This window comes from Cupressus sempervirens, chromosome 2 (genome assembly GCF_028749045.1).
Source record: "Cupressus sempervirens isolate cs-2001-9-10 chromosome 2, ASM2874904v1, whole genome shotgun sequence".
Classification (NCBI taxonomy): domain Eukaryota; kingdom Viridiplantae; phylum Streptophyta; class Pinopsida; order Cupressales; family Cupressaceae; genus Cupressus; species Cupressus sempervirens.
This window is the reverse complement of record NC_143119.1, coordinates 89,425,246-89,497,334: the sequence shown is the minus strand read 5'-3', so window position 1 is coordinate 89,497,334 and position 72,089 is coordinate 89,425,246. Positions and strand designations below refer to the sequence as shown.

The 72,089-nt window shown below is 36.2% G+C and overlaps 2 pseudogenes; both read right to left on the bottom strand.

Annotated features, from left to right (window-relative positions):
- Positions 1–5,819: 5,819 nt before the first annotated feature.
- Positions 5,820–6,842, bottom strand: LOC149571167 (amidophosphoribosyltransferase 1, chloroplastic pseudogene; annotated as a pseudogene).
- A 20,205-nt stretch (positions 6,843–27,047) lies between these two features.
- LOC149571166 (nicotinamidase 1 pseudogene) lies at positions 27,048–29,729 on the bottom strand (annotated as a pseudogene).
- Between the last annotated feature and the right edge of the window lie 42,360 nt (positions 29,730–72,089).

Below are 72,089 nucleotides of genomic sequence, written 5' to 3'. Positions count from 1 at the left end.
ATAGGAGGACCACAATAAGATAATCAATTAGTCTGCAACCATATAATACTATCAGTTCATAGTCTATACAACTTCTCACACATACAACTCAAGGACTTGTGCACTCATTGATGTCATCATCAAGTTGTCCTTTATCATAGTATATAACTATGCATCTCTAGATTATATCTCTATTAGAAGATATAATAGGATCATCATAAATTTCTTTCCACACACTCTGTCTCTGCACTACTCTCTGTAAAGAACATATAACTTTTGTATATCTTTGACTTAGATTATGTGCACTTGACCTTGCTCTCAAGACATAGTATGGAACATGTCCTTAATCTCACATCTCCAGATAATCAAAAAAATGTGTATATGACCATGATCTCTGTCTTCTACTCTGCCAATCTTCACAAAGTTTCTATTATGTTGACATCAATGACAAACACAATCATGAATGCAATATGTCAATCATACCAACAATCTCCCCAAGTGTTATAGTAATGCTTAAGATATTGTTAGTTTATGGTTATTAATTAGGGAAGTGTTGTACATACTTTATAATTCTTTGTCGTTAAATTTTTTTGGGTTGTGGCTAGCATATGGCCAACATGTTGTAACCCTAAAGTGGTATAAATACTTGTATAAAATGGATTAGGGTTAGGTATCTTTCATAGTGTGTGATGAAAAATTGCTTCTTACGGTGATATTGAGTTGTAGGGGATTAAAAATTGTAATCAAGTTGTAATCACTAGATCATAATAATATTGGACTTGTTGATTAGTGGATGTAGCTCAGGGTTTGGGTGAACCACATTAAATCTTGGTGTCTTGTGTTCGATTCTGTGTGATTTACTATTTTCTAATATTGTTTATATTTGGATGTAATTATTATTTTTGACTAAGGTTAATATTAATAAGTGGTATCAGAGTGAGGTTGTTTTTTTAGTTATCGTCCGCAGAAAAGTCTCACAGTTGAGTGGGAGTCTCATGGTTGAGTGGGAGTGATGGTAGATGAGGGTAAGCAGAAGGTGAATAAGTTAAATGGGCAAAAATTTTAGTTATGGAAGATGTAGATGGAAGACTATCTTTATCAGAAGGATTTATGAAAGCCATTGGAAGGAAAATCCAAGAAACATGGAACTATGATAGATGAGGACTGGGAGATTTTAGACAGAAAGGCACTCGGAAGAATTCGGGTATGCCTCACACCACTAGTACAAAAAAAACAATATATTACTAAATAAACTACTAAAAATTGTAGATATGTGACTAGTTTTGATCATGTGACCAATGGTAGTTTATTGCCAGACATTTATCTCCCAACCAAATTTATCAGTAAACTTTTTTAATCATTGATTAGGTCATTGATTTAGTCATTTATTGTTGTTACTTGGTAGTTTATATGGTAGTTTATATGGTAATTTTGGTAGTTTAATTGGTAGTATATTTGGTAGTTGATTTGGTAGTTGATTTGGTAGTATATTTTGTAGTTTTTTGGGTAGTATATATGGTAGTATGTTTGGTAATTTATTTGGTAGTTTATTTAATCTTTAATTTAGTCATATTAGGACATGATGGAATTGAACCACCATCCTCCTACTTATAAAGTAGGTGCTCTTCCATTGAGCTAGTACCCTTTAAAGAATAATGCAAAAATTTAACAAAGTTATCTTCCTAATATTAGATCTACCATGATCATGGTCACTATAACATGATATACTCTTCTCAATGAACACAAATTTTAGTTATTATGAAAAAAAAAATCTAAATCTTTATCAATAAAAATTCAACAATTTTAAATTCTTTTGTTCAAGCATTTTAAAATTATATTTCATTTCAATTACACTTCTCTAAATTATTGTAGTGACAAACTCTTATAAATTATAATTTGGAGCACTTTGGCCACACACAACTTTGGACATATGAAATGAATGTCTTAATAACTTTGTTTATACCCATAAAACTCTAGATGACCTAGATACGTAGATTTCCTTGCCATTTTGTTTAGATTCAAATAACACTCATTCTATGGTTTTCTCCCCTCACACTTCACCAAATGCTTCCTATACTTTGAACTACTAGAGAACCATCATCTCCTTTATTATCCCTACTCATAGTGGAAAGTAATTTTGTGCACATTCTCTAGTTTAGAAAATTTCTTCAATTTTTTCTCTAGCACTTACCATCATCATCTTTATTTTCATTAGTAACCAATCCAATAGTTCCATTCCTCATAGTCAAAGATGAACTTGAAGCACTTCCATTTTTTGAATCAGCATGCTCTAGTTTGACAAGAGTATTAGTAGCATGAGTAGAGTCTTCCTTATGTTTATATAGAATTGTACTTAATACTAAGCATACAATAGTATTTTGTATCACTATTTATTTTATGTTGGAATCATCTAGTCACCTATTGCCGCCAATACTCATTTGTATTTCTAGAACATAAACTCTTATGTTCAATTGCTGAAGCAATTTCTTTTATGGTTTAGATTGCTGCAATTTTACTTTTGTATCTCTCCATACCCTTTGAGATGTTTTTCTATGTTTAATACCACAAACTCTTTATAATTTTCTTGAAAATATATATTTTAGAGGTCCACATTTACATCTTATCTTTGATATCTTGTGAAGATGTGATAACCCTTTAATTATAGTCAATTTCTCTTTCAAAATCAACCATAATACTAATGTTGTTTCTAGGGTAGTTCTATATTATCAAAAATTCAATTGTTATCTTTATTTTCATTTCTCCTTATGGGATGTCATGGTCATAGAGATTGATCCAACCATTAGGGTCATATACAATGAAATGTAAAAGATCTAAAAAATCTTTCAACTATATACACATTTGGCAACCTGCATTATTGAAATGAAATATTAAATAAAGACATCCACCATAGCATGAAGTAGAAATGAATCAGATGTCTAGAAATCCAAATGTGATATATGAACTGCTGTATAGAATGCCCCCAAATTGTGTGGTCTCATGGAGATGTTATTTTAGGGTAGTTCGAATGCTGGTGAACTCAACATATAACAAAAGCAATGGGTTCATTTCACAAGGCATTCTCAAAATGAATGTCTACAAAGCTAGTGAATATAGTTTTTCATAATCATCATCAATGTCTCCATTTTCTATTCCATCTAAATCAGCATCTAATATATCAACATATACCCTAGAACACTTGAGAATGTTGCCCAAATTTAAAGTTCCATAAAGCTACATTCCATTATTTTGGATCTATTTGTGCCTGACCCCATCAAATAGTAGGCTTGTACAAAAGTAAAATAAGTTAATGAACATTTGTAAATGTATTCAAGAGGAATAGTTCATCGCTATTTCAAATTGATAATTAGACTTAAGAGTTTTTCTTAACCTTTTTAGTTATAGGACTATGACCCCAAGAGGACTAACAATTTGTTGACCAATAATAGTACCACGTACCCTCTGCAAAGCATCTTCATCATATGCCTTAGACAAAATTAAAAAGAATATTTCAAATGTGTAAGTAGTACATAACAGTCAGTAGATGTGCCATGATCAAACACTAGCCATACCTATTACCAAACTGCACAAATCCACATCCACACCAACTGGTATTTTGACATAGATAAGCCCACCAAACTATCCAAATATGTACTTTGAATCTTCTAAAATGTTTAGATCTAGTCCACCAACAAATGTCTACAACATATAGATAATAAGAGAATGCAAGAAAAACATCAAAAAACCTTTTCACATGCACTTGCATATAGTTACTTACAATTGTGTTATTCAAATCATCATATGTTTGGAAAACTAGTGGAGATGGCACATTGTAGGTTGGTATTTTATAAACTCTCCAAATTCTCAGCAAAGCTAAGTGACACCTATAGGCCTCCTATATGGTCAGCATTCTATGAGATGGTAGTTTAGACCTACTAGACAACATGAGGACCCAACTATAGCTCTAGTTTACTAATGTTAAGCAGAACAAACTGACAACTCTGGTTGCTGTTCAAAAATTGAGAAAACGGGGCAGAATTCATAGGGTTCTTAAAACAATTAGTTGTTTTCATCCACAAACTTATCCAGTGTACTATTTGGAACAGAAGCATCAATTTATACAAGCTCAAGAGGACTAGCATTAAATGAGGACCAAGAAAAAAAAATGTTAATTAAGATAATATTAAAAGGGAGGAGCATGGCCATTACCTTTCATCATTTAGAAGTTTGCAGGCTTTATTTCTTTCCTCCTACAAAATAGGACAAATATTGACAATTAGTAAAGTAGTCATTTAAACCAGAATAAATGGCACTAATTGTGATAAACAAGAGACCATAGATAAAATATAAATCAACTGGTTAAAAATTATTTTTTACTACAATACACAAGTACCATAAAGCTGTAATGCACAGGAATATAAAAATTTCAAGGTGGTTGTACAGATGTAAGGACAAGCCTAAGGGACTTGAAGCCTGTCTAATTTAACATTTACATGCATTAAAACATAGTATAGAAGTGCACATCTCAACTAATGTTGAAGACTGGATATGATTTTCAATACATATATCCTCAAGTCTAGCTGTGTGCAGAACAAACTGTCATGTTTCATGATTCAACATCAGAAAGGATATTAATCATCCAGATACTAATGTCATTTGCATACCAAAGGACATTTTATTGCAATGTCACCACACTTTCTCATACATGTCAAGAAATGGCAAATAATCAAATAAAACAACTTAAATTTGCATATGATCTCCCATTATACATGTGAGATCAAAAAATATGAAAAGATATGTTTCCTAGGTCTACCTTCTAAAAAAATTATTTGCTAGTTTCAAAATAAGAACACAATTTTCCTTATAAACTATGAATCTGTGATACTAAACTAATATTAGTAACCATGTTGTTGGCACTTCTTAATCACCAAATAAAAAATATGTAACATCAATGTTTAAAAAACAATTCAATAAGAGCAGTTATTTTGCAACTGCATTGTTTTAACAATATCATCATTTAAAATCATAGGCCCCAATAATACCCTAGAGCAAAGAACAGATAAATAATAAAATGAAAAATCCTCAAACATCCAAACATTGAAATATGCCTTGTTTTTAAGAAGTCTTGGCAAGGCCAAGTTGGCAAGCTCAAATATATTTTTCAAAATATCTATTGTGTGTATCTTATAGTTGCTGCAATCCATGATAGGAAACTTCTTTCAACCATTTTGTTAAATATTTCATATGCCTTTTATATGCTTCTAAATTTTTCATAAATGCCTACTAGAGCATTTAAAACTACAATGCATGACAAAAAACCTCCTTTCATTATGCTTTTATGGTTGTTCATAACCTGTTCCATAGCTTTGATATTGGCACAGATAGGAATGATGTTGAAGGTTTTAGAATTTGACTTTACAACTATCATTTGCATTTTCTTAAAAGTTTTGAAAGTATTTACAACAATTCTAGTTTGTACATACCCTGAAGTCATGACAATCGATGAAACCACCTTCCTTTTTTTCATTCTGTCAAAAATAATTCTCATTTTTTATGTCTACTTCCACACTTTACATACATGTCTACTAGGGCAATTTCAAGTATAATATCTTTTAAAAAACTTACTTCATTAATGTTATGATGGATGGCCATACCCTGTTTGACAACTTTTATTTTAACACAAGCTGGGAGGACTCAACCTTCTGATTTGGGAGGGTGGAGCAACCTTCCTATGTAACCAAGTGATTTCAAAACAAAACTCACTTCTTAAATCTCTCTAATATACATATTGCAAGATTGAGTACCCCTCTTCTCCAAACAAATAAATGTACAAGAGTAGAAGTCTAAATACAAACCCACCTAATGATGGCCTATTGGAAAGGCACATTGATCCATGATGAGTAGCCAAGTATAGCCATAATAGCTGAGTTTGGGACATCAATCACAACATCACAATCGATAGGAACCTCATATTTCCTACATCTATCCAAAAGGTGTATCTTGATTGATACACTAAATGTCCAAACACCAATAAGTTGGGCAGAAAAAAAAAATGTGCTGAAAAATAGAGGCCTTGCACTCCTGGTGTGGCAAAAAGTATGATAACTAATGTCCTCCCCATCAACAACCACTACCTTCCCTCGATTCACTTCTATCATATCCAATGCACATGTCTTAGAGGGAAATACCATAGCCCTGTTACTTCTCCTATTCATATCGAGGGCCTAAATTTGTGTGGATCCCGCATAACCACTAGCATATCCTCAATTAGGAACAGTAGCGAATTATATGCTCCCTTTAATTTCTCACACAGACATTCAAAATTATTAGCATGAAGCACTTTTCCTTAGATATGGAGATCAAGCAAAGTATCATCTTTGTATCAAAAGAAGTATTAAAAATATAACCTCTTTATTCAAGCCACTCCCTTAGGGTTTGGTAGTTTACTATTTTTGAAATGTGGACAATGCCCATAGCTCCAAACTAGTAGATGGTCACAAAGGGCTACACATTCTTAAGAATGGAGGAGATGGTGATCAAATGCCTAACATGATAGGTGAAAAAATTTTGGGGAGTTGGTTGAGTTCGTACTCATCAAATACACAGACCACAAGTCCCACACCTATTATCGATTGCAACCTTCCATCAGTTGTGGTTACGATTTCTCCCTCATCTTTCCCACAATATTGCAATGTGTACAGTACTAAGCAACACTCATGCCACTTTTGAATCACCATAGATTACCACTACTCTACATTCTTCTCCAATAACATCTTCATCCTCTTCATTTTCAAGAATCGCAAGATAGGGTTTTCGGGGTTTATGGCTTCCAAAGCTTCCAATCGCACATTTTCTGCAAAGGCCATGCTTTTGATTCTTTTTTTTTTCTCATTTACATTAGAAATTGGTTGAAATAATGTATGGCTAGGGTTTGTGTTTGAATTTTCTATGGATAGAATTCAACCCCAACGAAGTGTAATGGTTATATTGATGTTGGTAGAAAGATATATAACAATAGATATATTATAAATGGTAAATTATGTATATATAATGTTAGGATTTATTTTTCTTTAAAATGGATATACTAGTATTCAAAAAAGTGCTATAAAAACAATTTTCTATGATAATCATGAGAAGTTTTATAAAAGAAACTCTCTATGATAATTCTAAAATGATGATATGGAAGAGTAAAAAAATAAGCATACCACTTTCATTTTAAAGGTAATAATAAATTTGAAAAGAATGTTAGAAGGTACAAAATGATTCAATAATTTAAATTAGAAAGAAGAGATCTCAATGTCATTAATTAAATATGTCATTTAATTATTTTTTCTACCAAGATTGGTTTTATATTTGTTTTCTTTACTAAGGTAGGTTTTATATTATGTAGGGGTTAGTTTGGTAAATGAAAAATTCACGTCTAGGTAATGTTAAGAATAATGTGTGCATGTATACATGCACACACATTGTTCTGACCATTATTAGTTGGTGTCTTGTTGAGTTTATTATTGAGTGCAATAAGTACTTTTGTGCACCAAGCTACTGAGGTGGTTGAATGGCCTACTTAGGTAAGGTTTCCATGAGGGGGCCTAAGCTCTATGCATCATGATCAAATTCAAAAGAAAAAATAATGTATGAGTAATAATCATTTGTACTTGTAAATTACAAAAAATAAGTAGAATTCATTAGAATGTATTAATTTATGATAAAAATTCTATCAATCATTCATTTAGTCATTTATTTGTGTACCTAATTATTAGTGAGTAATTTTTTGGTCATTGATTTGATCACTATTTAGTCACTTATCTTTATATAACCTTGTGATTCTACCTTAGGACCAAATTAGTCATGTATTTAATCACTTATAAATTTCTAAACATTGCTATAATTTGATCACTTTTAGTCACACGACTAAAAACTTTAGTCTTGTGACTAAAATTTTTAGTCACGTAGTCATTTATTTGCCTAAATTCTACTAGTGCACCATCAATGACATTTAACATTACAAAAGAAAAGATGACAGAAGAGTTGATGGAAACCCTAGAAAAATTGTATAAAAAGCTCTCTTGATTTTGTGTTCCTTGTCTAAAAGCTAGAATTTCTTAGTAATGGTTGTGAGTAATTCTAATTCTGGAACTAAAACATTAAAATTTGATGATGTGATTGGTGTTATTTTGAGTGAGGAAACTTGTAGGAAAACCTCAAGGATCTACATCAAGAAGTGCTTTGAACACACAAAGTAGAGGCATAATGAATGAGAGAGGAAATAATTCTAGAAACCATGGAAAATCAAGAGGAAAGTCAAAGGGGAAGATGTCTCAATCTAAAGGACCAAGAGATTTCTAGTATAGTAGGGAACCAAGGCATAAGAAGAAAGATTGTTAGACTCAAGAGAACAATGAAGGAGATAAACTAGAAGGGAATAAGGAGGCATATGTGGTAAGTAAAAAATCTAAAGAGGATTCTTTTCTTTTGTATTTAGAAAGTGTTGATGATTCATGGGCTTTAGATTCTAGTGCTTCATTTCATGCTACACCTAATAGAGGTTATTTTATTGATTATATCCAAAGGGATTTTGGGCTTGTTTATTTATAACCCTATTAGATTGTTGGAAAGGGTAAAGTTAAGATTAAGTTGTAGAATGGGAATCATTGGCTACTACATGAGGTAAGACTTGTTCCAAGGCTGAGTAGGAATTTAATTTTAGTAGGGCAACTTGGTGATGAGGGTTCTGTACTTACTTTTAATGATAAAAGATGGAAGGTTTCAAAAGGTTTCCTTGTAGTAAAAAAAGGTGTGAAAGTAAGCACCTTATATCTTTGTATAGGTCACACTATTCCTTCTACTTTGATTGTTTCAAAGAAAAATGAATGTTTAGGAATAGATGTTGTAGTTGAGTAGGGAGAACAAATAGTTGTTTTAGATTTCAATTCAATTTTATGGAACCACAAACTTGGGTGGATGTGTAAAAAAGGTATGGAACTACTTTATTCAAATAAAGTTTTACCAGGTCTGAAATGTGTCAATATGGATTTCTGTGAAATTTTTGTTAATGGAAAAAAAGAGAGAGTGAGTTTTGCAAAGAGTGGGAAGGAAAAGAAAAGTGAAAGATTAGAGCTTGTGCATACAGATGTATGGAGACCAGCTCACGTATCTTACCTTGGTGGTTCTCATTATTATGCTACATTCATTGATGATGCAACTAGATAAGTATGTATTTATTTCCTTAGATAGAAATATAAAGTATTTCAAACTTTTAAGAAATTGAAATGCTTGGTTGAAAATGAGACTGGTAAGAAATTAAAATGTCTCAGATTGCATAATGGTGGTGAGTATTGTGTTGATCTCAGAATGATTTTGACTAATGAGTGTCCACACACTTAAGTTATTTACTTAGTTCATGCTGAATAAGTAGTACATGTTTAGCACAAGATGTATATAATAGAGCATGTTGAGTCCATAGTGAGTGTCAAGCCACTCATGTGTCGAGTCACTCAAGTGCTGAGAAGATAGTATATGTCAAGTAATTCAATAGCCGAGTAAGTAGTGCATGTTGAGTGATATAGATGTCGAGTCAGAGTATAGAGTCAAGTATATGTTGAGCATCAGAGGCTTTAGATATCAAGTAATATAAATTTGTTATAGTTGTTTTTAATGGTACAAACAACTATTAAACTATTTTTAAGTCGACTTAAAGATTGAATTATGAAATTTGGAGATAAGGATGAATCCTAATTTGGATTCCCAATGCATTACATATAGCCAATTAGAAAAAGGGAAGGATTAAGTGGCAAAATGAATGAATCACCACCCTTGATTACCTAACCCTAAGTCACCAAAGTCTTCTTAAGGAGGAAAAAACCTAAACTATCTATTTTGTGAAGAAGGAGTGAAGGGAGAAAAGAGACAAGTTTGCATGAGAAAAAAAAGCATTCATGGTGGCTAAGGAGTTATGAATTAAGATTACATTGCAGAATTAGTTAAAGGAGAATAGAGGAAAGAAATAGTATACAATAGTGAGACATCTAATCAAGAAATATTAAGAATACATCAATATAGAGGTGATTTGTCATCAAGTAATCAAGTGCTCACTGTAGGATCACTGTTGAGTCATTCTAGTGTTGGAAATATTCAAGATATGATATGTTACTGAGAGGGCAGGGGTGAATCAGTAACATCAAAACTTTAAACAATTCATCACTTTTAACCATATTTACTATTCACCATTTATTCTTCTAATCTATTGCATTTATGAGAAATCAAACATCCATGACACATGTACACAGTGATTTGGTAACCTAGAAACCTTCCAAATAGAAAGTAAAATTGGGGTGGGGATGATACCCACAAAACTTCGTTACTGCAGTATGAAGTTGGCCTGTTAAGGCTTACATTGACCACTTCTGGTGATCTACCCTGTTAGGAGCAAAAAGGACTGCTAGGTCCACCTTGTTAGAGGATTTACAAACATACGCTGAAGTATGCACTCTATTAGGAGATTTATACAAAGATTGTTAAGTCTACCCTGTTAAAAGATTTACAAAACTGATTCACCGATTAGGATGAAACAGTGGATCTACTTACAAACTTGATTTTTTGATTAGATCCTTGAAGTATAGATCACCTCTTATGACTGAAGAATCTTTACTACTCCTTGTAGACCTTGTTGAATACTCTGCTCTTCTACTGATTCACTTTCATTCTTCTCAAAACATTACATGTCTATCTTGATACATACATACATACATTGTAAATGATATAATACATTACATATATACCATTGCAATAATTACAATTGCAAGGTCAGCCAAAACATAAGTGAACAAAACATTACTGAGTTAGCCCAATAGTAAATAACTCAAGCTCACTGAACTGACTCGATGACCTTCTGATACTCGACATCCACTACATTACTCGGCATTGTCATGCACTTGGTAGAAGTGAAGGCTCAATCCATACTAATCACTCGATATAGTTCTAAACTCGATAACCATAGGTGACTCGGTAGATGTAGTGTCACTCAAAAAAAATTAGGTCCTTTGTTTACCTTGATTTCAATTGGTAAACACTACACTTCCATTACTTGATAAATGTTACACTTCCATCACTCGATAAATGTTACACTTCCATCACTCGGTAAATGTTACACTTCCATCACTTGGTAAATGTTACACTTCCATCACTTGGAAAACATTACACTTCCATCACTTAGTAAATGTTACACTTCCATCAATCGATAAACATTGTGAAGCTTGATGAACACTGGAATGCTTGGTGTGAACTATGAAGCTTGATTACTGTAAGAAATTGAGTGTTGAGCTCGGTAGCTATATTGATATAGATAAGTGTTGTCACTAATGGATATAATAACTTAATGCCAACAATATCCCCCTTTGTCATTAGTGAAAAAACACTTATAAGCCAAAACATATGTACATTACCTGACTCAATGAATTTTGGTTTCTCAAAATTGATCTTTGTAGAACTACTGCATATACATTTCTATATACCTTCTTGATGACTTATAATGTATATACAATGTTACTTATGTACACATGCTAATTATAATGAGTGCTAACTCCCCCTATCACTTACAGTGATAACTCTCCTGATTTATTATGCTGAAACTTTGAATCTCTAAATTTCTCCCCCTTTTTGACAATAATGCCAAAGGACTACATATATAAAATTTATATGGCTATGCCAAAGTGAGATAGAAATTCTTGATGTACCTTAAGGATGGTTGCAAAAGTACTATCCCAAGTCTTCTGCAAAATTTCATAGGTGGAGAGAGCAATTTGAACTTCTGTTGATAATTGAATCAAGTGATTAGCCACTGAGAAGTTTTGATCTTGGACCAATGTTTTGCAATGAACAAGATGTTTTTGCATTGTGTCCATGATAGGAAGGATCATGTTCTTGATGTCTATGAGTGTAGACTAGATCCTAGCTTCCTCTCTCAATAGTTCTACCTATACATCTGCCAAATATCTAATCTTGGTGTGATGGGAGGTTATGGAGGAGGAGTCCATGTTTATCTTGGATGCACTTGATTGCATATCAATGTCAATCTTATTTAACTTATCCTTTATTTATTTGGTAAAACTAGAAACATCACAAAGTTTAGCAAAAAGTGATGCTGCATTATTAAAAGAATTTTCAAAATTTCCCAAAAATGTTGGCAATTCAACTTTCTTTATTACTATCTTTTGAGAAATATGCTCTAGCACCTTATTATTAAATTCCTTTTCAGCTTTCTCAATAAGTTTCTCTTGATCAGAAGAATCCTCATTAAATTTTTGTACAGCCTCTTCTAACTAAATCAAAATGTGTTGAGTAGAATCTACTTCAACACCTATGGCATTTGCAATTATATTTTTAGAGTTTTCAATTATTCTATATTCCTTATCCCTTTTTGATCTTAACTGTTTTTGTGTAGCTTTCATCTCTATGAGTTGACTGGCTAACCTCATCTCTTTAATGGTAGCATTGTCATAGTCAATCTTAGGAATCACTATTTTTGTCTCTAAGTCAATGTCTTCTCCAATTTCCTTTCCAGTGATTAGAAGTTTCAATGGATGCTTTTGTTTGACTTCTGTGATGACTGGTTTGACCTTAGAAATAGACACAATAATGGAGATAGAAGGGATAGCAGTGAAAACTGGGATAGGACTTGAAGATTAAATGCTAATAGAAGTATTGACCAGATCAAAAACATTTCCCAAAAATGGTATCATACTTGGTAAAGTATCCATAGTAGTATCTGAACTAATTGGAATCGAGGTGGATACAAATGATGCTAATGGAAAAAAAATTGTAGAACTTGTTGGAATTGATGGAGACAAAATTATGGAACTTACTATTACACTTACTGATGATGAAGGAGTTGAGGAGGTTGACTTAGTGGCTAAAGAAGTGACAGACAGCTTGGTAGATGAAGTGCTTGGCACCTCTATTTTAGATACCTAGAGCTAGGAGGAGGTTGGTAAATATTGAGCAATTGATGTAACTATTGTGCTCAAAATTTCACTTGCAGAAGTTGCCTCCATAGTGGATGTAATAGTCTTTGGTGGAGAGTGAGGAAGGGATGCAATCACTTCTACTACAATTTTAACTGGATCCTCTTCATCTTTATCTTCCTGATGTGCTTCTTCCTCCTTATCTTCTTCCTCTTTTTCTTCCATTAGTGCATGCAGCTCTCCTAGAGTAACTATGATGGGTGGAGTGCTATCAAAATCATCATTATCACTGCTATCATCATCCTTGATTTCAACTAGATCTTCATTGGGCTTTTACAGATGATAGATGTTCTTCCACATGTTTTTTGAACCATTTACAACATGCTCAATGTCTTTAATTAAAATCAAACATGTGTGAAATCTAATCATTATTTTACCTTCATGGTTCTTCATAGCTGCCTTAATGTCTGGTCCAGTGAGACTCGGTAGAAGATTCCTCAAGGATTACTCATATATGTTTGGGTGGCTGACTCCCATATTAGTTGCAATCTCTCCAACAGTTCTTTGGAGATTTGAGATGTGAGCTGGTCTGGGGAGTATTTCCATTTACCCATCTTATTGAGTACCAGTTCCTCAATCTGCATTTTCTCAACATCATTTCTTGTTTCATATTTCAATGCCTTGAAATTTGTGATGCCAGTGCCCTCTTCCAATTTTTTAAGCCTTTCCTCAAATGTGAGTGGAGGTTTGACTAGTATAGGTTCTTGCTTTCCTTTTCTAGTTCTTCTAGAGAATACTGCAGTAGGCTTCTTCTTAGATTTGGTAATAATTGTCTTACCTTTCTTCTTTGGCGGTTCCTCTTCAAGTTCATGTTCTTCTTTTTCTTCACCTCCTTCTTCTTCATCATCTTCTTCATCCTCACCTTTTCCTTCTATTTGCATAAGTGTAATGAATACCCTCAAAATAGCTCTGATACCACTGTAATGGGCACCCTCGAAACAGCTCTGATACCACTGTAATGAACACCCTTGGATGTCCCAAAAAACTAAACCAAATTGCTGAAAGGAATTATGTCAAACAGTTTGCATTCAACTTCTTAAAACCCCTTATAACTCTGGAAATTAAATGTTTATTTGTTTTTTGTGTTTTGTGCATGGAATTGGTATCATACAACATAAACAAGAAAGAAACTACAATAATATGCAAAGTGGAAATGAACGGCTACTAATAAAATGTTATTTTCAGAATTCATGAAACCAAATACATGGCAGATTTATCAACTCACTAATTACTTCAGCAGTATTGACATAATACTCCAGCCCATGCTTCCAAACTTGTTGCTACAATACTTTTTCCTTCAATCAGTCCACTACCTTCATAATACCATTCCCTCAAAGCGGTATAAGCGTCGGACAAGTAGGGAAGAAGATATGAGCAAATATCAAATCTGCCTGTAGCTGGAAATGCAACTAAACTGCCTGATAATGAAGCCAATAAGAAAGAATTCCAAAGGCCAAACCCCAAGAGAATGACATCTAGAATGTTACAAGAGAGGATAGACGTCTTCAAATGCCAAAAAAAAAGCTACAACTCACACACCAATTTCTTCTCATATTCAACCTGTCTAATGAAGCCACAAATGCTTCCTTTTATTCTATTCCACGGGTCCGCTCAACTCATATGGGCAATGTGGTATAAAAGATGTGTTATATAAAACATATATTAAAATACCCCTTATGTCTCCCTTGGGTACACATCACCATAAAATAAATATTAAAGTAACACTTTAATATTTTACAATTAAATTAGACGTTACTTTAATAAAACTTCAGGCATTAAAATGTATTAGCAATCGGACTCTGAATAATGCGAGTGATAGCTCATCGGAAAGCTCTCACCGAGGAGTATTGAATCCAATCACCAAAATTGACCTGCACTAAGTCCTGCCGACTTACTAAAAATAGTAAGTATGCCTGAAACTGAGTAAATCAACTTCGTTTTGGCCCAAACTAGAAATTACTAGGCCAAAACACTCCAAGATCCCATTAAACCCTTCGTTAGCCCTCGGGACCATGTAGAACAAGGCTAACGTGCACACACTTGGTCAACTGCTAAAATGGGGACATTACAGTCTGCCCCCCTTGAAATTGCTTGTCCTCAAGCAATCTCAGTCCAGCCTACTGAATAACTTGCTCACTCTCCCATGTAGAATCTTCCTCTGGCAGGTCTTTCCATCTGACCAAATACTCCTTCACTATCTTGTTTCTAAGCTTCCTCTCTCTCGTATCCAAAATAGCCTTAGGTACTAACACAAGCTTCCCCTCCTCATCCAAAGGGGGTAAATCTGTAGAAGGCACTACACTCTGACCAATGGCTTTCTTAAGCCTAGACACATGAAACACATTGTGCACTCGATTGCCCTCTGGAAGCTCAAGCTCATAGGCGACTTTGCCCACTTCGCGAATCACCCTGTAGGGACCATAAAATCTAGGTTTCAAATTTTCAGCTCCGCTCTTCTTGAGCGATGACTATCTATATGGTTGTAGCCTCAAGTAAATCATATCCCCTACCTCGAAGCTGTGCTCTATTCGGTGCTGATCAGCATACAATTTCTATTGATTCTAAGCCTGTTGTATATTCTCTTTGAGCACTTTTAGGATGTCCTGACTATCCTGCAATAAGTTTTTGGCTTTGGGCACTTTACTGTCCCCCAAAACTAAATCCATGAAGCTAGGTGCTTCATAACCATAGAGTGCCATGAAAGGAGTCATCTTGATGGACATATGATAAGTGGTGTTATAACAATACTCTCCCATATGCAACCATCTGATCCAAGCCTTTTGTTCTGTAGTTACATAGTTCCTCAAATATCCTTCCGCCCATTTATTCACAATCTCTATTTTCCCATCTGTTTGCGGATGATAAGTAGTGCTAGGTGTAAGATCTGTACCACACAACCTAAACAACTCTTGCCAAAAAACACTCATAAACTTACTATCCCGGTTACTGACAATGAATCTGGGTAGCCCATGTAACCTGAATATCTCTTTAAAGAAAAGATCTGCCACCTGTGCTGCTGTGTAAGTGGACAGAATAGCAAAGAAGTGAGCAAACTTTTTCAAGCAGTCCACCACCACATAGATGCAATCCCTTCCCTGCACTCGTGGTAAACCAGTGATGAAGTCCATCAAAATACTTTCCCATTTCCTATCAGGAATGGGAAAGGGTTGTAATAAACTTGCAGGAAATGCGTGCTCTCCCTTATTCTATTGACAAACCACACACTCCCTGACATACCTCTGAACATCATCCTTGAGCGCTTTCCATGAAAATTGCTCTCGGATCTGCTTGTAGGTCTTGAAGACCCCCGGATGTCCAACTGTGGGTGCATCATGAAATGCCTTCAGTATCGCCTCTCTCAAATGTGATGACGGAATCAAATAAACCCTATCCTGAACTCTGATCAATCCATCTATCACCTCATAGCGATCATCCTGTATGGTACCTGAAATCAATCCAAAATCCCAAGCATCTCTGACATACTCTGCTATAATTCGATCTCTCCAATCTCTTGAAATCTCTACCAGAGCACATAAGTGAGGTCTCCGAGATAAGGCATCAGCCACCACATTTTTCTTACCTTTGACAAACTCTATGTCAAAGTCATACGCCTGCAATTTAGTCACCCATTTTTGTTGCCGATCATTAAGATCACGCTGGCTCATGAAGTATTTAATACTATTGTGATCAGTCTTGATCACAAAACATCCTCCTACCAAATATGATCGAAATTTGGCCAATGCATGCATTATGGCCAACATCTCCCGGTCATAGACAGAGTAAGTTTTCTCAACTCCTCAGAGCTTCCTACTCTCGAATGCAATGGGATGCTTCTCCTGCATCAATACTACTCCAATCCCATCACCTGATGCATCACAATGAAGCTCAAAAGGCTTCGTGAAATCTGGTAGAGCTAGAACTGGACATGAAGACATTACCTACTTAAAATGCTCAAAACACCTCTGTGCTGCCCCTGTCCACACGAAGGCTCCTTTCCTGGTAAGATCTGTCAAGGGTGTAGCAATCTGTGAGAATCCCTTAACAAACCTCTGATAAAAACCACATAAACCAAAGAATCCCTTAAGCTATGTAAGGTTTGTGGGAGTAGGCCACTCTACAATAGCTCTAATCTTTTCGGGATCAACTCGAACGCCATCTGCACTAATGATATGCCCCAGGTAAAGGAGCACAGTCATGCCAAACTCGCATTTAGATTCCTTGGCATACAATGACTCTCTCTCCAAAATAGATAACACCTCCTATAGATGATGTAAGTGCTCATCCCAGGTCTTACTAAAGACCAAGATGTCATCAAAGAAGATCAAGACAAATCTCCTCAGCTGCTTCCTGAATACCTGGTTCATACAACTTTGAAATGTAGCAGGTGCATTGGTTAGACCAAATGGCATAACCATGAACTCAAAGTGGCCATAGTGACATTGGAAGGCTATTTTCTCAATGTCCTTTGCTCTCATCCTGATTTGATGGTATCTAGATCGCAAATCAATTTTGGTGAAGAAGCATGCCCCATGCAACTCATCAATCAGCTCATCAATCCTAGGAATGGGATACCTGTTTTTAATTGTTTTCTTATTTAGTGCCCTGTAATCGATGCACATGCGCATCGTCCCATCCTTCTTCTTTACCAATACTACTGTTGAAGCAAAGGGGCTCTTACTAGGCCTGATATGCCCCATCTCCAACAAATCCTTAATCGCCTTCTCTATCTCATCCTTGTGTTTCTTAGGATGACGATAGGGAGTAATCATAACTGGTTTGGCTCCCTCCTCAAGCTCAATAACATGTTCCATCCCTCTGTCAGGAGGAACCCCATGAGGAATATCGCTAAATACTTTAGCGTGTCTATCAAGTATCTTCTGGACATCTAGTGGATGACTCTTTTCTTGTAGCTCTGGTGAAGTTGGCATAATGTGGCACTCTGTCGCCCACTCTATGTCATCATGATGAAATTTCTTTGCATTCTCCTCAAGGACACTAATCTGCAACCTCCATCTGAAAGCCCTCTAAGTACCAGAGTTCTACCCTCATGCTAGAATCTCATTTCCAATTTCACTAGATTGAGTGTGAACTCAACTAGTGAAGCCATCCATGTCATGCCGAGGATGACATCATAATCTCCCATGTCCACAACATAGAACTCATCCTCCAACTTGTAGCCATCTCCAAACCTGATGCGAAGATTAGATATCTTCTGAGTGCATAATAACTTATCACCGTTAGCCACCATGACTCTAAACCCATCATGCTCCTCTGTCTGTAACCCTCTCTTGGCTACCAACTGTGCATCTATGAAGTTATGTGTAGCCCCAGTGTCAATAAGAGATATCACTTTTTGCCCCTGGATAGTACCCCTGACCTTAAATGTGATTGCCTTTTGGGCCCCTGTAAAGCATGCCAACGATCTATCATCCTTAGGAATGTTTCTCTCCTCTATAGTGTTACCCTCATCTAAATCAGAGTGTTGATCCTCCCCTTCTGACTCTGACTCTTTTGCTGAAAAATACTCCATTTGATTTGCCTTAGCCTTGAGAGAACATTTATGAGATAAGTCCCAAGGCTCTCTACAATGGAAGCACAGCTTCTTCTTTCGAAGTTCATTCAAGGTTTCATTGTCTAGTCCTTTTGATCCTTCTTTAGGTTTGCTATACTCTTTCTAAAATGATTTTTTGTCTTTGTCCTTGCGATAGGAAGAATCTGTTGAATGGTTTTTTCCTTTGTATACCGAAGGGGCTAAATCTCGTGCCTTTTTAGTTGCTTTAGCTAACGTGAGTGGATCATGTCCCTTCACCCAACCTCGTAATGGATCAGCAAGACCATCACAAAATAACACCACCAATCTCCTAGGAGAGATATCAGTAACAAGTACAGACAAGCGCTGAGACTCGGCAATGTAAACATCCACAGAACCTGACTGTTTTAACTGTGCTAGCTCCTTGAAATGTAACTCAGGATCCTTAGTGTCAAAACTCCAAATCAATGTTTTGGTGAATTCCTCATAGGATGTAATCTGATTATGCCCCAAAGTCACCATGCCATGATGCCACCATTCATGTGCAATGCCATCCAAGTGCATAGCCGCATACTTGATAGCCTCCTCCTCAGGCATAGGATTTAGCTGCAAGTATGTATCTACCTTCTGCACCCAAGCTCGTGTAGTGATCTTCCCTGAAGCATCATAATAAGGTAAAGAAATTTTTCCAACTTTCTTCCTCAGCACAAAGTTTTGATTCCTCCCTCCTACTTTAGACATGTGTCTCATCCTTAAGTCCATATAATCTCTAAGAGAAATATCTGCCTGAAACTCTGGTCCACTAGCCTCCCAGTCCCTCCTAAACTGATCCTATAACTTGGTAATCTGCGGTTTGTTTACTGGTTGAACCGGATCTCTGGGTGGGAAAGTGGGTAGAAGAGGTCTCGAGCTCGCAGTCCATGTTGGGCGTGCAATGTGTCTAAAGTTATCAGCCTCATTCTCATTGTTGCCGTGTCCATTATTACCATTAATGTTATTCTCAGGACCATTGTTGTTGCCTTGGCCTTCATGGTTATTGTTTCCCCCGTTGTTATTGTTTCCCTCATTGTTATTGTTTCTATTGTTGGCATCACCTGGATTAATATTGACACCCATCTGTCTAGCCATGAGTTGCAACATCATGTCCATTCACCTATTCTGCTCCTACTACATACACTGCCCCTGCTCTAATGTATCCAGTAACTGTCGAAACAGTACCTCCCCTTGATCTGGACCAGCATTTTTGCCTTTGCCTAATCCTGTATTCTTGTCATCTCGATCACCCATATTATTGTCCTGATCACAGAATATCTCCTCTGTGTCTGTATGGTTGGATTCAATGTCCCCCTGCACGGATGTACTAGACTATTTTCTTTGCAAGTCTGAAATCCTATTTTGTCTTGCTCTGGTATCGCGGAAATTATAAGACCCCTGTCGCATGCTCAAACATAAATGCTTAGCCTATTTTTTTTACTTACTTTTTCCCTCTATCCGGCTGTTCCAAATTCCCTATAAGACCTCCACAGGATGGCGGGACTTATAGCTCTGATACCACGCAATGAATACCCTTGAAACAGCTCTGATACCACTGTAATGGGTACCCTCGAAATAGCTCTGATACCACTGTAATGAACACCCTTGGATGTCCCAAAAAACTAAACCAAATTGCTGAAAGGAATTATGTCAAACAGTTTGCATTCAACTTCTTAAAACCCCTTATAACTTCGGAAATTAAACGTTTATTTGTTTGTTGTGTTTCGTGCATGGAATTGGTATCATACAACATAAACAAGAGAGAAACTACAATAATATGCAAAGTGGAAATGAACGGCTGCTAATAAAATGTTATTTTTAGAATTCATGAAACCAAATACATGGCAGATTTTTCAACTCACTAATTACTTCAGCAGTATTGACATAATACTCCTGCCCATGCTTCCAAAATTTCTGCTACAATACTTTGTCCTTCAATCAGTCCACTACCTTCATAATACCATTCCCTCAAAGTGGCATAAGTGTCGGACAAGTAGGGAAGAAGATATGAGCAAATATCAAATCTGCCTGTAGCTGGAAATGCAACTAAACTGCCTGATAATGAAGCCAATAAGAAAGAATTCCAAAGGCCAAACCCCAAGGGAATGACGTCTAGAATGTTACAAGAGAGGATAGACGTCCTCAAATGCCAAGAACAAAGCTGCAACTCACACACCAATTTCTTCTCATATTCAACCTGTCTAATGAAGCCACAAATGCTTCCTTTTATTCTATTCCCACGGGTCCGCTCAACTCATATGGGCAATGTGGGATAAAAGATGTGTTATATAAAACATATATTAAAATACCCCTTATGTCTCCCTTGGGTACACATCACCATAAAATAAATACTAAAGTAACACTTTAATATTTTACAATTAAATTAGACGTTACTTTAATAAAACTTCAGGCATTAAAATGTATTAGCAATCGAACTCCAAATAATGCGAGTGATAGCTCATCGAAAAGCTCTCACTGAGGAGTATTGAATCCAATCACCAAAATTGACCTGCACTGTGTCCTGCCGACTTTCTAAAAATAGTAAGTATGCCTGAAACTGAGTAAATCAACTTCGTTTTGGCCCAAATTGGAAATGACTAGGCCAAAACACTCCAAGATCCCATTAAACCCTTTGTTAGCCCTCGAGACCATGTAGAACAAGGCTAACACACACACACTTGGTCAACTGCTAAAATGGGGACATTACAATGAGAGGGCCGGTAACATTTTTTAACTTAGCTATCTTCCTCTTGCCTTTGCTTATAGCTTGGGGTGGCTTGATTTCAAGCTCAATTCTAGCCTTTGTCTCATCATATGTTCCAAAAATTGGTTGCTTTGGGTTTGCTGGCTCATTCACCAGTGCTTCAATAATGTCCTTGGCCTCATCAATATTAACCTCATAAGGAAAAGGTTTCACCCATGCAACTCGGGGTCTGACTGCCTGAATGTATACTTTATCACAATCAACCATAAACCATACATCATCTTTGTAGTCTTCAACCAATTTTGGTGGAATTCAAAACCTATTATTCATCCTTTCCTTGAAGTCTTCAAAATAATTATCCATGATGCTATCAAAATTTTCACTCATTTCTGCTACAAACTCATTAATCTGATAAAGAATGGGAATATCTTTTATCCACACTACAGTACCTTTACATGGAAAGAATTTTTGAATATGGAAGAATAAGCAAGTCAAGAGAGAATCAAATTTATATGGATTGTTCTTTGAAGTTCTTATACTATCCATGTTCTTGTTTAATTGTTTCAATAGTAATTCTGACAGGTCGAATTCAAGGTTCTTCTTTACAATTTTGAAGGCCAAATCCACAGCCTCATAGGGTACACTGTTTAGTCGACTAGAGATATAGATTTTGTGGGCAATTACATGAGTTCAAATCTTAGTTTGACATCAAATAAAGTGCTAACCTTCAAATCTCTACCATCCCATTCAGCTAGGGTTTGCTTCTGCAACTCATCCCATCCTAGGGTTTTGGTAACCTTCACTTTGTTGAGCACAGGGAGACCCGTGATTTTTTGAATCATCTTCTTTGTGATTAACACTGGCTACTCTAACCATAGTTGCCCATTGTGCACCTGACTCAAAATATACCTAATCCATTTGGTTTGGAAGCTTCTTGGCATATGCGAGATATGTGTCAAGCCTTTGGTTTCAAGATGCTTATGCTCGAGTTTCAAAGAGCCATCGACACTCATTTCTCCTAGTGCATTATCCATCTCTAGGTTTCCTATCTCTTAAATAGAATATTTAAAATGTGTACAAATACCATTTATAAGAATTACCTTTGGTGGAATTTGAGATTGAGCACCATTAGGGTCAAGTGATTTTGCAACGACCAGAACAATTTTAAAGTTGGGTGCTTTCTATTCTATACCCTTTACTAGCATCTCTAAACCTCATTTTTCCTTGGTGCTACTGCTACTCCCAAATGCCATTGATACTTAGTAAAAGATTAAAAAAATTCAAACAGATCTGTCGCTAGAAAATCGCTTGGAATTGGTCAGAATTTCTTGAATTTCACCTAAAAATTTCTTAGCTCTAAAATCGTGATGAAGAATAAAATCAAATTTTTCTCTTTTGATAAAAGTTTTGTCATTAATGCTTGGTATGAAGGTAGATGAGATGACATAGTGCTTGATAGGTTGTCATTCATTTACTCGATAGAAGCTTGCAACTCGATGATTGAACAAAACTTTTAGTTACTCCCAACCTAGCTCGGTAAGGTCTTCAATCGACTTTCCTCGGTAGATGCAACTTAGCAAAAGATACTCTTTCTTTGATATTTGTGTATCTGGAATACTAATTTGATCATTTTTCTTTCTTTTATTTTGAAACTGCTTGAGATATTACTAGAAGATGTAGTTCCATATCCTTATTTATGGATCTAATTTGAAATGGTGGAGTCACTCACTTCTTGAGTGACATTGTCATCATTTGAACTATCTTGCTTGGTAGATTTGGGAATCCATTGTTGCCTCATTTTCTTTCAAATGTTTTCAGCTTTAGCTTTCTTTTCATCTTCAACTCTTCCTCTATTCATGTAGTTTTTAGCTATATGACCGAGTTCTATGCATGTATAACATCTTACTATTGTATCTCTTTTTCTCAAGTGATGACTTGAGAAGTATTTGCCAATGTGTTCATATTCTCCATAATAATGACATCTGCACCACGTATTGTAGTCCCATCCAAAGATTGCCTTAACAAGTTGTTCAGCTAGATTGAATGATTTGGATCTGCATTGGAATGCCTTGTGACCATGCTTCTTGCATTTGTCACAGTTGCCTTCAAATTTTAGTTTTTCCTTGCATTCATTAGCTTTGTGACCATGCTGACAGTAATTGTAGCATTACCATTGAATTTAGCTTTTCCATTACTCCAACATTTGTTTGATGCATGACCTAACTTACCACAGTGATTGCAAGTAGGTATTTGATTCCTTTGGGCACCTTGTTTGGAGGTTTCACTTCTTCCTTATAACCAAGTCCAGCTTTACCTTTTTGTCTATGAAGATTCTGCTCACTTTGTTGATTTAATTGAGTCATGTTTGCTTGAGATTTCAACATTCTCTCATTGATTTTTCTTTCAGTGATCAATTCATTCTCCAAACTTTCATTGATTTGTCTTTCAAATCTCAAATCACTTTTTAAGCTTTCATTGATTTGTCTTTTATTGATTAAATCATTCCTCAAGCTTTCATTCTCAGATCTCAGATTCATAATTTCTTCATTTGCATTAGATAGTTGATCTACAAGATCTTCATGTTGAAGGGATTGATTATTTCTTGCCTCTAAGTCTTCATTTTCCTTGTCTATCTATTCCAAAACTTCACATAGCTTGATTGATTGAATTTCTTGTTCTTTTTTAAGCTTTCTTACTTCTTCCTGCTGAGAACCATTCTTTGCTAGGAGTTCCTTGATAGCCTCATTAGCTTCATTTGAGCTGCTTGATGGTAAAAGGTCTTCAATCTTTTCTTCAACATACTGATGGTCATTCATTTTTCTTGCAAGTTCCTTCCTTCTCTTCAGGGATTGAGAAAGATGCTCCTTTGCTTCTTTCAGTTGAGTCATCACCACTTCCAGATCTAGCTTTTCATTTTCAATAGCTTTGTCAAGTCTGAATATCTCCATTGTCCTTGATCTTTGCTCAAGTTGTCAAGCTTTGTCGTAAGAACTAAAATGCTTTCATACCAATTGTTGGAAATATTCAAGATATGATATGTTACTGAGAGGGAAGGGGTGAATCAGTAACATCAAAACTTTAAAAAATACAACACTTTTAACCATATATACTATTCACCATTTATTCTTCTAATCTACTGCATATATGAGAAATCAAACATCCATAACACATGTACATAGTGATTTGGTAAACCAAAAACCTTCCAAATAGAAAGTAAAACTGGAGTGGGGATGATACCCACAAAACTTCATTACTACAGTATGAAGTTGGCCTGTTAAGGCTTACATTGACCACTTTTGGTGATCTACCCTGTTAGGAGCAAAAAGGACTACTAGGTCCACCTTGTTAGAGGATTTACAAACATACGCTGAAGTATGCACTCTATTAGGAGATTTATACAAAGACTGTTAAGTCTACCCTGTTAAAAGATTTACAAAACTGATTCACCGATTAGGATGAAACAGTGGATCTACTTACAAACTTGATTTTCTGATTAGATCCTTGAAGTATAGATCACCTCGTATGACTGATGAATCTTTACTACTCCTTGTAGACCTTGTTGAATACTCTTCTCTTCTACTGATTTTATTTCATTCTTCTCAAAACATTACATGTCTATCTTGATACATACATACATACATTGTAAATGATATAATACATTACATATATACCATTGCAATAATTATAATTGCAAGGTCGGCCAAAACACAAGTGAACAAAACATTACTGAGTTGGCCCAATAGTAAATAACTCAAATTCACTAAACTGACTCGATGACCTTCTGATACTCAACATCCACAGCATTACTCGGCATCGTCATGCACTCGGTAGAAGTGAAGGCTCAGTCTATAATAATCACTCGGCATAGTTTTGAACATGATGACCATAGGTGACTCAATAGATGTAGTGTCACTCGGTAAAAATTGGATCCTTTGTTTACCTTGATTTCACTTGGTAAACACTACACTTCCATTGCTTGGTAAATGTTACACTTCCATCACTCGGTAAATTTTACACTTCCATCACTCAGTAATTGTTACACTTCCATCACTTGGTAAACGTTACACTTCCATCACTTGATAAACATTACACTTCCATTGCTCAGTAAATGTTACACGTCCATCACTCGATAAACACTATGAAGCTCGGTGACCATTGGAATGCCCAGTGTGAACTGTTAAGCTTGATTAACACTGGAATGCTCAGTGTGAACTACGAAGCTTGGTTAGTGTAGGAAACTGAGTGCTGAGCTCGGTAGCTATACTGATATAGATAAGTGTTGTCACTAATGGCAATAATAACTTAATGCTGACATCTAGTAGGTGAATTAGTTAAATCTCTTAACAAAGTAGTCCTAATAGGTTGTATTGAAATCCTTTAGTAGGGTACTTAATTGTGAGTTGATGTCCTCTAACAAGGAACACTTCTAATAGGGTGTTTAATTCCTTTAATAGGATGAGACCTAATAGTATTTGTAAGCCTTTAATAGGGTAGACCTTTCAAAGGGTAGATCATGTCTCATGATCAAAATGTTGTAACCTTCATTGGATACACTTTATTACTAGAGTAGTGAAGATTTGTGGGTGTCATCCCCACCCCATTTTTACCTTCCTGTTAGAGGGTTTCTGGGTAATCATATCTAGTGTCATACTTGTGTGAATGTTTACTTGCATTCATATTTTACACTAGTAAATTTGGACTCAATTTTCAACGAATGTTGGTCAAAATTTTGTCCAAGCAGTTGGTAACAATTTTTCTTGTCAAAATTTTGACCAACTTGCAGGTGGTCAAAATTTTGACAAATTCATTCATTGAAATTTTTTTGCCTCTACCAACTCTAATTTGTCATTTTTGGTTGAAATTTTGACGGTTGAAAACTTTCAAGAATTGGTCAAAATTTTGACCAATTCTTTGTCAAAAACTTTGAAGAATTGGTGGAAATTTTGACCAAATCTTGGTAGAAAACTTTCAAGAATTGGTGGAAATTTCCACCAATTCTTTGTTGAAAAATTTCAAGAATTGGTGAAAATTTTGACCAATTCTTGGTAGAAAACTTTCAAGAATTGGTTTAAATTTACCACCAATTCTTTGTTGAAAACTTTCAAGAATTGGTGGAATTTTTTACCAATTCTTGGTAGAAAACTATCAATAATTGATCTAAATTTCCACCAATTGTTGGTCAAAAAATTTTAAGAATTGGTGGACATTTTGACCAAACTAAGTTGTTTTCAAAAAACAATAGAGCAAGTGAATCCCCCAAAAAATGCTTAGTAATGCTTCTAAAGTGATGTTGTTGGCATGAATGAAGCATCAAAATTCATTGAAGAAATCAAGGAAGTACTTAAATATATGATAACTTGAATTAACTTGGATCAGAGAGAGTCCAATTGAATTAACTTGGAACACCAAACATCAAATATCATAGAAGTCACTACCCATAGCTATGTTGTTATGTAAAATGTATCTCCATGATGATGCCTTTTATTTCACCTACCATGAACCATAGTGTATAGGGACATCCAGCAAGCCTCCATGTAAAAAAGACAAATTATCTAAAAACTAGAAATGATCAAATTAGAGATCCTATTGAAAACAATGGTTGAAAGTTATTTTTTCCCACAAAAATTATCATTAACAACTAATAGACTAGAAATAGATACCTCTAATGTATGATTTTTAATTGCACCACTTGATGCAACAAGAATTGTGGAAATCATAAAGAAAGAAATGAACACATAAAACACATTTGATTCCAAAAAATATTAGGAACCATCTCATTACTATCTCAATATTCCCACCAAAACAACAGAAAATGGCCTTTGCATACATGTGGATGAGAAAATGCACCTTCAATTTTTTCTGTTGTCTTTATAGGAAGATCATAAGTTGCACATCCTTGAGAGTATACCACAACTTCCTACAAAGGTGGAATAAAGCCATGGTTTCTTGCAGATAGAAGAGTTGATACAAAGTCTAGAACACATACGTCTGTACATATGTCTGCAACTAATACCTAGATTGACAAATGCCACTAGCATAAGAATAAAAACCAAAGGAAAAATGTATATGCAAAGCTTAAAAGATGTATAAACCAAGAATCAAGAAAGGAAAGGAAGAAGAGGCCAAATTTCAGAATTTCTTTTAAAATTTGTGTATCATCAAAAGAATTTTTAAAAACCTTTGGACTACACCACATTACCATTAGGATATCAAAGCAAGTATATTCAGCACTTTGGATGATATTAAGTTTTACCTAAGCTTATTTAAATTTAGTGTAGCTATCTCTCATAGACGGCCATGATTAGGAACAAACTGATTAAAAAATCATTTGAGAACACTTGTGCACAAATTTGAATGGTTGGCCTGTTTTGCATGAGGTGAAACAAATGCTAGAAGGAAAATACAAAATGAACCTTCCATACCATCAAAAACTATAATAATCAGAGAGTAAGTGTGTGCTAGAAAATGTGACTTGTTAGTAGCATGAGTTAACAAGCAAACATTAGTTAAAAACCTTGAAAGTATAGCAAAGATTCATCAAAATTCAAGGAAAAAACACTAACTAATGCTTGCTTGGGTTTTGCAACCCTAAGAAACTAACAAACCCAATATTCCAACCACCTCTATAGCTCAACAAAGGCACCCATAAGAGGCCTTCTTGGTGTGTTAAGATGGAGGGGTATGTTTTTTGTGCTCTCTCAAACAAAACAATGGAGTGAATCTCTTGAGTGGATGTGCAAGTGTGAATGAAAATGAAATATGAACCTAGGCTAGATGAAATGAAGAACACCTCAAGAAATGGCTATGGAGAAAGCCATACTTGAAGGCATTCAATGTTGAAAATATGAAATGCAACCAAGAAAGTAACTCGATATGCAAGCTAAATTAACAAGTAAATGCAAAGGAAATGTAAATGCAAAGGAAAACTAGCTAACAAATAGTTAGTATTCACCTAGAAATCTCTATAAAAACTCAAACTACAATGAAAACCCTAGCATGAAAACTCAAGACTCAAAATGGCATGGTAACAATGCAATAATGGGAGATGCTAAATGCTTGAGACAAGCCCTCTATTTATAGGCTTGAGGGAGGGCTTGGTGAGGTGGTATCCATGTAGATGCCACATAAGGTGACATGCAAACCATGCAAATGGTCAAGAATTCAAAGTTTTCTCACACATGTGTGAGAAAACTTGAGAAGAAGAGTGGGAGACAAGAGTGTGTAGGCATGACATCTTACACATGTGTGAGCACACTCTTAGGCTAATGAGGGGGATTAGGGAGATGATTAGGAATGATTAAGTGGGATTAGATAAGAAGTAAGCTTAAGAGGATGAAAATGATGGTTAAAGGTTAGGCTCTAGGTTAAGTTTAAGATTAAATTAAATGAAATTTAATTTAATCATGGGTTTAGAGAAATTAATAGGATGTGGGGAATTTAAATAAATAAAATTTATTTAAAAAGAGGAATATGGAGGATCATGTGTTAAATTAATTTAACATATTAAGTAGAAGTATTTAAATTAAATTTAAATACCTAGGAGAATGAAATTAATTATTTTAATTAAATAAGTAGAGGAATGTGAGCAATATAACTAATTAATTAATAATTAATTAAAATGTCATAGGCAATATTAAAATTAATTAATATAGTGTTTAGGGATGATTTTAAGCATCTACAGTAAGAATTCAATGCAAGAATCAAAATGGAAAACTTAGAAACCTACTACTTGAATATCATTGGCTTTCACCAAATCAACAAATGCATTGGAGCCATCTTTTTGAATGCAACCAATAAAGTCATATAGGTAGTCTTTGCACCTTATGACAACATTTGGGTCCTTCTCCAACCATTCAAGGGTTGTTGAGCATTAAATAACAAATGTGAATTAGCTTAAGAAAAATTATAACAATACACCCATGATTCTAAAGAAATAGATTCATTGTGTCTTGAAGGGTTAGTCAAATATATAAGATACATAGCTCTCAACAATAAAAAAGAATAATGATGTCATATGAGTCTAAAATATATAAAATGTTAAAAGATCAATCTTGTTAGCATTATTCATCACCAAGATGCTTAAAAAATACTTCAAATGTTGCCATATGACACTTTATTCACAAAGCTAAAGAAAATCTAGTTAGAAGATGCAAATAAACCAAACCAGTGATTTTCAAACCAATCAAAAGTTCAAAATAGTCAAATAATAGTAGAGAACAATTCAAATAGTAGTAAAACATTTTTTCAATAAGAAAATAACTTCCACAATATTAATACTGAAAAGCTAAATCAAACCTAGAACAAGATTTCCTCCATTTGTTCCTACTATGCAATAAGGAGGATAAGGAGGCTATACTAGCATTGGCCATTTTCAAGCAATAAATTCTCTAGCCAAATTCACACTCTCTTCCACCATAACATTTATCTATTAATTGGGGTGTTGGGGAGCTTGCAAGAAGGAGATCATTCTAATTTTCATTCTTCCAAAAGATTTGATAAAATTTTCATTAGGTAAAAAATAGAAAGTCCATTTGAGACTAACATAAAATGAACTTATAAGAAACATAATCTTTCTCTACTCCAATAGGATTATTTCAAGGCATGTTTAGTAACAAAGTAATACAAAACCATTACAATTGTCTACAAATTGATAACTTGAAAATGTTGGCTTTCTACAAGTTCTATTATTGAATTATTCCTAAAGTCGTGTTATCATGATTTATGCACTTCTAAATAATAAAAATGCTTAGTAGTCCTAAAGTTTTATAATATTAATTTTCCATACATAGATTACTCAAAGGGGGGCCAAAGGCACAAAGGAGGCCATGTCGGCAAGCCATGTTTTATATGACAAATTTAAATATTTATTGAACTATTATTCAATTGATTCAACTTGCAAATCAGTCAATGGAACATCTATTGAATAACTTGTAATGCACACAATTCTTTTTATACCATTAGGTTTGGTATAATAAAATACAATTAAAAGTAATTCATTCACTAATCCAATGTTTAATTAGTATAATGAAATTAATGTCATTCGACATTTATTAGCAAGAAGATTAAAGGAAGTATTATCATCAACTTTTCTTAACCAGATAAATTCAATACAAAATGAATAAAACTATACTAGTCATGCACCATCTAATCATTTTATAGATATGTGATTGATTATTTCCTAAAACCATCATTAAAGGAGATAAATAATTTCTTATAGAACATAGCAAAAAAATAAACAAGAACGATCAGTTTGATGTAACCTACAGAACTATCCTCTAACTAATGGATTTACCCTATTATTTACATAAGCTTAATATTTGTGTTTAATTATTCTATTGTAACATATCAGGTCTATATTTTCCTTACTCTAATAGCAATTAGATGAGGATAAATTTTCAATTTTCATACAAAGATAGAAAGGTGTCAAATTTCTTGAACGATTTAGTTTATCAAACAATGTTTCAGGTATTCCCTCTTTCAGGCTTCATATCATGTAATTTAGCCTAATGTGGCATAATATGTGAACATGCCGATTTAAAACTAAATTTTAATAATAGAAAAATTGATTAGTAAATTGTTGTACAAAATTGAGAGTGATTTGATATAGGAGATACAAAAGTTAGAATTCTAGATAGCACTAGATATATTCTATATAGCTCACAACTATATAGCCTCATAAATGGTTTTTTTTTTAAATTCTTGTAAAAGTTTACTTGCCAAACAACCAAATAATTCCTTGTGTTGACTACTTGAGCCTGTATTGTTTATTATGTGTTTTTATAGTCCTTTGGAAACTTCAATCATTCCATCAATTGTTAGTCATAGTAACATTTTTAAACTCCTATCATGGCGATAGAATATAACATAAAATGAATTGGTTGTTGGAATGTTCATAGACAAATAAAAGAGTATGGATCAACACTGATGGTATTCATTGAGTTGAAGATGAGATAGTATTGCCCTGCATAGAAGCAGATGTATTGGTTCCATCTAGTAGAGAACATGATGCAAAAGATGTATTGAAATTTTTTAAGGTGGACATGCAAGAGTGGTTATCGGGTATGACTAGAAATCATGTAGGCTCTACCTACATAGGTTTGAATCCTAAAATCCATGCTCTACTATGGTTTTAAAATTTTTTGGCATGTCACGATCCATTGGCTGTAATGTGGGGTCTTGGATAAAGTCAATAAAATGGTTTGTGTGCTTGTTATTTTGAAGGATCCAATAGAAGAAGTATTGAAATTTTTAAGGATCCAATAGAAGAAATGTTGAAGGATAACAAAGAGGGATAGATAGATGAGAACTAGATTAATTGTAGTTGATTCAAATTGTGTTCAATTTTTTAACCATCAAAATTTGGAATCACACTCTAATTGATGCTCATGTGATTGAAATCATATGCTTGCTAATAAATTTCCCACCTACAAATAGGTCATTGAACATAACAAAGTCCCCTACCTCCATTTTATTTCTCCCATTTTGGTTAATCATTAGAGTTAACTTGATTTCCCACAATTAAATGCTATTAAGGATCAAAGTTAAGTACTTAACAAATGTCAGAGAAAGCATGAAGAGATGGATATGTTGATCACTTCAGTGCATGACATGACTTACATCCAGCATCTGAGAGAGTCCAATTGAATTAACTTGGAATGGCTTCTCAAGATTAAAGTAGAAAAATAAGGCCTCTGAAGTTTGAAAGTAAGTTGAGTGCATGCATCTGAAATAGGAGGATGGTTAGATGATGTCCCCACATGGGTATAGGTTAGAATAGTTGGAGTAATACTAGCCACTTTCATGTTTAGAACATATGTCAAGGCCCTACCTATTTCACCAATTTCACAATGGGCATCTACTAGAAAGTTATACAAGTTTTACATCCTTTGGCATGGAGTTCTCCATTCATAAATATTTGCACTCTATATCTACTAAGAAATGTTAAATGTATTTGTGATAGCATTGTTGTCTCCCTTTATTATACAACACAACCAATAGTGAGCAACGATGCAAATAAGTGTACAAATAGCCATGCCATGCCACATTTTTTGTAGTAATTATACAACTAAGGATTTTTTATTTCCCTTGTTTAAATTGATAATGCAACTGTACTTTAAGAGTTTATGTAGCTTGAAAAGCATAAATGAACTACTTTTAGAATTTACAACAACCAAAAATATATGCACCAAATACATATTTATTGTGAGAAAGTTTAAATAAATACTGAACATCTATAAACACAAAAGCTTACCAAAGATTTATTAGTTTTAAAAGTATTAGTGTCTTTGATGACATTTTAAAATTCAAGACTCAATGAGTTGTCAAAAATTCAAATTTAGAATATGTACTAAAAAAAATGGAACCAAACCCCCACAAATATTGAGACATTTAATCTTTGTTAATAAAAAAAAAAAAATCAAAAATCAAAATCAAGTCACTTGGATTGATTCCATTAGTATTTGGTGAGTGCGATGGAGAAAGGATGGTTACATCTTTAATGTACACATTGCTACATTCACCGTAAATGCCATTCGAATTACAATATTATAATGGTAGTTGATGAAACAAATTATCAAATAGACAACAAGAGTCTACAAAGAGATTGGTGAATAGCATATGCTAGTAATGAAAAGGTTTGACAAGCATACAAGAACCATCCACAATACAGACAAACTAACTTGAATGCAAACCTATAGTACACTAGATGTATATTCTAGAATGGTGAATTCAGAAATGTTAGATTCGAGATGAGGAAATAAGTTGAGTCTACTACCTCAATAAGGTGAAGACGGGTGTAGCCTAGAGTATGATTATGGTACCAATCCCACCAAATAGATCCTTTCCCATCAGTAGTTCCATTGTCACATGTGAAAATGAATATGCGAAGCAAAATATTAGAAGTATAATAAACTAACCAAATGCATATAAAAACATTGAACTAGCACCTTTTGATAGTTGACTACTCATTCTAAGCAATAGGGTAAATTAAGCATAAATAAAGATAAGATTTCATGATCTAGAATTTAACATCATGCTATATAAAGTACATCCCCACCTATTATTACAATATTTGTCACATTGAATGCAATTATAAGGGCACTATGAAATTAGAAACCATAGAAAATGAACATGAATTATGTCTGAGTAAGACCATTCTATTGAATTCTAAAAACATATATGCAAACCTAGAAAGGTATTTAAAATTAGATATTCTATAAACATATCCGATGAAACCAACAATATTTTTTAGAAAATAGCTGTGTGATTTAAAATGATGCATTTTAATATTTTTGTAAATAAGTACAATTACTTTTCTAAATTTTCATTATAAATGAGTCCCAAAATTTTTGTGATTAGTGTTTGAATCTTTGATTGTATTAAGAACTGAATATTTCTATCTTTTGGTGTGTTTACTAATGATGTCAACATAAGAGTAATTGTTGATGTAAAGAAAGTCATTTATTTGTTTGGTGCCTATGTACTACACCTAGTTTTTAAAAAAATAAAAATAAAATTTCAAGAAAGGTTTAATAATATTCATAAAAATGACAAAAAATGATTATATTATTAAGGTCTTGGGGTTGAGTGAGTGATGAGGTCTGAGAAATAAAATGGCTTGTCAATGAATGAATAGCTTATATGCTCTGTGAGGCCACCTCTACAAGAATATCTAGATGTTGTATTCAAGTGTTGGCATTAATTCATGTTTGTTATTAGTGACAACACTTATTCAAATTATGCATGGTTATCGAGCTCTTCGATCAATATTCAGTGTTTTCCAAGCAATTCAGTGGTTACCAAGCTTCACAGCTCTTACAGAGCATTGCAGTGGTTACCAAGTGAATTCAGGCAGAGTGAAGTCCAACAACTCTTACCGAGTAGTTTAATGGTTATTAAGCTTTGTAATGTCTACCAAGTCATAAATTCTTGTGATGTGAAGATAGTGTTAACTGAGTGATATCATTTACCAAGTACAGGCATGGTAAACATGGAATTCAATTTCTATCGAGTGACACTGTATCTACCGAATCACCAATGTATACTGAGTTTGAAACTACGCTGAAGTGATTAGTATGAATCGAGCCTCTACTTCTATCAAGTGCATGATGATGCCAGGTAATGATAGTGGATGTCGTGTATCAGAAATTCATCAAGTCAATTTTTAGAACCCTAGTTTCTACATTTGGGCTGACCCAGTAATATTGGTGTTAACTTTTGTATTGACAAACCTTGTAATTATGTGAATTGGGTTAGTATATATGTAATGTATTGTATCATACCTAATAGAAGTAATGTTTTTGATGGAAGAGAATGTGAATGTGATGATAAGCATGTGAATGTGAATCAGCAACAAAGAAAAGTGTATTGCAAGGTCAAATTAGGAGTAGTCAAGTTACATCTATCACAAAGAGGTGATCAATACTTCAAAGATCTTAATCAACAATTCAGTTGTAAGTCAAATCTATTGTTTCATGCCAACATGTCAATCAACTTCAAATCCTTTAATAGAGTGGACTTAATAGTCTTTTCTTAAATCTCTTTACCAAGTGCATACTTCATTGTATATTTGTAAAACCTCTAACAAGGTGGACCTAGTGGTCCTAATTGTGTGATGTCCCCAAAGTGGGACCCTCACAAAAGGTGATGTAGGTTTATCCATGTAGTTTGTTTCCACCACATGTCTGGGGTCCTCGCCAGCGAAGCTGTCCTTGGGTTTCCCCGTTAATGCAGGGAGGTTCCATTTACTAATAGTCTGGGCTTTTGGTGCAATGGTTACTAACTTGGTATCAAAGCCAAAGGTCTTGAGGGTGAGGACCCTAGACACGTGGTGGCAGCAAACCGCATAGACAAACCTATGTCACCTTCTGGTTAGGAGCCCACTTTGGGGACATCACAGAGCATGATGGGCTGTGATGTCCCCAAAGTGGGCCCCTAATGGAAGGTGATGTAGGTCTATCCGTGCAGTTTGTCACCACCACATGTCTGGGGTCCTCGCCAGCGAGGCTATCCTGGGGTTGCCCCCATAATGCGGGCAGGTGCCATTTACTAATAGTCTGGGCTTTTAGTAAATGGCACCTCCTCACATTAAGGTGGCAACCCCAAGACAACCTCGCTGGCAAGGACCCCGGACACGTGGTGGTGACAAACCGCATGGAAAAACCTATGTCACCTTCTGTTAGGCACCCACTTTGGGGATATCACAAATTGCTCCTAACAGAGCAGATCATCAGAAGTGATCATTGTAAGCCTTAACATGCCAACTTTATACTACAGTATTGAAGTTTTGTAGGTATCATCCCCACTTCAATTTTACTTTCTATTTGAAAGGTTTTTGGGTCACCAAATATTGTGTTCTAAGTGTTTTGAGCTTTCAATTTCTCATACATGTAGTAGATTCGATCTATTAATGGTAAATGGATTATGTTATTAAGAGGTGAATTTGTCAAAAGTTTTGAGGTTGCTGATTCACCCCTCCCCTCTCAGTAACCTAGCTAGTCTTGATTATTTCCAACAATTGGTATTAGAGCATTATGGTTCTCAGGATAAAGTTTGACAGCTTGAGCAAAGATCAAGGATAATGGAGATATTCAAACTTGACAAAGCTATTGATAATGAAAAGCTAGATCTAGAGATGGCCATAGCTCAACTCAAGCAAGCAAAAGAGCATCTTTCTCAATCCCTAAAAAGAAGGAAAGAACTTGCAAAATAGATGAATGACCACCAGTATGTTGAAGAGAAGATTGAAGACTTTTTCCCCTTAAGCAATTCAGATGAAGCAAATGATGCAAATCAAAGAACTTCTAGAAAAGAATGGCTCCCTACAAGAAGAGGTAAGAAAATTAAAAAGAGAACAAGAAATTCATTCAATAAGGTTGTGTGAAATCTTAAAACAAAGAAATAAGGAAAAAGAAGACTTGGAGGCAAGGAACAATGAAATTCAAAATCAATCCCTTCAGCAAGAAAGTCTTATCAATCATCTCTCCAATGCAAATGAAGAAATCATGAGTCTGAGATCTAAAAATAAAAGGTTAAGGAATGATTCAAACACTGAAAAGAAAATCAATGAAAGGATGAAAGTTTATCTAAATTTTAAAAAGCAACTCAATGAAAGAATAATGAAATCTCAAGCAAACATCGATCAATGGAATTAGCAAAATGAATAGAATCTTTACAAGAAAAAGGGTAAAGTAGGACTTGGATACAAAGAAGAAGGTGAATCCTCCAAACAAAGTGCTCAAAGGAATCAAAGATCCACTTGCAGTTACTATGGTAAGATAGGTCATACATCAAAAAAATGTTAGAGTAATGGAAAGGAAAAATTCAATGGAAAATGCTACAATTGCAGTCAGCATGGTCATAAAGCTAATGAATGCAAGGAGAAACAAAAGTTTGAAGGCAAGTGTAACAAATGCAAGAAACAAGGTCACAAGGCATCTAAATGTAGATCCAAACCATTCAATCTAGTTGAACAATTTGTAAAGGCAATTTTTGGTTAGGACAACAATACTTGGTGTAGATGTTATTACTATGGAGAATATGGACACATTGGCATAAATTGTGTTAGAAATCACTTGAGAAGAAAGGATACTACCATAAGATGTTACACATGTACTGAACTTGGTCATATAGCTAAGAATTGCATGAATATAGGTAGAGTTGAAGATGAAAAGAAAGAAAAAGTAGATAACATTAGGAATTAGATGAGACAACAGTGGATTCCTAAATCTACTGAGCAAGCTAGTTCAAGTGATGGTAGTCAAGTCACTCAAGAAGTGGGTGAATCCACCATTTCCAATTAAGTTCTTAAGGAAGAACTAGAACTGTATTTTCAAGTTCACTTCTTAAATAGTTTCAATTGAAAGGAAGAAAAGATCCAAATCAATATTCTAGATATAAGGGGATCACAAAAGTTTAGCATCAGTAATCATTGAGCAAGGTTGGGCCATGGACTCTACCAAGTGAAGTCAGGAATATCAAGGTTATGTTTGGTTTTCAAGTTACAAGCCTCTACCAAGCATTCTATGCAAATAGTGGATGACAAGCTATCATGCACTATGTCATTATGGCTCTAATCGTACTGAGCATTAATGGGAAGTTTTTATCATAAGGAAATAATTTGACTTCATTTCCACCATGAATTCAGTATATTGAGAATAGAGCAATTTGCAAAGCATACCAGTGATCATGAACATAATTTGTAGTAAAGGTTTTTTAAAGGTTTTTCATAGTTTACCAAGTGATCATGGCATCTAGTAGTAGTGGCAGCAAGGTGAAGAAAGGATCTGAAATGTTGGTGTGAGGTGTTAAGTGGAAAGCTCCAAATTTCAAATTGGTGCCAGTGATTGCAAAAAACCTTGACCCCAATGGAGCTCGGTCCAAGATTCCACCAAAGGTACTTCTTATCAATGACATTTGAACTCATTTCAAATGTACAATTCAAGAGATAGGAACCCTAGAAATGGATAGTTCCCTAAGTGAACTCTGTGTGGATTGAACTCTTAAACTTGACCATAAACACTTGGAAGACAAAGGCTTAACCCACATTCCTCACCTGTCACAAGACTTTCAAATTAAATGGATTAGGTATATCTTAAGCTAAGTTCATAATTGTCAATTATGGTTAGTGTAGACACCTAAATTTGATTACACTATTTTAGTAATCCTATTTAGTTATTTAAAAAGGCATTATTAATTAAATTTCTATTTAATTAATCCTTTGTCATCCCCTAGTTGATTAATTTAATTAATCATCTATAGTCCTAATTGATAAATCAAATAATCTATTATTTATCAATTAAATCCTTTTCTCTTATCTAATTCCAAAAATCCCCATTTATTAAATAAATCTATTTGATAAATGAAATACTCAAATTCAAAAACCCCTAACCTATCTCTAATCCTCCATTTAGCCTAATCCACCCCATCCACCCATACTAACCAAGCTTAGCCACTAACTCACCCACCCTCATTAATGCCATCCACTTGCACATCTCTAACATCCCTAATCTAATCCTAAACCCAAGCCTAATCCACCCCCTAATGTTGTCACATTCCTTAAACAAGTTTAAGACTTTCCTAATCCAAACCAAAGTCTCCCCTCGAAAAACCCAACCACTAAGTCATGAGTGCTCTTACAAAACATAAAAGACTCTTACAAGCCCACTCATGACTCTTACATCCATCTTACACACTCTTCCCTCTTCCACACTCATTCCTCTTACATCCCTCTTACATACTCAACCCCACTCATCATGCCTTTAACGAACCCTTTACCCTACCCTCTCACACTCATCCTCCTTGTGACAAGTGTCACCTTCCCATTGGTGCTAAACAAGCACAATCCATGTGCTCTCCTTTGAGTGCATCCTAGCCCTCCTTAAGCCTTCATCCATCCTTGCATCTAAGCCCTCCATCCCTCTACCCCTTAGCCTATAAATTGAATCCCATCCCAAGCCATTTCATCAACAATCTTTGAGCTAAAGTTACCATGCTATTTTGAGAACCAAAGCCATCAACCATACCCTTATAATGCCAAATTGAGAGATCACAAAGCTACCAATTTGCCATTACCCATCTCCATTGAAGCAGCTTTTGAGCATCTTGAGCATACATCCACAGCAAAAGGACACATCTACAGAATCAAGAAAGCATGGAGTGTTTTCTCTTGTGAGGTTTGCACTTCTTGTTCTCTTTCTTTGTCTAAGCATATATGTGAATTTAGTTTTTGGTTTGTGAATGTTTACTTTATTTGTTAATGTTCTTTGCATACTAATTCTTGTTCTACATTTTGGCACGCCCGATGGGACCCCACTATGGGTCATTTAATCATCTATTTTCATCTATATGTCATTTTTCTAACCATCTAATGTTTGTTTTTGTTTGAGTGTGTTGTGAGGGTGTTTTGCTTGTTTTTGCAGGTTAAAGAATGCACTTAGGAAGAATAAATACCATCTAAAAAAAAAAAAAAATCTCGTTTTTCAGCTTTTTTGGCACAGTTTTGGCGTCTGCAACCTGTTCTGTCTGCGAAAATCTGCGTCTGCGAAAATTGACGTCTGCGAAAATCCGCGTCTGCGCAAATCGACATCTGCAAAAATTCACATCTGCAAAAATTGACGTCTGCAAAAATCCGCGTCTGCGCAAATCGACATCTGCAAAAATCCGCGTCTGCGAAAATCATCGTCTGCAAAAATCTGCATCTACGCAAATCGGCGTCTCTGCTTGTCACCTATTTTTTGTGCCGCAAAATTTGTTCTGTTGTCTTTGAATACTAGCGTATCTTTATTTCTGCACTTTGTAGGATTTAGACCATTTTAAGCATTTTTACGCATAGAAAAAATAGCAAAAAAAGTTTTAAAAAAATTTCCCATAATTAAGCTCTCATTTTTGAAAATTTTAGCTAACTAACTAAATTGCTTTTTTTTTTGTCTCATTGTAGGTTGGAGCACATATGAAACCACTAACCATGTTTCTTGCAGGTTTTCATGTTGCTAAAAAAATAAACTTGAATGTTTAACCATTTGTCTTTGAATGCATGTTGCTTAAAAAATGAACTTGAATGGTTAAACACATTTTCCATTGAATGAATGTTGCTCAAAACACACTCTTGAATGTCATGGATTAAAATCAACTTTCCTTGGAATGCATGCTTAAAACAAAAAATCCAATCTTGAATGCCAAGGATCAATTAACCATTACAATATCAAACACTTCATTTGGAGCTTCTAAAATTGAACAAAACAAATCTCTTTTTCACATGCAATCTAGGTAAAGTTTGATTTTTGGACATTTAAGAAACTTTGTTAAGTTAAAATACAAATTTACAAAAATCAATTTGAGTAGTTCCTTGGACTCACCTCTTTTCTAATCACCCATCAAATATTAACCATTGGTTGCAATCTCTGTGCCATTTATGGGGATGGGTCTACTTGAAAAAGGTGTTAAATGTTCCACAATCTAACTCACTCACTTGGTCTTTGAACGTTTGCTTTAACTTTATCAAAATTCTTAAATGGCCAAAACTCTAGATTAAATCGATCACACTTCAAGTTTGGGCACTAAAATTGAACAACAACTGACATGGAGAGCCTCTGGGTGCGTGCTTGAAATCAAATCTCACACACTTTTGTTTTGGGCTTAAAACAAACTCACACTCAATCTTGAATGCCTTAAAGAAAATTAATCGATACTTGACGTGGAGGGCCTTCGGGCGCGCGAGTTTTCTTTTGTTGACCCTAACTCTTCTTATTGTTTACATTCTTTGATTGATTTACTTTTGTTGGTGCTTCAAGTTGGAATTGAACATTGTCTCTTAAACATGAGTGCTTGCAAAGTCTAGATTAGCACACATAAGAGTCAGTTGGTAAAAGAACAAGCATTTTTTTTAGCCCAAGGTCATCCAAGTCTTCTCTCCCCTTGTCATCTTTCGAGACCATCTTGGGTGCATAAGATTAGGATCCAAAACCTTGTTTCTTTTTAGGAGGCCTGCTTGGGGATTTCATCACCCCTTGGACGACCTCAACTCCAGCGTTCCGGCGGAGTATAAAAATTGAGAGGTGAATCGAAAGACACCTCTCTTGGGATCAAGATTTTGTCATTCGGGCTAAGCCTCAAGGAACTTTATACCCTTGAGAAGTGAAAGAGGAGAAGTGGGTTACCGCTCCTCTCGGCTATGTGACATCTTTTTGGTCTCATCTACAGATTTGGGCCTCACGTACCTTGCGTATATCGAGGACTCCCTAGCTAAACCAACTGTCAGCCTTGCAAAAAACCATCTAGGATGTTAATGTGTTTGGAGTGACTGATCAAAAAATTTGTAGAACATACACACTCATCGGTGCAAGTATCACATTCTGAGAACCACAAACTTCTATCTGGGTGTTCCTATCTATTGCTTGTTTTTATTTTACTTGTTGAATGAATGTTTGCCAAACTTGGTCAATCCTAGCTTAGGGCACACTTAGCATAGTCACTACCTATTTTAGAAGTTGAACAAGTTGAAGCAAAACAACCAGAATCTCCCAAAGCCAAGAAAATTTAGAAATTTATGTCGGAACAACCCAAACCCAAACAGAAGTTTCACAAGGTCAAACTCAAGCCATCTCTAGCATACCAAGAACTTTCAGCCAAGAGAAAAGAAATAACACCAAGCCTGCGAATTTCCAAACTCCACAAAGTAGAGGACAAAGCTACCAACGAAGCACTTCAAGAGGCCTGATTAGAGCGCACCATCAAATTTAGCCAACATCCAGGCGTTAATCGTGCTTATGCCTTACCAACTAGGCATGATTTCTATTATTAGACACCCTTGTTTCTCCACATCTTCTTGGATAAGCTTCACCCTAGAGTCATCTTTGTAGAAAAGCCAGCCATCTTAGGTTATCCCCTTAAGCATTATTAGCTCATCCATCTCATTTAGAATCATACCATCTAGCCAGTAATCAAAAATCTGTACATCTAAGCTTTCAAAATTGTTGTCACCTTGCTAAAATTTTGCCATTCCTAAAATCTTCCAAATCCACCAATCTCACCAAGGTTATCCCTTTGACAGAGCTTTGTCTAGGGTAATCTAGCTATGTCACTTGTTATCCCTCATCACCTTGAGCTAAAGGTTGGGATTCACAAGTGGTCAATCTCGTGTTCTTCCTAAAGGATCATCATTCTATCCTTAAGTTGACACAATCACCACCAAGCTTGCACATAGGAAAGCAGACCTTTTGTGCTTTGACAACATATCTTTGAAGTTAGAATTCCCAACCCAATCCTCCTTAGGTTTTTTCATATAGCTTTGCCTCAACCTAGGAAATCATTTGCATAGAAAAGCCTTCCACCTTTTGCATCCATCAGCATTATTGCATCTCATCCCTAGGAGCATTTTTCATGCCACCCGTCACTCGCTTAGCCAAGAAGAAAGAAATAATGGAGCCCTATCATTTAGATCGAACAACCTCACCCCCCTTGAGCACTCAGCCATCCTTCAGCCCAGAGCCAGCTATGCCATCACCTACTGACATTGAAGCTTTCATGAACCAACCAGGAAATGCAGTATTGGTAAATGCCATTATAGACAAAAACAAAGAGACAATCATGGCTAATTTTCGAAGGGACAATGTAGGAACCTTTGACTTTGGAAGACCCCCTCCATTATCAGATCCATCTCACACATTGTTTGGGCAGCTGCCACCACCCATAGGCTCTTATGATCCAAATTATCCTCAATTTATTCCAAAAGAAGAGCCTCCAGCCAATCCATATGACCCAACAGACCCAAACATACCATCATCCACCCAAGTTGAAATCTTCGTGCCGCAAGCCAACCCAGCCACCACCACTCCATCCTTGGTTCATACCTCTCCGCTCCAAACCCCCTTTACCCAAAACATCTCACCGTTCACCCCCTTCACTATTGCTGCTGCTCCCCAACCCAGCCTTCCAAATCCACCCATCTCCCAAATCAGTGCTAGCATCTTTGGCCAACCTCAACAATATACAATAGGGATGTCACCCATGGGGCCAAGTAATCAACCTTTCATCACCCCCAGCTTGTTCACTGTAGCCCAGAACACAATCCCATCATTTCCATTAGGTCTTGGGAGCTCAATATCATTAGCCACAAATCTACAAGCTACTACCCTCACTCCACAAAGATATCAAATCCCACAAGCTACTACCAATTTTCTACCAAGCTCCCAAATGACCCCAGCTCCCGCCACCACTCTACCAAGCTTCCAAATCCAGCCACAAAGCTATCAAACCCCATCAGTTCCATTCCCAAGCTTTCAATTCCCACCACCTCCACCACCAACTAATCCATTACCTCCAATTACCAATTACTTTTCAATGCCACTTCTAGGAGGTAATCCACCACCCCAGCCAACCACCAATTATTTGCAGATACCATCCCAAATGGGGGCACAACCCACATATATTGGTCAAACCCCACAAGCCCTCTGATCCTTTCCCCAAGCCTCACAACCATCTTATACCTTACCTCCACAAAGCAATCCATTTATCCCACAGCCAACTTATGTTCCTCAATCCCAACCTCAAATCCCATATCAACAACAAGCCTCGCAGCACATGCAGCAATATGTGCCACCTCCCCCTCAACAACTCGTCATCCACCATGCAGCTGCCCAAAAAATGTACAATCCCTATCAGCAAATCCCTCACAGCCATCCATATTCAGTGGCCCCATCCAGCACATACCTATCTCAAGGCACTCCTACATTGGGGGCACCCCAACCATCACCTATCAATTCAGAGTGGGAGCAAATGAAGACAGCTCTGAAAGCCATCCAAGAAGGGAATGATCCAAAGACATTCAAGTTTGAGAATGTGTGTCCTTACCCATTTGATAGAGCCATTACCACGACACCATTTCCCAAACACTTTGAGGTACCTAAATTTGACAAATTCAGAGGAAAAGGAGACCCTGTCACACATATCAAAGAATTTTACATGCATTGCCAGGACGTGGCATACAATGATGTCTTCCTCTTGCGCCTTTTTCCCAAAAGCTTGGTTGGACTAGCTCTTGAATGGTTTTATAGAATCCCCTATGGCACAATTAAAAATTTTGCTGAATTATCTAAGGCATTTGTAGCCCAATATGCCCATCTTGTTGAAATAGAGCTATCAATAGTTGATCTTGTCCACACCAAGCAAAAAGGTGGAGAAAGCCTTGCCGAATACCTGCAAAGATGGAAAACCCTTACCACCCGCATATCCTGCACCTTGCCAGAACGCCATGTGGTGAAAATGTTTATTGATAATGCACATCCCAGCTTGGCCCACCACATGACCATGAACTATTTGCAGACCTATAAGGATATCAAAGAGAAAGGAATGATCCTTGAGCAAGGGCTCATCAAAGATGGTGTGGTAAAGATTTACAAAGAGGCCAACCAAAATCAATCACATTCCAATGACAAGTCTAGGTATTGGAACAAAAAAAAGCATGTTGCAACAGATGGGGTTACTGACACCAGACATGTGAATATCGTCGGTCCTTCTCAAAACCAGTCTAACCCACCATATCAAACAAACAACCAACAAGCTATCAATTACCAACAACGAAATAACCAAAGCTATCAAAACCACAATACAAGACCCAACTTTCAAGGGTCTAACAATCAAGCTAATGCCATCAATGTAGCTGCAAGGCAAAAGCCTAGATTCCAACCTGCACCTAGAAACTATAGACCCCTTGGTGAGCCATTGGATGTTATTTTTGAGAAATTGGCTAAGGAAAACCTCATCAAATTTCCTCCTACCTAGCAAATCGATCCAAGCCAATCCAAAGCTGCATGGTACAAGGACAATGAGTATTGCAAGTTCCATAGGGTAAACGGTCACACCACCCTCAGATGCATGAAACTGAAAGACTATGTGCAAGACCTCATTGATCAGAAAGAAATCACTGTTGGCGCCCAAACCTCTCCCAATGCAGGCTTACAAATTTATCAAAATGCTTTTCCTCCACACAACAACCAAAATCCTGGAAAAGCACCTATCCAAAACAACACCAACAACTGCCAGCCAAACCAACAGCATGGGAAGAACAATGACCACACTTCATCCTATATAGACTATGGTAGCCTTATAGGTTGTATATCTAAGAAAGAGCCTTTTGTCAATGTTATCAATATTCGAGGACCAGACAATGAGTGTGCAGTCACCACTCGAAGAGTGCGATTTAACATTGCAGGCCCACCAGTTTCATCAACACTATCAGCTCCATCAAAAAGCTGGTACAATATCTTGGAACACCTTGGGAACATGCCAGCCCAAATATCCATTTTAGACCTTCTCCGCACTAGTCCTGTGTACAAAGACATCCTTGATAGTGCTCTCATAGAATCCCGTGTCCCTTCTGATATCAATGCTACTGATTTTTGTAATCTTGTTGAACACCTTTCATCCTCATGTGCCCTATCTTTCAAACCCACTGACATACCCGCGGTTGAGCCAGATCACACCCTTCCACTTCGCATAGCCATCATGGTATCCAATTTTGCCGTGAAAAGAGTAATGATAGATAATGGATCAGCCTTGAACATTTGCACCCTAAAATTCATAAAACAAGCTCGGTATACTGAGGCAGATATGATCAGTGAGGTTATCAACATCAAAGCTTATGACAACTTGGAAAGGACCACAGAAGGGACTATTTTGCTACCAATCAAGGTTGGGCCAGTCATTCAAGAGATAGTTTGCCATGTTTTTGATCTAAACCTACCATTTAACATCCTCCTTGATCGCCCATGGATTCATGCTATGAAGGCCGTTCCATCCACCTACCATCAGTGCATCAAATTTCTGCATCAGGGCACTGAGGTAACCATCCATGCCGATCCAGAACCCTTTGCTTACTGCAATGCAGTTGACGCTTCATATGCAAACCATTGCCCTGGAATAGACATCGGTACAGCCATCACCAGCTCATCCCACACTTGTAATGACGCAGAAACCATCCTTGCCTCCACCCTATCTACTGTAAAGATCAACAACAAAGGTTGTGGAGAATATAGTCTATCAGATGCATTTGCTGTCGGAGCAATCCCACTTGATCCACATACCCATGGACGGCCAACATATCACAAAGCTAAGGAGATTCCACCTCCTCGATACAAACAGTTTGTCCCAACCACCTTTGTGTCCTCAAAAACCCCTCTTCATGAGGAGCTTACTCCAGATATCAACAATTGGCTACATAAGGATGCACCTCCAAGAAATCAAGCACGCCTTGATCACTTCAGCCAGAAGCATCCCCAAAAACATAAGCTCATCACTGAAAAATGGAACTATCAAGGAGGTGGACTAGGACCAGAAGAAAGGGGCATGCAATGTCCCATCAAAGCACATAATTGGGAAATAAAGTCAGGTCTTGGCTTTGGCATACCCATAACTGGGGGCACCAACGAGAACGGTCATGCTTTTTCGAACATCCACCGCGACCTTGTCGAAATCAAAGACATTCCTGAGGAAGTTGAAAAGAGAGCCTACGACGATATCCTAGACCAAATCTTCCTAGGAGACTCTGTTCTCTGAGAACTATCCATCCATCTCATTGACCTACCACTTGCTCGTCCACAACTCATAGATTGGGACCAACCAAGTGTCATACATATTGATGAGTTCGCATCAGAGGAAGCACTTCTAAGATTCATGGGAGCCAAAACTCCTCATAAGAAGACAAAGCCAGATTCTGCCTACATCTACAAGCTAGATCCCAAGGGGTATTTTGGGGAAAATCCCCAACCTAGTTTCGATACACCCAAAACTGGAACTAAGGTAAAACCGGGACTAGCTAAGGTAGCAAAGAGAACCCCTTAGCAAGAAAATCCAGAGCCACAAGCAGAACATGAGGATTTAGTATTGCCTCCTCAAGATAATCGACCAGAGGTGTCTTCTATTCTAATAGAGGGTACTAGAGAAGTCAACATTGGTTCTTCAGAGATCCCTAAAATTGTTCACATTACTGCATCCCTATCACAAGACCAAGCTGACCTCCTCTTTGAGGTTTTATGAGAGAACATTGGCCGATTTGCATGGTCATATCAGGACATGCCAGGACTTGATCCAAAGCTTTTAGTTCATCATCTTGCAGTCGATCCAAAGATCAAGCCCGTCAGACAAAAGCTTAGAAAAATGCACCCCAAGGTGGCATTACTAGTCAAAGCTGAACTAGAAAGAATGTTAGCTGCTAAGGTTATCCGACCTATTGACTACTCAGAATGGATCTCCAACATGGTCCCTGTCACTAAGCCTTCCGGTGACATCAGAATCTGCACTGATTTTAGAGATCTTAACAAAGCTTGTCCAAAGGATGATTTTCCCTTGCCCAACATAGATATGATTGTAGATCTTATAGCTAGACATGAAATTCTGTCCCTTATGGATGGATTTTCCGGGTATAATCAAATCAAGATTGCAGAAGAGGACCAGCATAAGACAGCATTCACTACCCCTTGGGGAACCTGTTGCTACACCATGATGCCTTTTGGCCTAAAGAATGCTGGGGCTACCTATCAAAGAGCTATGACAGCCATTTTCCATGATCTTATCCATAGCATTTTGGAGGATTATGTCGACGATATCCTAGTCAAATCTCACACCTTCATGGATCATCTTGCTGACCTGGAGAAAGTCTTTGATAGGTTGGCCCAATATCATCTCATGCTAAATCCCAAGAAGTGTGTCTTTGGAGTTACATCTGGCAAGCTTCTAGGCTTCATAGTTTCTAAGCGAGGTATAGAGATCGACCCCAAAAAGGTCAAGGCTATCTTAGACATGCCTCCTCCCCAGACACTACAACAGCTTTGCTCTCTTCAAGGAAAACTTCAATCTGTTCGGCGCTTCATCTCCCAACTTGCAGATAAGTGTACACTGTTTTCACACTTGCTCAAGAAGAATGAGAACTTCAAGTGGGATCTTTTATGTCAGCGTAGCTTCGATCAGCTCAAGCAATATCTCACCAATCCCCCTATCTTGGTTCCACCAGTTCCTGGTCGTCCCTTGATCTTGTATATATCAGCAACACCTACTGCCCTATGGGCACTTCTAGCACAACATGATGATTATAGCAGAGAGAGAGCCATCTACTATATCAGTAGAACCCTAGTTAGTTGTGAACTCAATTACACTCCTATGGAAAAAGCTTGTTTGGCAGTTGTTTTCTCAACTCAAAAGCTTCGCCACTACATGCTAAGTCATACCATCCAACTAGTCTCGAAGATTGACCCTCTCAAGTATATGCTCTCCAGAACAGCACTTATAGGCCGTTTGGCCAAATGGGTTATGCTACTAAGTGAGTTTGACATCCAGTATGTGGACAGAAAGGCAATCAAAGGGCAAGCTATAGCAGATCACCTAGCTGATGCACCTCTAGTAGATGCATATCCTTTGCTCACACAATTTCCAGATGAGCATATCTGCCTAATTGAAGAACAGCCCCCATGGAAGCTTTATTTTGATGGCTCATACACCTCTCATGGATCAGGGGCAGGAATATTATTAGTTACACCTCAAGGAGATTACATTCCAAAAGCCTTCAAGCTACAATTCCCTAGCACCAACAATATAGTAGAATATCAAGCTCTTGTAGCAGAATTAAGGATAGCTGCAGAATGGAATATCACTGAGTTACAAGTCTTTGGTGATTCCCAACTCATCATCAAACAAGTCTTAAATGAATATCAAACCAAAGATGAAAAGCTATTACCCTACAAAGAGCTAGTTGATCAGCTGACCCAGCATTTTACAAAGCTTTAGTTTACACAAGTGCCTCGAATGCAGAACAAGGCAGCAGATGCCATGACCACTATCAGCTCGCTCTTGGAAATTCCCCAAGAAGCTACACAGTATGAGTTTTTAGTTGAGCAACTCCTCACACCAGCTTATGCGAATGAGGATTCAAACCATGTTTATATCTTGGTTGGTCCCCAATCCCCTTGGTACCATGAAATTCACGCTTACCTTAACAATGGTATCATATCCCCTCACCTCACACGCACCCAATGCCAGAACCTTATTCAAAAATCATCTCGCTATGTTATCATAGCCAATACCCTATATCATCGGGGTTATCACAATACTCTCTCTCGATGTTTAGATGAAAATGAGGTCGTGATGGCATTAAAAGAAGTACATTCTGGACTTTGCGATGCCCACACGAGTGGTATTGTCCTAGCATGACAAATCCTTAGAGCAGGCTACTACTAGCCTACCATTGAAGAAGACTCTTGTGACTTTGTTAGAAAGTGTCTCCCATGTCAGCAGCATGCAAATCTTGTGCACACTCCAGCACAAGATCTACAACCTATTGCACCACCTTGGCCTTTCGCTTGTTGGGGCCTTGATCTAGTTGGAACTATCACCCCTCTCTCATCTGATGGACATAAATGGATAATAACAGCTATAGACTATTTCACTAAGTGGGTGGAAGCAGTCCCCCTAGTCTCAGCTATAGGAGTTCAGGTCTCCAAGTTCATCTTGTACCACATTGTTTGCCGCTTCAGCATCCCATCCACCATCTTCACTGACCACAGAGGTAACTTTGAAAATCTCAACATGGAAGAATTATGCACTTCCCTCTGCATCCATCACCGCTTTTCTAGCCCATATTTCCCACAAGGTAACGGCCAGGCAGAGGCAACTAATAAAACCCTCCTAAAAATCTTAAAGAAAGTTGTCAATGATTCCGGCCGTGATTGGCACCTTCAAATAAATCTGGCTCTATGGGCCTATTGAACTTCCTTCTGTACATCCACAGGCACAACTCCATACTCCCTAGTCTATGGTGCCAAAGTGGTATTACCTATAGAAGTTGAACTTCCCTCACTACGCATATCTTTGCGAGGGCAAATCTCAGATGAAGAATACAGAGTAGCTCGACTCACCCAGCTAGATCTCTTAGACAAGAAGAGACAACAAGCCTATGACCATCTCATAGTCTACCAAACTCATTTCAAAAGGAATTTCAACAAGAAGGTGCTCCCATGACACTTTCAGCCAGGTGATATGGTCCTCAAAGAAAATATGAAAGTCTAAGCAGATCAAGAAAAGAAAGGCAAGTTTGAACCTACATGGCTTGGTCCCTATGTGGTTACTGCCTCCTTTGGCTCCAAAGCCTATCAATTATCTACACCAGAAGGAGAACTCTTGAATGATCCCACTAACATCATTCATCTCAAGAAGTTCTATGCTTGAAGATCTTTGGTATACCCAGCTTTTGAAAAATACAAAAAAAAATAGTAAAGAGAAATAAGCATCCAATGGTGAAAACTTGGCAATTCAAGCACCTTGGATAGGTACCTTGGTGAAAACTTGGTAATTCAGGCGCCTTGTGTGCTAAAGACTAATCCATTATCTATCACTATCCTATCCCTCATCCATCCACCCACCATCTCATAAAACACCTACTCGTTCCCTTGGTGTTCCAATCAAATATCCAAAATCTGATGGAGCTTGTCAATACCTCTTGTACAGCTTGTAAATCTCATACCAAAGCTTGTATTATACCTTGTAAATCTTGTACCATACCTTGTATATATCTGAATCTTGTCCAAAGCTTGTACCATATTCCAGCTTGTAAATAATCTTGTATCCTAGCCTGTATCCTATCACATGCACACACAGAATCCCATTTTCCTTAAGCTTTTCACAAACCATCTACCTATCCACCTATCAACTATTATAGACATCCCATCCTTCACAAACATTTCCATCTCACAAAAAACCAAAACATGAAAAAACTTGTACATTTGTAACATATCTTGGTCTGTCAGCTTGTACATCCTCTTTAGCTTAGTATCATTGTATCTATCTGGCTTTCGTGTTAGTTCATCCTTGGTCAACATCTTGCACACATCGCACACCTTGGTTAGATATTCCAATGCATCCTTTAGCTAGATCTCCTGTCACCAAAGTGTTATCCTTCTTAGTTCAGCTTCCCAGATGCATCACTCATCCAGATCCATTAGCTTAGGTGCTCTCTGATAGATTCTTGCAGGATATAGCTTTCCTCATGTCTGATCTTGGTTTGTTAGTACCTCGTCCTACCCATCTCATTTCCAAATAGTTCTCTTTTGGATTTTCACTTTCTTTTGATTTGGGATCTTCCCTTTTGGGTCTTGAAATATCTTTTCCAAGCAATCTCCTTGTTCCCTCCTCAAGGTTGCCACGATATTCCATATCATGGTATGCTGTGAATGGGGCAATTAGAGCGTAAGGTCTTGATCAGGTCTTTTGCTTGTTTTCTTTTTCTTCTTGTGGGTTACCTAGTGTCGTTTCCACACTGCTTCCTCTGGGATTCATGTGTGATACTGGGGCAATCCTTGCGTGTTTTTTTTGAGTCAGTTCGTCAGTCCTCTGGATAGTTGGTGAAAAGGCCTTGATGTTCTTGGTAACCTTGGCAATTAACCAACAGTCCTATAGCAAATCTAGTGCTCAACTACATGGTGGTACTTCTCTTTGAAGTATCCCCCCGCTCAAAAAAGCTTCAATGGATTCCCTTCATCTCCATTATACCCCATCCACATCCTACATCTGTCGCTCCTACCCCAGCTTATGTATCTGTATCTCTTTGAATCACTCCTCACGCTTAGCTTTAGGGATCCACAATCCTAGTCTTAGGGATCCACCAATCAAATCAATCCACCAAGCCTCATCTTTCGAGATCCACAATCCTAGTCCTAGGGATCTACGAAACCCATCTTCTGTCAGTCTGACTCTTTGAAATCCTGTTGCATTAGCTTTATCATTCTATCATCCATCTCCCTACCATGGATTCCTTTTATAGAGCTCCACTCCTCCATCTCCCCCCCCCAATCCTGGAAAGTCTTAAGCTTGCTTTACTATTGTGCCTCTAATTTCCCTTTATCATTCTCCCGTAGTGAGAGTTTGAGCTAATTCAGCCCCTTCTCTTCGCCAGCCTACGTCTCAGCTCGTCTCAGTTTCTTGTACTTTTCAAGAAGTCGTCGAGCCTCATTTCTCTCCCCACCGCCTTCTTGAGGGGGCATCATCTAAGTCTAGTCTCTCCTCTTCTTATTCGAGACTGGGGCAACCTTTTTGCTAAAACATCTTCCTCGTGTCATCTTCATTCAAACTTCTTTGAAATAGTGTTGTCTCAACACTATGTCAAAGAGGGGCAAAATGTAGACACCTAAATTTTATTACACTATTTTAGTAATCCTATTTAGTTATCTAAAAAGGCATTATTAATTAAATTTCTATTTAATTAATCCTTTGTCATCCCCTAGTTGATTAATTTAATTAATCATCTATAGTCCTAATTGATAAATCAAATAATCTATTATTTATCAATTAAATCCTTTTCTCTTATCTAATTCCAAAAATCCCCATTTATTAAATAAATCTATTTGATAAATGAAATACTCAAATTCAAAAACCCCTAACCTATCTCTAATCCTCCATTTAGCCTAATCCACCCCATCCACCCATACTAACCAAGCTTAGCCACTAACTCACCCACCCTCATTAATGCCATCCACTTGTGCATCTCTAACATCCCTAATCTAATCCTAAACCCAAGCCTAATCCACCCCCTAATGTTGTCACATTCCTTAAACAAGTTTAAGACTTTCCTAATCCAAACCAAAGTCTCCCCTCAAAAAACCCAACCACTAAGTCATGAGTGCTCTTACAAAACATAAAAGACTCTTACAAGCCCACTCATGACTCTTACATCCATCTTACACACTCTTCCCTCTTCCACACTCATTCCTCTTACATCCCTCTTACATACTCAACCCCACTCATCATGCCTTTAACGAACCCTTTACCCTACCCTCTCACACTCATCCTCCTTGTGACAAGTGTCACCTTCCCATTGGTGCTAAACAAGCACAATCCATGTGCTCTCCTTTGAGTGCATCCTAGCCCTCCTTAAGCCTTCATCCATCCTTGCATCTAAGCCCTCCATCCCTCTACCCCTTAGCCTATAAATTGAATCCCATCCCAAGCCATTTCATCAACAATCTTTGAGCTAAAGTTACCATGCTATTTTGAGAACCAAAGCCATCAACCATACCCTTATAATGCCAAATTGAGAGCTCACAAAGATACCAATTTTCCATTACCCATCTCCATTGAAGCAGCTTTTGAGCATCTTGAGCATACATCCATAGCAAAAGGACACATCTACAGAATCAAGAAAGCATGGAGTGTTTTCTCTTGTGAGGTTTGCACTTCTTGTTCTCTTTCTTTGTCTAAGCATATATGTGAATTTAGTTTTTGGTTTGTGAATGTTTACTTTATTTTTTAATGTTCTTTGCATACTAATTCTTGTTCTACAGTTAGAGTAGCTAATTTTAATTAAAAAGAAAATGATTCATCACATTACTAGTCTCCCTATGCTTACAAAGGCAAAAGTCACAAAAACCCTAGGTCAAGATGAGCTTAAGAAGAAAACCCTAGCCAAGTGGGATGGTAGAGGATTTTAAATTAGTATCATATGATACATAGAACTCAAATTTGGCATTCATGTCATAGCTCATAAGATTTACAACTCAAGTCAACCCAATAGTGTGTCGTGTGAAGCAGTTAACCTGGCCTATATGGTTGTTAAGAAGAATTTGGCATATGACTTGGAAAATTTGATGTTGAAACAACTGAACAAGAATATGGTAAGTATTAGGACTTCAAAGAATAATCCATACAAATTTGGCTCATTGTTGACATTTTTGTTCTTCTATGTTTAAAAGTTTTTCCCCTCTAAAGGCACAGTTGTATCGAGAAAAAACACGCCAGTCTTATATTAGATTAATGAGTTTATAGCTGAAATGGGTGAAAATTTTGATAGCCTCATGGATAATTATTTTGAATCTTTCAAGGAAAAGATGAATAATAGGTTCAGGATACCACAGAAATTGGTTCAAGACTACAAGGATGATGTTTTTTTTATGGTTGATAGTGACAGAGTATACATCTAAGCAGTAAGGCCTAGAATAGTATGGGTAAAACCTCTTCCTTATGAGGCTAACATTGATGAGGAAAAATAAATAATTGACACCCTAGTAAATGAGCCTGTAGATCCAAAGGCACCTCTCTTTGGAACCTATGATGAAGATAAAGCAAGAATAGAACTTAAGATCAAGCTTCCACAAGCAGTGAATAAAGGAAAGAGGACGATATCAAAATTGAAAATAGAAAGTTCCCCTCTTATGATTACTAAGGGAAAAGGTGAAGATGAGGAGGAATTTGAGAATGAATAGGAATCAGAAAAGGAAGAAGAGCCTACAAAGAAGAAAGGCAAGGTGATTATCACCAAGCCACCCAAGCCCTTCACGACAGTATTCTCAAGAAGATCCAAGAAGAAAGGTGGCAGTGAAGTTGTGTTTAATAAGCCCCCTCTCACCTTCTAGGAAAGATTGAAGCAATTGGAAGAAGGTGTCAGTATAACCAATTTCAAAGCATTATAGTATAAGACCAGAATAGATGCTGAGAAGATGCAGATTGAGGAGTTGGTATTAACCAAGATTGAAAAATGGAAGTATTCCCCTAATAAAATTGCACCTCAAATTTCCAATGTGCTATTAGTAAGATTAAAGCCAAGATGGAAATCAGCCATGAAAATGGAAAAGGACATATATGAACAATCTCTGAGATAGTTGTTATCAAGCATTACCAATATTGAGGTAAAGGAAGCTATGAAGAAAAATGAAGGCAAGATGACCATCAAATTTCATACTTGTTTAATTTTGGTAAAATACACAGAGCATGTAGTCAAGGATGCCACACATGTGGAAGAATATTTGTCATCTACACAAACCAAGTGAAAATCTTATTGAGATCAAAGATGATGATGATGACAGTGACAAGGATGAAGAAAAAGAAGAAGACAATACTCCTTGTGTCACTATTGATGTTGAAGAGTATCAAGAATTGATGAAGTATGATGAAAAAGATAAAGAGGATGAAGCTGAAGAGGAAGCTAAGCAAGAAGAAGAAGAAGAAAGTAATCTAGTTAAGATAGTTGCAGCTATCATAGCCTCCCTTCCTCACTCTCTAGCAAAAACTACAATATCATCAAGCTCAAAGACAGCTTCAGCAAGTTTGATTAAGACCACAAAAAATACATCAAATGTCCAAACACTCTTTTCTCCCTCTTAGCTCAAAGTATCACTAATGGAAGTTTCTACCACTTCATCTACTAAGTTGTAGCCTTCCTTTTCTTTAGTTCCTAAGTCAAGATCATTAGCAGTAAGTACAATTTCTAGTTCTACAGTTTTGGATTCTTCAATTTTGACTACTTCAGGTGTACATATTCTAGTAAGTTCTTCAATTGTGCATACTTCTATCAATATTCCAACTGTAAATAATTCAATTTAGGGAATTTTGTCAAGTACATCAGTTTTGGATTCTTTTAGTACTCTAGTAAGTATAATATCAGTAGGCACTCTACAATTTTTCACTGAAAGCCCTACAGTTTCCACTATTGTTTCTATTTCAAAATCTAAAGCATTAATGTCAAAAGTTGAACCAAAGACATAGGTGAAACTTTTGATTAGTGGAAAGGAAATAGAGGAAGACATAGATCTGGATAAGGATATTTAGATGCCCAAGTTGGATTTTGACAATGCTATTGTAGATCAGATGAGATTGGTTAGTCTGTAATGCCCCGCCTAGAGATCCTTGGAAATAAGGATGAAATACAAGCCATAATTTTTTTTAAAGATAAGTGTAAGTGCACATGACAGCAACATACATGGATCACAAAGATCACAATGCAAGACTTAACCACCATTTTGGCAACCAATGAATTTCCAAATGCCACTACTGAACAAAATGATCAAAGACAAAGAACACAAGACTGAATTCAATTTGAACACATTCTAAATTCAAAATGCAACACCAAAGGACTAAAGAAAACCTAAGAGGGTACCCCAAACAACTCCCAAAAAGTGCCCACTGCCTGCCCACATAGGTCATAGAAAAAATCTAGGTGATACTTTAATATAGCATTGGAAACTATTGTGTGACATTCCTAAAGGAGGGCAACATTTTCAGGGACTGGATGAAACTTCTCTTGAAGGCATGTGATATTTTAAGGGTATCATAGGATAGTTCTTACAAGGTGTTGTGATATTTGAAAGTATCACATAATATTTCTCAAAAAGGCATGCGATAGAATCAGGGGACTCATGATAGAACTCCAATGGGCGTGCAACACTTTATTGTATCACACATGTTGGCACATGGTCACCCAAGAAAGAAAGAAAACTACTTTAAGGGTCAAAATGAGGAATGAAATGGGAAAACAAACCTCCACACTGGGGAGTACTAGATCCACATAGATCAAGGAGTGAACACTTGAGTGCATAATCAATAATATGCCAAGGAACAAGAAAGAGGAACATCTACCATCTAAACCAAGCAGTAAAGAATGTACTGAAAGAAAAATCATAGTGAACATAAGCAACATCATAATGTATAGAAATAACATCACAATAATTGAATAACAAAACTAAGTATGTGGTTCCTATAAACCATCAATGGCATCATAAGACCATCATGGATCCTAGCCATCCCAACGTGTAATATCCCAAGCCACTGATTAGATCATCAATACTATGGTAATAGGGACATCACTATTAAAACATGCTAGAAAATATGCATAAGAAAATCTAACATGCTAGCGGTAAAGCATAAGATAATCCTACCAGTAGATAACATCTCCTATCACATGCTAATCATCATAATACATAAATCTAACATGTTAAACCAATAAGCAATGGATAATACAATACAACAATTCACATCATCTAGTCATTTGCTAAACATTATAATATGGGAATGCATCAAAGAAAATAATATCATCTAAACATGATATCCAAGCATTCTAATGAAAGCATAAATCACAAGAAAGCTTACTCCAAAAACTAAAGTAACAAATGAAAACATCCAACAATGGTTGCACTAGGGCAAAGACCATCTCTATACACTAGTCCCTAGCAATGATGAAGGTAGCTACACCTCCCAACCATGTGGCACCTATAGGTCCACACCCACCATGCTAATGGAGATGATGATCCAACCACAAACACACAAAATAACATCCATGGCTAACACTCACACCAGATAGTATGATGGTTGTATCCAAGAACCTAAGACAATACAAGGAGTATAGGTCCTAGTCAGACACTCAATAGGCTACTAAGTAGGGGCTAACATCATGGAGAGTTTCTTGGCATAAAAAAGGCCAAGCTAGGTCTTGTGAAAATTCAACATCCCTCAATGGAAAGGCTCTAGCACCCCAAATCTTTTATTATCTTAAGTTTATTACCACCCAATATTTTATTTAATTATCACTTAATTAAAGCTTCCTTCACCAACCCTCTGGGCACAATGATCACCAAACTACAAGGTAGAAGCCCCCTCCATATGTTACCCTACCCTACCCATGCTCATCCAATGATGAGTGCCCGTAGACATGCAAATTTCCAACCCATCCCAAATGATCACAACTTCTAGAAATACCATAGAAGATCGGGCCTTGAAGGTCACCTGATAGATGTATGCACACATACTCATGTGTGGTGCACCACCATCATGAAGATCATAACACAAGGACTAGATGAGAACACAAAGTAAAAGATCACTCAATTGAAAACAACTCAGGAGGATGGATTCTCCATGAATCCCAAAGATAATAAAACCACACATCATGAAATCACTCAACCGGCCTCAATCAAGGAGTATGGATTCTACAGGAATCCCAATGATGCAACAAGACCAAACATCATGAACTTACTCAACCGACCTCAATCTAGGAGTAAGGATTCTACAAAAATTTTGGTGTCCACGAAACAAGAACAAAGGTCCAAAAGAAACCATAACAACAAGTATAAAATCACTCAACTGAACACAAAGTCGAGAGTATCGATGCGACATGCATCCCAATGCAACATAAAAGTGAAAAAGTGGTCTGACTGATATCCAAACAGATCATCTAGGTCCATGACCCACACTATGCAAAAAAACCCCAAGAAAATAAGGAAGCACACAAAATGAGGTAAAAATCCAAAATTTTGGAAAAACTTCAAAATTAAAACCCATTTGGATTTTGGGCACAAAAACCCTTAAAATATAAAAATAATTGTGTTTAGACACCATATGCAGAAATGACTAGAATAACAATGTAAAACTCCAAACCCTCATCCTAAAAAATAGGGAAATTCTCATACCTGACCAACTGGGTAGAACCAACATACAGAAATGGAGGGGAACACTAGTTCTCAACCTCCAAAAAATGGCTACCAAAAATACAAGCTAAAATGGAGTAGAAACAATAAAACAGGAAAGCCCTACACATCTCTGCACACATCTCAAGGTAATCATGGAACAACCTCATGATACCACATCAATCCTAGTAATCAATGGCACAAACCTTAGTAAACCATAAACCATATCATAATCTCATAAATCAACCAAAAGCAAAATCAAAGCAACTGATACAGGAACATAAATCCAATCACCTCAATGATGTAAACCAATCAAGGTCACAATCATGATCCATCACAAAAAAATATCAACAAGGTTGCATCTGTCAGGATGACTTACAAAATTCAAATGGGAGAGGCACTACATTATCCCCCCCAAAGACTAGGCTTACTCCTGCAAGCCTACAATCCAAGAATAGAAACCAAAACACACCAAGAACCAAAAATCAAAATTGAGCAATAGGAATGACTAATCAAACTCTCCACAAGTCAAACCAGATCACTCAAACATCCTCAAACCATCTCGTTAAACTCCAAATAGGTTAACCACAAGAGAAAGGGTGTCACAATGATGTAAGGTCCTCCAACAAAGAACCTTCCATGTGCTAGGCAAAAACCATTTAGCCATAAATTCAACAATACAAGGTAAGGAAAAACCCACTCTACCTCGTTAACAGGTGCCCAAAGACAACATACACCTACCACATGATTGCAAAACTAGGTCAACACACTATGGACTCCCAAAAGAGTTGGAATCATGGGGAACAACCATCCCAAAATTCTCAAGAATACTACCATGTCACACATGAGCATCCTTTTATCCACATAAACTCACTCTTTGAACAAAGTGGATGATAATTTACCAACAAAATTACACATTCCTAAAGACTACTCACCACCAAGTGTAAGAGAACAATGCCTCTCCAAGGTACAAAAGCTCAACTATCATTGGGAACTAGGGTTACAGAACCTAACCGAACAAGATATCACCTTTCCACAAGGTTTCAAAGACTTTTGTTAGTGGAAACAATCATGTAAAATCCTCATACCAACACATTAGATGGTCATATGTGTCCAAATATACCATGTCCCTCCAGCACCATGCTAGGAATTCCACACCCAACCTACCACTAAACTCAATCTCCAACCTCAAGTCAATGGTCAATGAGAAAACTTGACTGAGACAATCCTCTTGAAGAAACAAGTTTAGGGAGAAAGATCTACAAAGTATTAGGACTAAGAGGGAGTCTCTCTCAACCTTTGCACTAAAACAACCCAAGACACATTAGGGAACTCACCATTCCACCAACCATCAACATACTCATCTAAAAACACTAACTGAGCTAGTGCCATAACCACACTAGCCTACTCTCTCAAGAGAGAAAAGAATACAGAGATGCACCAAGGTCAACATCCAAAGGGTGGATCTAGACTCATCAAAAGATTGAGTCACTCACAAATGACAAGGCAACATCAACCTCAAACAAAGAATGCTCACAAGCCACACTTCACCTCACAAGGGTGGACCAGTGTAATAGGAAACACATAAACCCAAGCACAAACCCTAGAAAGTACCTAGTAGATTATGAAGACTAGATAACTCTTCTATTAAGAATAATATGAAGAGTTAAACTTCTTTGATGGCCATAAATATGATAAGTCATGATTGAATTGGCCTCTACTCGAAAAAGGTACTTGGAACATCGATCAGCAACTCTAGAAGTGTGAAAGAGTTACCTCTTGTTCCTCAACTAAAACTTAACATTAGCACAATATAGCACGAAGTTTCTCAACAAACCAAGTGAGAAAGTGCAATGAACTAGGCAAGAACGTGCATGACCACTAGTTTCTTAGATGAAAATTCAAATCAACACAAAACTACCTTCACTCCAGAGAACATAACTTTCATGTCCGAACTCAAATTGACTCTATTTGAAAAGTGTTCGAAAGATATCAACAATGAAAACATCAAGATGGAGCTAAGAGAGTCCTAAGACCTAAGAGTCTAAGTCACCAATCAAGAAAAAACCACAAAGGTAAAACAACAGTCTCGATCACCAAGATAAGCAATGGACAAAACATCCAAAACCACTCAAGAACATACATGCCCAAAATAACCTAAGACATGGAAAGAGAGGTAATACACACACTAGGATCATCATTACTTCTCTTTCATAATTTCATTAATTTAAATATAATATAAGCACTAATGCACAATGAAACTGGAAGGTTTTTAAAGCAAGGGTTCAAGTGTCACTTACCATAAAAAAAAATACATATCTTTCAATTTCTTTCAAGAATAACATTAGGTTTAATTTTCTTCTAAACCATCCAATTACATTAACAACTTAAAATCTATCAAAGACACACTAGCATGTTCTCCATGACATTATCCTTTAAATGTACTACTAGAGGTTCGAGATGAACATGGTAGAGTCACAACACATAAGAAGGCAGCAATAAAACACATCCAAAATAGTCATCATGAAATGTAATCAAAAATCCAAAATGGGGGAATTGTCAATTCCAATAGTAAATATCAAAAAGAGCTCATTTCAACAATAATGCAATTGTGACAACTATCACAAAGAGAGCAATAGAGAAAATTTGATGAGTATTCCAAGAGAGCAAAATACTGAAAACAAATGCTAGGCCAACAACATGAGGAAAATACCTCCAACCAAATAAAATAAGACATCAATCAAATCACATTACATGTAGTGATTGAGGATAGTCATACAAGAGGGATAAATCACCACACAATGCTAAGGAATACATCATCCTAGCAACATTAGAGAACACACTCACACACATCAAGTAGTAAACCATTATTAATCTCATACATATGAAAACAACAATAATTTTCTTAATTATTCTTCCATGCAATGCAACTTTTAAATATTCATCAATTTAATGCAAATTTCCAAAAGCTTAAGAAGTAATCAGATTGGGGATTTAAGTCATTAACCCAAGGATATAATGCAAAACCTACTCCTTTGCAATGATTCACAATAAACACACATTTTTCAATGAAAGGAACCATTTCATTACAATAATGATATAACATGGAATCACAAATAAGATTTATTTATTTACTTACAATTAGGAGAAAATAGGGAAACAATGCACATTTCTACACAAGGAGAAACAAAAGAGGCACTCAAAGCCAACACATGGACACCAATCAATGGTTCCATCCAAAAAGGTCACACACATGACCAAAAAAACAAAGGTACATTGATTTCGCTAACAAAAGTAGGAAGGCTCGCTTCCTTCTCCACACACTAATCTAGTTGCATTTATTGGACAAGCAAGTCCATCACAAGTAGATACCAAAGCAACAAAGATCATGAGTTCTCACCAAGATACTTGCACTCACACAACATAGGAACAACCATAAGGGCAACATATACATAGAGATCCCAATGTTTGAACATGGGCTCTGATACCAGATGTAATGCCCCGCCTAGAGATCCTTGGAAACAAGGATGAAATACAAGCCAGATTTTTTTTTAAGATAAGTGTAAGTGCACATGATAGCAAAATAGATGGATCACAAAGATCACAAAAGAAGACTTAACCGCCATCCTAGCAACCAACAAATCTCCAAATGCTGCTACTGACCAAAACTATCGAAGATGAAGAATGCAAGACCGAATTTGATTCGAACACATTCTAAATTTAAAATGCAACACCAAAGGACTGAAGAATGCCTAAGAGGGTATCCCAAACAACTCCCAAAAAGTTTGGATCAAACCAAAAAGTGCCAGCAGCCTGCCCACATAGGTCTTAGCAAAAATCAAGGCGATACTTTAATATATCACTGGAAAGTATCGCATGACATTCCTGAAGAAGGAGGGTGAAACTTTCAAGGATTGGGTGAAACCATTCTTGAAGGCATGTAATACTTTAAGGGTACTGTACAATAGTTCTTACAAGGTGGTGTGATACTGGAAAGTATCGCACAATATTTCTCCAAGAGGTGTGCAATAGAATTAGGGGACACATGACAGAACTCCAATGGGTGTGTGACACTTTATTGTATCACACCATGCTAACACATGGTCACCTAGGAAAGCAAGAAGACTACTTTAAGGGTCAAAATGAGGAATGAAATGGGAAAACAAACCTCCACTCTAGGGAGTACCAGATCCACATAGATCAAGGAGTGAACACTCAAGTGCATATCAACAATATGCCAAGGAACAAGAAAGAGGAACATCTATCCATCTAAACCAAGTAGTAAAGAATGTATTGAAATCAACATCATAGTGAACATAAGTAACATTGCAATGTACAAAAAAAACATCACAATAATTGAACAACCAAACTAAGTACGCAGTTCCTCCCAACTGTCAATGGCACCATAAGACCATCATGGATCCTAGCCATCCCCTGCGCGTAATACCCCAAGCCATTGATCAGATCGTCGGCACTATGGTAATAGAGACGTCACTACTAAAACATGCTAAAATATAAGTATAAGGAAATCTAACATGCTAGTGGTAAAGCATAAGATAATCCTACTAGTAGATAACATCTCTTATCACATGTTAATCATCATAATATGAAAATCTAACATGCTAAATCAATAAGCAATGGATAATCCGATATGGCAATTCACATCATCTAGTCATATGCTAAACATTATAATATGGTAATGCATCAAAGAAACTAATATCATCTAAAAACGATATCCAAGCATTCCAATGAAAGCATAATTCACAAGAAAGCATACTCTAGAACCTGAAGTAACAAGTAAAAACATCCAGCAAGAGTTGCACAAGGGCGAAGACTGTCTCTGTACATCAGTCCCTAGTAGTGGTGAAGGTAGCTACACCTCCCAACCACATGTCACCCATAGGTCCACACCCACAATGCTGATGGAGATAATGATCCAACCACAAACACATGAAATAACATCCATGGCTAACACTCATGCCAGATAGTATGATGGTTGTATCCAAGAACCTAAGACAATGCAAGGAGTAGAAGTCTTGGTTAGACACTCAATAGGTTACTAAGTAGGGGCTAATATCATGGAGAGTCACTTGGCATCGAAAAGCCCAAGCTAGGACTTGTGTAGATTCAACATCCCTCAATAGAAATGCTCTAGCACCTGAAATCTTTTATTATCTTAAGTTTATTACCACCTAGTATTTTATTTAATTATCACTTAATTAAAGCTTCCTTTGCCAACCCTTTGAGCACAATGATCACTAGGCTGTGAGGTAGAAGCCCCCTCCATATGCTACCCTATCCTACCCATGATCATCCAATGATGAGTGCCCGTAGGCATGCAAATTCCCAACCCATCCCTAATGATCACAACTTCTGGAAGTACCATAGAAGATTAGGCCTCGCAGGTCACCCGACATATGTATGCACATGTACTTGTGTTGGTGGTCCACCATCATGAAGATCATAACATAAGGACTAGATGAGAACACAAAGCAAAAGATCACTCAATTGAAAATAACTTGGGAGGATGGATTCTCCACAAATCCCAAAGACAATAAAACTACACATCATAAAATCACTCAACCGGCCTCAATCTGGGAGTATGGATTCTACATGAATCCTAATGATGCAACAAGACCAAACATCATGAACTCACTCAACTGACCTCAATCTAGGAGTATGGATTCTACACAAATCCTGGTGTCCACGAAACAAGAACAAAGGTCCAAAAGAAACCATAACAATAGGTATAAAATATCTCAACTAAACACAAAGTCGAGAGTATAGATGTGACACACATCCCAATGCAACATAAAAGTGAAAAAGTGGTTTGCTAATATCCAAACGGATCATCCAGGTCCATGACCCACACTATGCCAAGAAAACCCAAAAAAACAAGGTGGCATGCAAAATGAGGTAAAAACCCCAAATTTTGGAAAAACTTCAAAATTAAAACCCATTTGGCTTTTGGGCACAAAAACCCAAAAATCCAAAAATAATCGAGTTCAGACACCGTATGCAAAAATGACCAAAATAACAATGTAAAATCCCAAATCCTCATCTCAAAAAATAGGGAAATGCTCATACCCGACCAACTGGCAGAACCAGCATATAGAAATGGAGGGGAACACTAGTTCTCAGCCTCTAAACAAATGGCTACCAAAAATAAAATCTAAAATGGATCAAAAACAATAAAAGAAGAAAGCCCTACCTCACAGCCAAACAGGAAAAATAGGAATTTGAACCATAAAATAAATAACTCGCAGAAGTAGCTAAAAATTGTAGCACTCCAAGGTTTCCCCGAGCTAGATCTAATGAGCTCAACCTCATGACGATCCCATGCCCATAGCTCCCACAACAAACAAAATACTAAATTCTCATGAAGAGGATTTTGGGTTTTACTCTCCAACTTTCTAATTCAAAAGTGAGAAGTGAGGAATTCAATTCCTTTTTGGATATTTATTCACCTTTTAAGTGAATAACCGATTAGGGCAAATAACTAGCCAACCTAGTTAAACCTCGAATTGACCCAAACAAAAATAGGCTATTCCTAAAAATAGGAATTCATCTATGGAAAAGCTGGCAAAAATTAAATTAAATCAATTAAAAGGCTCAAAAAACAAAAAATACATAAATTACCTTAACAACTTTTGTGACAATGCGAACATCTAAATGCATAGACATGCTCACTGGTCTAATCACATAATGAAAATGAGTTTGGATTCAATAATCACCGAAAGGTTTAATTAAACAATTAAAATAAGGATATGTCGACCATATAGGGACAACATTGGTAAAATATGAATAGTTGAATCACTAACTTCATGTGCCACTGCCAGGGATAAAAATCCTACACACTAAACAAAATGATCAAGTGCAATTGTATATAATAAAATAGTAGAAGAAATAAATGCATTAAATCACCTAATTTAACTATTTATTTTAATTATATTAAAATAATCTATTTGCATCACTCACGTTCGCAGAAAGCATAACAACGCAAGAATGAAGTAAATACCCATAGCATTAAATCCATCACATAACATAATCAGAGATATGTCCAAATGCCAGATAACCAGATATCATCATAAAACACCCTATCATCTCAAAATGGCATCATCATGCAATATGATCAACTAAACAACATAGTAGTCTAAAATCTATGATATTGAAATCAAGGTATAACATTTGACCCTCAGGTCATCTCAAATGTAAAACATAACATAAGTAATAAAATATCTCTTAGAAAAAAATATAACAAGGTAAATGTTTGTAGCATAACCAAATAATTCAACATGAACAATCCATTTCTAATCATATAAGTATTTAATAATGGTTGTTTAATGAATCAACAGAAAGTCACTTAAAACACATGAGTGAACACATTCAAAAACATGACTAACCACTGCTATAGGAGCCTAGTCCAGTGTAGCATGGTAATAGTACACGGTGCAATCTCTGCAGACATCTCAAGGTAATCATGGAATAACCTCATGATACCACATCAATCCTAGTAACCACTGGCACAAACCTTAGTGAACCATAAATCATATCACAATCTCATAAATTAGCCAAAATAAAAATCAAAGCAACTGATACAGGAACATAAATCCAATCACCTCAATGGTGTAAACCAATCAAGGTCACAATTATGATCCATCACAAAAAAATATCAACAAAGTTGCATCTATCAAGATGACTTATAGAAGTCAAATGGGAGAGGCACTAGATAGTCAACTACTTGAAAAGAAGGCCAAGTAGAAGGAACTAAGAGAAGAGAGAGACAGGGAATTCCGAATTATTGAAAGTGCTAAAAATATTTTGACAAAGGAGGTGTTGATGTTGATTCTTTGCAACACATTTTGTTGCAATTAAAAGAGGTAGTTAACAAATTCAATGAGGATTCCAGCAGCCAGGAAAGGCTAATAGAGAAAGTAGAGAAGAAGTTTGATAATAAAGTGCTTAAGCACATTGCTCAACAGATGGCTATCTAGCAAGTAGAGCTCTCTTCAATTTTGTCAAATCTTCAAATGTAACATCTTTTTTTTCTAATTTATGTGATGTTACCAAGAATACAAAAGAAATAAAGAGCAAATTGAATAAGATTGATGAGGATTTGAAGGCTAGTGCACAAAAGTTATAGCTTGACCCCAATTCAAGTTCTACACACCACATGAGGATCATATTCTTATCAAATATGTAGGTAGAGTTATTGAAAGAGAAAGTAAGGATCAAGTCTACACTCATAGAAATTTAGAACATAATCCTTTCTATCATGGATACAATGCATAAGCATATTTCTTACTCTAAAACATCGATCCATGACAATAACTTTTCAATTGTAGATCATATGATTGAGCTCTCTACAGAAGTCCAAGTTGCACTTCAAACCTGAAAAATTTTGCAAGAAAATTAGGATAGGACCTTAACTCTTATTCTTAAGGTACATTCTGAGTTTCTCTCACATTTTGGTGTCTCTATATAAGTAAATTGTGTATAAATTTTTGGCATTATTTTCAAAAGAGGGAGAGGGACATGTAGATATAAGGAGGAGAGATATTTGTATATACACTTAGTATGTTATTATGCTTGATATGATATGTACATTTTATGGGGGAGATATATGCAAAATGTAGATATAGCAGAGTTACAAAGACAAATTTTGAAGCAATAAAAAATTCAGCATGCCATACCAAGCTAGTATCACACCATGTTGTACATAAGTTTTGGCTGCTAAGTATTTTTGTCACTAATGCCAAAGGGGATATTGTTGGCATTAAGTCATGTTTTTTATTAGTGACAACATTTATTTAGATTCTACATGGTTATCGAGCTCTTTGATCAGTCTTCAGTGTTTGCCAAGCAATTCAGTGGTTACCAAGCTTTACAACTCCTACTGAGCATTCTACTGGTTACTAAGTGAATTTAGGCAGAGTGAAGTCCAGTAATTCTTACTGAGCAGTTCAATGGTTACCAAGCTTCATAGTATCTACCGAGTCATTAGTTCTTGTGATGTGAAGTTAGTGTTAATCAAGTTATAGTGTTTACCAAGTGTAGGCATGGTAAACATGGAATTTAGTATCTACCGAGTGACACTATATCTATCGAGTCACCAATGTATACCGAGTTTGAAACTATGTTGAAGTGATTAGTATGGACTGAGCCTCTACTTCTACTAAGTGCATGACTATGCCAAGTAATGACAATGGACACTATGTATCAGAAATTCACCAAGTCAATTTTGAAAACCAAGTTTCTACATTTGGGCTGACTCAGTAATAGTGGTGTTAACTTGTGTATTGACTGACCTTGTACTTATGTGAATTGGGTTGGTATATATGTAATGTATTGTATCATACCTAATAGAAGTAATGTTTTTGATGGAAGAGAATGTGAATGTGATGATAAGCATGTGAATGTGAATCAGCAGCAGAGCAAAGTGTATTGCAAGGTCAAATTAGGAGTAGTCAAGTTACATCTATCACAAAGAGGTGATCAGTACTTCAAGGATCTTAATCAAAAAATTAGTTATAAGTCAAATCTATTATTTCATCCTAACAGGTGAATCAGCTTCAAATCTTTTAATAGGGTAGACTTAATAGTCTTTTCTTAAATCTCTTTATTGAGTGCATACTTCATTGTATGTTTGCAAAACCTCTAACAAGGTGGACCTAGCTTTCCTAATTGCTCCTAATAGGGTAGATCATTAGAAGTGATCATTATAAGCCTTAATAGGCCAACTTTATACTACAGTATTGAAGTTTTGTAGGTATCATCCCCACCCCAGTTTTACTCTCTATTTGGAAGGTTTCTAGGTCACCAAATATTGTGTTCTAAGTGGTTTGAGCTTTTAGTTTCTCATGCATGCAAAAGATTAGATCTATTAATGGTAAATGGATTATGTTATTAAGTGCTAAATTTTTCAAAAGTTTTGAGGTTACTAATTCACCCCTCCCTTCTCAATAACCTAGCTAGTCTTAATTATTTGCAACATCAAGATTGGGGAGCAATAGGAGAGGGAGAAGGTGAGGGACATAGGGGCCTTGTACTACTGAGACTGAGTTTAGATGGTTAGCATTCTTAGATAAAATATGGGGGCATCAAGGCAACATTAAAGGCATTGATTAGAAAGATGGTGAATATGGAGAACTTCATTAAGGATTTAGGTGACAAGCTGTCAAAAGACACTAAGGCCATCAAGTTCCTACGGCATTGGGTTGACTGTTCAAGTTGGAGAATGGAGAAAATACCACCTCCTTCTTTAGTTCAAATAGCATATGGCTCTCCCTAAGGGGAGTTTCTGTCCAGTGATGGTGTCTAGTTATGATGTGGACTTGCATCCTCATTGAAAGATATTTCACTAACACTATATTTTTTTCTATTTAAGTTTTTTTAGGGTTTTCATATTACTAAATTTAACAATTTGTTCAATTGTTCTCATTTGTGGAACAATATGGGGAACAATTGTGTTAAGTATTTTTAGATTTCGAGAGTCCAATTAGGAGTTGTTTACATACAATTTCTCTATGGAAACATGCAATTAGAGGAAGTCATTTTACAATTTCTCTATGGCTATGTGCATAACAAAAATGATCAATAATTTAAGCAATGGTCTTGTGAATTCTATAAGGTATCAAAATGTTTTAGTATAAAACACAATTGGATGGGATCATTCATTTTGGTAAAAATTGGCTATTTTAGACAAGAATAGTGCTTTAAAATGATGGAACATTAATTAGTAATCATAAAAGAAAGACATTGCTATTGAAATTAAGAGCAGCGGACTAGGATATGCAAGACAAAGTAGAGGTGTCCATTAGAGCAGTCATGGAGGACACCATTATGAGGACATGAAAAAATAGAGGTCTATTATGTAATAGAAAAAGATGTACTAAGAAGAATGAGGTCTCAAATATTTCCATGAGCTCAAAGGGAATTGACATGATGTGAAAGACCTATGAGGTCCTTCTAATAGTATTAAAGACTGGTACAGTGAGCATGCAAAGGTTGTAAAAGGGATGTATAAATAAGAATGATGAACAAATGATAAATACACTATTATGATAGTGTTGAAGGTATGTTAATAGTATGAATTAACTTTAATCCAAATTGATGATGTAGTAGCATGTAAAGGACAATGGTCAGTGAAGCATCAAGGTAGTTATTTTAAGTGGTAGACATGAATGACTAGAAAAGATGGTAGCATTGTTGTTAATAACCATATACAGTCTTAAAGTGGTTCGTTGGAAAGACTATCAAAGCTAAAACCACTATAAGGAAGTAGTCAACAAGACATCATGAAGGACTACTAGAGCACAATACAAATAGAAAGCACCATGCAAGTGAGGAGCAATGGAGGTGAAAGGAATAAAGATTCAAAGCTATGAGAAAAATTTAAGAGCCACATCATTTTATTCAATCAAGGTCACAACTAAGAAACAACTTTTCTTGAGAATAAGATGGATCAAGTGAACAACATACCAAAACACTAATTTGTGAATGCTAGAGGAGAAACAATTTGGAGGGCAACACAAAAACAATGTTTATGATAGTCATATCTCAAAACAAGGATCACCTATAGGACAAATAATTAGAGGTTGAGATGATCATTCCATGATGGTCATCTCAACACAAGCTTGACCTATAGGGCTAAATAGTCATAGAGGTGGAAATTATTATCAATTAATGATAATGCTGACCATCTAATCAGTACTAGTGCATGAAATATGTAAGTAGTACTCATTATGCTTTTAATACTATGAAACAATATAGAAAAATAAGTGACAACTTTTGTAATATGATGCATCGATGTGCAATAGTGGCAAGCACTATGATTGAGTGTTAGTAAAGGAGATCATTCAATAGGTAGATTCTCTTTTAATAACCTACTAAGGTTTTGTATGAGCTTTGACAAGGTAAAAGAGAATAATCAACTAACATCCCTCAAAAATAGGATTTGTGATAGTGGCAGATCATGTTTAAGGGATGTGGTAGACTTACAAGTAGTGGTGCCATTGAAAGTGCATAGTATATGACTAAATGCTAATATAAGAAAGAGTTGGTTGTTTATTAGGTCTAGATACTGAAGTAATTGCTTAAGTTTGATACTCTTTACTGATCACTTTCAATTGAATTTATTGCATGTAGTTTCTCAACTATTCTAATATTAATAAAATCCTTAAAGCTTGACTAGATACTAAGAATTGTCTGCTAAGATCAACATTGCAGAAAGAGTAAAAAAATTATGGCTATGTTCAATTTCCTTTGGATTGTGATGGTTGGGATCATGCAGATGGTACAACTCTAGCTCATGTCACAGCTTGTCTTCACAAATCTATGGATCTATCCATCATGACTAGTTTGAGTAGAGTAAAGTGGCAATATTTTTCTTTGAATGTGATCTAGTATAAGTTAAAATTCATATAGAATTGGAGGTATGAAATCCATTACAAAGGAAGCTCTGAACCCCAAAAATTATCATAGCACCACCTCCTTTCATTTTCTACTAGATGCCAAAGATGGTATAGCTACTCCTATCACCCTGAGTAAAGATGTGAATGGTTCACCTTAGTGGGTTTCATTTCTTAAGGTGTCAAGTCTATGAGTCCTTTGGAAGATACTTGTAGTGCTAATGGGTTGAGTCTGGTATTGAAGAAAGCTACTAGTAAGTTGAAGTGGTTTCAGATAGGTTGATTCTGGTAATACACCAACCTACAAGTATGTTGAAGTGGCTTTAGATAAATAGAAAGTAGGGTCTCATGATAGTGTTCTTGCCCTTGTGGTTGTGCATGTGTAGACATTGGTGTCTCCCCTAGGATGGAGGTGGCTTATAGGTGGCCAATTAAAATTGTTCAGATAAGATAAGATAAGATTATTAATGTCCAATAAAAGACCACAAAAGGTCTATGGGACTGAGAGTTTACAACCACTCAAATGTCCAAGAAAAAAATCCAATTGTTAGAGATGGATCCAAAAGTTCAAGAAGAAAGAGAGCATTATGAAGATTTGGATCTAAATTGTAGGTTTTTCAGCCTAAGACCCAATCTTCCAAAATTGAATAATGTATTTCATACTTGGAAATCTTTTTGAGAAGAACAATTGTAATTTACACTGTGTAAAGGAGTTCTTCATAAATGCATTTACTTCTATAATGACTAGACATAATGTATAGTCAAAAGATATGTGGTCAAGGGGGATTACATCTCTATATGTAAAACCTTGGTTTACATGTTTTCATCCCTCTATAGAATATTTAACATTATTTCTGTCTTAGGTCAGATTACTATTTTGTCCCTACATTACTGACTACATTCATCACTGCAAAGATTGGTAATTCTTATCTCCTGATACAAGTAAGCACTATTTGTAGTTGTATACTTGGACTTGTCTTTGCTAGCAGAGGTATGAGTGAAAGCAAGGGAAGCAATCTTGATGTAGGCATTCTGGTGTTGAAACTATTTTGGGCTTGGACATCAATTAGAGGGATGTTTCAATAGAAGATACAAAGCTATTAGAGCTACTTGGTAGGTGACTACAATTCCACACATCAAGTAGTTAGTGACACCATGGTTTCTTCTCCTAACCATGGTGTTCCTATCATAATAGACACTTTCTAAATGTAATTATGGACCATAAGGAGCATAATTTTTTTTCCCAAATGTAATTTGTTCTGCATTTATATATCACTTGCACAATATAATCTTAAAGTAGAAAAGAGTTTCAATTTTGAGAGATAAGAAACATTATATGCTATATGCTATTATTTGAAAAAATGTTATAAGATTTAATAATATTGATATAATTACTAAATAATTTAATAATATTGATATAATTAAGTTTGATATAATTTTATAAAATTACTAAATAAGCTCCATTATTTGGCTATAGCTCCTAATTTAGGCAAGGAAATAATTACAGGAAAGGTTCAAATTTTGTAGAGATAAAATTGTAATTTTCAATAAACAATAGTTGCACATATTTTGACAAGACTGTGATTTCAAACTAGCCTCCACTTACTTGTTCATTTAAAAATGTGGTCATCTTAAAAATTGGAAAATGAAAACTACCATTACTTTATTCTGAAACATGAGAGCAACAATTATTTCATTTTGGAAACTTTTTCA